The sequence below is a fragment of the Platalea leucorodia genome (genome assembly GCF_965183815.1).
Source record: "Platalea leucorodia genome assembly, chromosome: 5".
In the NCBI taxonomy this organism is placed as follows: Eukaryota; Metazoa; Chordata; class Aves; order Pelecaniformes; family Threskiornithidae; genus Platalea; species Platalea leucorodia.
The window spans coordinates 22,703,605-22,764,552 of record NC_138827.1 but is presented as its reverse complement, the minus strand read 5'-3'; the positions used below and the strand labels follow the sequence as shown (position 1 = coordinate 22,764,552).

The window sequence follows — 60,948 nt, the reverse complement described above, 5'->3', positions numbered from 1 at the left end:
AGTAGGCGTTGTGAAGCACTGCCTTTGAAACTTTGAGCTTTCCTCTTTAATTGCTCAAAATGTAGCTTATAATGTACTCTGATTATAACCTGGGTGAATGGGGAGAAAAGTGGATGGGACTGACTCATCTTGCAGACCAAAATGAAGATGGTCTGTGCTGAAGAAATGGCTTGGGTCCGGCTCCAGCCCCAGCTAAATTTGCAGGGGCTTTCCTTGTGGGAGAGCATGCCAGGAGACAAGAATACTGAAATATTGTAACTTTACTGGTCAGTTGTCAGCCATGGTCAAGGCTTAAAGCGGTGTCAGGGTCACTGGACGATCATATCAAAGTCTCTGGTGAGGACAAAAGGGAAAGGAGGGATAGCTGTGAGCAGAGGGTGGCTTTCTTTGTTGTCACCAAATTCTTTGGTTTTATTAGCAGCCGCTGGTTCCTCTGTGGAGCTGACCCTCCACTCTGTGCTGGCTTGTTGAGGCGCTGTCCCGGGTGAGACAACAGGGATGTACTCGCCCTGCGCACCGACAGGAGTGGTAAAAGCCAAGAAGGAATTACTCTGTTTCTCTCCTGGTATCCTGTGTCCACATACGCTTTCCTTCCAGGCTGCAGAGCCAACAGCAGTAGCCTGTATGTATCATACAGTGTGCGTGTGTATATATAGTACAGTACATGCACCCCCAAACTGAAAGGCCAGTGAATTACATAGCATTGGCACCAGTTCTTTTGGCAACATAGATGTTCTCAAGGAAATTGTTTTCAGAAATATTTAAGGAATGAGAATACTTTGGAGGAACTCCCCAAATCTTATTTCTTGCATTTCCAGCATTCTCTGTCTGACTTGATATGTAAATTTTACTAATCATCTAGTTCTGGTTAACTACAAAGGCAACCAAACTCTGTATGTTTTCCTCTCATATCTTCTGTTGAGCTTTTTTTAAAATATAAAAATGCTTATTTAACAGAATTCCTGTGACTATATGTTTTAACAGAATTCATGTGACTATAGGATGAAAATCAAAAAGAACAAGGTACCTCAAATGAAAGAACAGTATTGACATACTTCTGTAAAGTGTAGTGAAGTCTTCACCATTGAAATGGGTGCCTGAGTGCTTTTGTGTATGCTGCACTTTGAAAATTTAGTATCTCTTGGGCATTTTGATTGTTTGGATTTGTAGTGCCTTTCAGATGACCAAACCCAGAAGGCGAACAATGATGAGCAAAAGCCTGGAGAAACGAGGTACTATATGGTTCTAATGATGAAAGAAGAGCTGTATTGACATTTAGTTGGTATTCTAAGCAATGTTTTTTTTTCTCAAATGACATTCTGATTTTGTTCTTCCTTTCTGCTTACAGAGGTGTGAGTATCAAATTAACTGAAGTGCACTGAAATGAAACCTTAGTGAAATAATAGACTGATAATTATCAGCTCTCAGTTGATTTTCTGTATGTTTTTCAGATCAGCTCTACAAAACAAGATGTATTGGCAAATCATTCTGACCATGTTTGTGCTACTGGGTAAGTTACTAAAAAAAATAAGTCTCTCACAAATTATGTAGAATGAAGACTAAAAAAAAAAAAAAAGTCAGTGCAACTGACTTTTAAGATCAGGAAACATCAGTAGAAAGTATGTGTTAAGTCAAGATGCATTCAAATAAATACCCCAGTCAGAATTTGACAAGAGAGAAGCTCATGGGCCATTTGTTTTGTTATCCTAATAGATCCAAAAATGGAAGGGAAAATCCCAGTTCCATCAGAACTGTAAAGTTTCTGTTTAGCTCAGTGTAGCCAGGGTGTCACTTTGAGTTTGAGCTCTGTTTATTCAGGTAGCTGACATTCCTGCTTTCATGTGCACGGTGCTGTTAAAGGGTGCTCAATTAACTGTAAATGTTGAATATAATAAACTGGTTTTCTAATTGGGAAGTGTCTGTAACAATATTGGTGTATGTTGTTCAGTGACAGCTGGTATTTGCCTTTCTTTTTTTTGATTAAAAAAAGAACTATTTAGAGACTTTTAGTGATCATAGAATTGTTTAGGTTGGAAAAGACCCTTAAGATCATCGAGTCCAACCGTTAACCTAGCACTGCCAAGTCCACCACTAAACCATATCCCTAAGCACCACATCTACCCGTCTTTTAAATACCTCCAGGGATGGGGACTCAACCACTTCCCTGGGCAGCCTGTTCCAGTGCCTGACTACCCTTTCGGTGAAGAAGTTTTTCCTAATATCCAACCTAAACCTCCCCTGGCTCAACTTGAGGCCATTTCCTCTCGTCTTAATGATGCTGCTTAGGGAGAAGGAAGGTGCTATAATCCAATGAAGTTAGTTTCAAAATTTGTGTCATCGTCACAAAAGATGAATAAATCATTAGATTTCTATGTCTTTTCTATATACATACATAGACGTCTTTCTGTATCTTTCTATATGCATACCTTTATCCACTCAGTATCAATATTGCATTGTTGACAAGTTCTTCTTTTGAATACCTTATGTAATCTAAACATACTGTGTACCTTTTAATGAGTAAACCTGGATGCCTCAGGGAGTTTTCATTACGCTTCAGAGCTGTTTGTCACTATCTGATGGCCTGTAATGACTGAAAGTCACTGTATCTATTGAGTGGCCATCTTGGTCTGTTTCCAAATAAACTAACAGCTATGGCTGGCATCTTTGTAGCCCTGTTAACCCAGACATTAAATAAGCCGCTATTTGAGGGGCAGAACGGTAAGTGATGGCCTCCTTTGTGTCTGTGTCATGGACAAACTATTACACCTGTAGCAGGAAAACATTCTTAATGCATGCTGCAGTTTATTAATGGGCGTTTAAGAGCTATAGCAATCCTATGCTAAATGTTCTGTATTGTAATGCATTATCATTTTTTAACACTTCTGCAGAAGCAGTAAGTAGCTGCACACATTTTGATTTTATAGAATTTAATTAATCCTGTGAGATTGTCTGGTGTGATGTGCAAGGGGGTGCATGTGTCTGTTTTTTAGAAAAATAGTTGACTGACAGGAATCTCTTCCCACTCGGCAATTGACTCTGTGAATTGGGTGGTGTGTTAGTTATCTGTCCTGCTTCATAGGCAATCATGTTGCTTACTCATTTGTCCTTTTTAATCATGTATTGTGGACTAATAGTCTGTTTGGTCAAGTGAATCCTCTGCATGGAGCCAGGAGGTCTAATGAAGCTGATAGTTACAGAGGCACAAACTCTGTTAAATGAGAGAGGAGGAAAGAGCAGAACCCTTCAGGAGTCTGGCAGTACAAAATCTGTGTAAAGAGAAAATGAAACGCTTTTTAACACACTGCATAGTATCACAGTGTCTGCTTTTAAGGTAGCATGCATCTACTTGTTTTAAAAGCTTTCACTTTGTGTTTTTATATTATTTAGCTTATGCTTATGTGCTATTAATCAAACAGTGCTAGAGAAATTATGTTTTTCTTATTTTGGCTATTGCAAGGCATAGAGCATGAATTAATTTCTATCTAATGAACTGCTTAAAATATTTATGCCCTTACTGTGCAAAAAGCTAAATGCAAAGTGCACAAATGACCCACATGCCTTTCTGTAACTAGAGCTTTAATCTTTGAAATTCATGCAGTGTTTTACAGTAAGCTGTTTCCAAAACCAACGTGCTTATCATTCTCAAAATCATTGTTAGCGTAATTCAAGCTATGACTTACCAACAAGAACTACAAATGTGGTCAGAACGATTTTATTTTGAAGAATCTAAGTCTGATGGAAAAGATTATTCTTTTCCTACATCTCATTTCCCAGATAATGCCCTGGGGTTGCATAGTTACATACAGTCATGTATTCTTGTAATACTATTCTTTGGTATTTAACAGTTACAATGTGACTATGTGTTATATTTACAATGGGATTATTTTTCCTACAGTAGAGGAGCCATGTTATAAGAGCTGGATTGCAAGTGTCCCAGCACTGCAGGGGGAAATGAAACTCAGACCCGTACAGTGTGTGAACTTAGGTTTAGGATTCACTGTATTTTGAATTAATATATGTCAATTTACCCCAAAGAGATGCTTCCCCTACAGTCTTGGTCTTGACCTGTTTCAAGAGGTTGAGACCTCTTGTTTTCTTGAGAAAACAAAACATTAGGTGTAGTGACTCTGGGGGAGGAGGCTGGCATCTGTCAGATGTGACACCAGTTCAGAGGGGCTGTTTTTAGTAATTTTGTCTCCAACTCAGAGGAGAACAGCCCCTGGAAATAGTCTGATTTTTATGTAATTAATGTGTTTCTCTATAACATTGGCCACTCCCTTTTCATTGTCAAGTAATATGAACTTCTTCTTTTATTTCCAATATCTTTCCCTTTATGTTTGCAGACCTTCTTCAAATGGCAGCTGCCCACTGTATGGTCCATCAGATTCCTCCTAGGAACTTTACATTACCCTGTATGCTGCTGAACGAGACATTTTTGAGTCCTTTCTCTGCTGGAGTTGTAGAGAGCTGGTCTGGTTTGAGGAGAGCATCCGAAACCAAGCCTTCCTTGCTAATAAATGACGAAAGTTTTCTGTGTTGCCTTTGGAGTGATAACAACATTGATTGTTCTTTGTACAGAGCAAGCATGCAAGCAAGGAAGTTTATTCCTTCAGAAATAATTATCTCTGCCTCTCAGGAAATAGGTAGGTTTTCCATTCAAGCGCATAAGTTACTACTTCTTCAAAAAAAAAAAGGTTGGGGTTTGTTGTTTGGGGAGCAGGGGGCTGGGTTGTGTTAATGGGTGTTCATTTTTATCCAGAGCAGACAACATAGTGTGGTAAAATCCTTCTTCACAGAATTCTGTAGTGGAAGATGAAGGAAATTGTATAGCACAGATTTAAAGGGGAAAAAAATAGTTGGCTGTCTTTCTAGGGAAATGCTGAATAAAATATGTAGCACTGCATATGAGGATGTAAGCCCAGATCTTCAAAGGTGTTTAGACACTATGAGAAATATTTTAAATATTTTTGTGGATGTGGGCTTTAAACTCCTTCAGGAGGTGGGGGGAGATGGAGAGCAAGTGCCGTCTTTTCTGCCTGGATTGTGGTGCCTTAGTAAATAGCTGTACATGGATTAGATTGAATTATTTTTTTCCTAGACTGTTTTTCTCCCCCTGTAAACCACAGTCTCTGAGCAGCATACTGGCCAGTTGGCCTGTTGCTATCAGTGGCAGGAATCTCATTGACCTCAGTAGAGTAGAATTTCATTTTACAAGAACCGTCCCATGGAACAAATAAATCTCTGTTAAAGACTGCCACACTAAATTGATGCTGTTGTGTATGCAGTACAGCTGCATATGCGTGCACAAAGGGTACGCAGTACAGCCACATAGAGGCTGTACCAGTTAATAGTAGCAAAACCTTCAACCAACAGCAGCAGTTTAATTTCTTTCTTTCCCTTGTGGCCTTGTCTGTAAAGCCAGGTAAAATATATTCGTTCTCTAATAATTAGAATGCAGCAGTGTCACATAGGTTGTTAGCCTTTTGAGTGTTGAAGGGCATGTACTGGTCCCCAGTTCAGCAAGGATTGTTTGTAAACATTTGCACACTTGGGGTCCAGCCTCACCTTCGTGAATATCTGTTACTTGTCCTCTCTTTGTGAGTGAATTTTATCCTGGCTCTTCAGTTGGTTTATTGTTTGTTTGTTTGTTTGTTTTAATATAGTTCAGAAATGTTTAATCCCATTCTTTTGTTTAGATTCAAATTGGAACATGGAATGTTGGATTAAAGGCAAGCTGGACCTGTTAGTTTGTAGGCTGCAGTTTTTGAAGTTGTACTTGAGAGCCAACTTGAAGGTTAATCTTTTATATACTATGTAAGTACAGACTCTGTTAAATTTGTCACTGTTATCATTAGAAATCTGAAAGCATTTTCTAAAACATCAACATTGACCTCTTAAGCTTGCAACTCAGTGGTAGCATTAGCTTTGCAAGCAGATGATAAGTTATGTACCTTTGTCTTATCTAAAAGTAATCTTGAACAAGATGGAAAGTTTATGTTTCTGCCTTTGAATGAGAAATGGTTGGAATGGAGAGTCCCCCTCCTCTGTCCTTTCCATGTTTCTTAAAATGCTTTAATGAAATCAGTGTTGACTTGCTGTCCTGGTTTTGGCTGGGATAGAGTTAATTTTCTTCCTAGTAGCTGGTATAGTGCTGTGTTTTGGATTTAGGATGAGAATAATGTTGATAACACCCTGATGTTTTAGTTACTGCTGAGCAGTGCTTACACTAAGTCAAGGACTTTTCAGCTTCTCATATTGCCCTGCCAGCGAGGAGGCTGGTAGTGCACAGGAAGCTGGGAGGGGGCACAGCTGGGACAGCTGGCCCAAACTGGCCAAAGGGGTATTCCATACCATATGATGTCATGCTGAACAAAAACTGGGGAGGTTGGCCGGGGGGTGGGGCTGTTGCTCGGGAACTGGCTGGTCAGTGGGTGGTGAGCAATTACATTGTGCGTCACTTGTTTTGTATATTCTTTTACCATTATTATTATTTTCCCTTCCTTTTCTGTCCTATTAAATTTTCTTTATCTCAACCCTGAAGTTTTACCATTTTTTTTCCTGATTCTCTCCCCATCCCACTGTAGGGGGAGTGAGCAAATGGCTGTGTGGTGTTCAGCTGCCTGCTGGGTTAAACCACGACAGTTGCTAAAATATCTTTGCTTTTGCAGTTGCTTAATTTTAAAGCTGTGATCTTGGTTCTGCCCTTTTCTATGCTTTTGACCATAATGTTCTCTCTCGTGAACTAATTATGTTACTCAACATTTAATACAATGCCAAATCCTACTCTGATCACATTGTTGCCCCTGAGAGGCACCACCTGTGCAGTTGCCACTGGGGTAGATACTCTCTGGAATGGTAATGGATGGTAATCTTACTGACTGTGGGCTGAGTAGGTCTTGCGTACATGACCTGCCTGATTTGATCGTAAAAAGATCTATTTGATTCCACTTCCAAAACCATACAGTTTTTTCTGTATTACTGACAGATTGGAAGGAATGGCATGAACACACAGACTTAATTCAACTATTTATGTTTAGCCTATTTCCTAACGAAATTAGCTGAATTTACAGGTGACGACTTCTACTTAAAAAGCCAGAACTGGATGACAGATATCGCTTGCCACAAATTATCCCTGTAGTCAGGGTAGAAAGCAAGTGCATTAACTGGTAGTAAATATGGTTGTTTAGTTGACAAAATACTTTAAAGCTGAAATCAGATTTTGAGTGGGTTCCCATTTCCGGTGTTCCTCATGACTTTGATTTCTGAAATACCATTACATATGTGTTTGTGGGAGAAGTAGATCTGAATTTGCCTATGTTCCATCCAGTCTCAACTGCAATAGAAAAATCTTTGCCAGTAATCCTAGTGTAGTAATCTCTATATTGATTATTTTATTTTTTTTTTGGTATGCCTAACATCTGTGGAACAACAGATTCAAGTCCCAGCTGGGATGAAGAGGTTCTTTGTATTATGAAGGGAATTCAGTAAGTGTCATGCAATTTATGAGAGCAGGCCCTATAGACTCACTAGAGTCCTTGTGGCATTTCTGTATTTGATTACTTTTTGCTGCAGAGGCGAGATGCCAGTCCCTGACATTGGAGAACTTGTTTCACTTCCCAGATTTCATATTAATATTTTTCTTTTAGGGTCCGTATGTTCTGGGGGAACAGCTAGCAAAACATTTCAGATTTTGGTAAGGTGACAGCTTTCCCTGTTGGCTTGCTGATACCTTAACATTTTATTTACATGAGCCAAAATACCTTGAAAACATGCCCAGTTTTAAAAATATGCATTCCTGGCATGTGTTACTCCCTGGGAGTCTGGAGATCAAGCCAGAATTCTCACGTATAGGACAGGCAATGTACAAAAATAATGACCTAGAAGAATCTACAGCAAAAAAGCTTGGGTCCTCAACAGCGTTTACTTTTTTCAACATTAAAGAAGTATCCTCTTATTTTACACATCCACAGTTTGCCTGCTTGCAAATGATATCACGTTACTTTGAACAGAAAATGTTTTGTTCTGTCCAAAACAGTGCTATGACAGTGTTCTGTAAGAGGCTCAAGCAAGGGTAGTGATAGGGCTTTTACCCTCCCTAGCAGCATGTCTTTGTGAGGGGAAGGATTATTCTGAAAGTTAATTAGACAAATTAGGTTAATTGTCTATGAAAAGTGAATGATCTTTCCAGTTGTATGTATTCTAGGAATGGTTTAAACCCTGATGGTTAATTACATTAACTGAAATCACTTAGCCTTAGGGATCCTTTTGTGGTGACCCAGGTGAATGCTCCTGGTTTAATTTTGAGCACTGATTATAATTTGCCCTTTCAGCAGATGGTGATGTATAGGGTGTACTCATATTTCTGACCTATTTGAAGTACCTGTGAAGTACTCCTTTAGTTCTGGGCCTACTCTCACATGTTTTTAAGGATAAATCATGCAATTTACCTCGAGACTGGTGGATTAGTTGAGTGCATCCAGTTATACATTGAGCCTTCTTCAGCTGGAGAACATAACCTCTCAGTAGAGACTTATCCTCTCATGAGCTAGGCAGCCATCAGATGTTCTGCAGTTTAACGGGGCAGCTTATTCAAGTAAGTACTGTCCTATAGCTACTATATATCAAATAGATTGAGATATGATTATTGAAAATCCTTAGAACCCGAGACAGCTTTGCTCTGTCAATTCCTAGTAAAGGTAGCGCTTGCACAAACACAGTATACAGAAATATTGAAAGCAGAGTTACAATAGTGACCTTATTTCTGATATGCCTCAACATAGCTACCTAGAAGTGATGTTGTACTTTGCCTGAAATTAGAGGAATTGTAGAAGTTCATGTATTTCTTCCTTTTGTTTTCTGTTAGAAGTTGATTGAAATTCAGTAAAGACATTCTGCAGCTTCTAACTTAAAGTCTAAAAGTTCACCACGGGGCCACAGATTAATTTAGCGTAGTAACAACACATTCTGAAGTATGGTTGAATTGTGCACCAAAATACAAAACATTTAGGAGGTGTTAACTTAAGATGTTGACTGAAAGAACTATCTATGCACAACTGAAAAGTGCAGTGCTTGGAGTAGAAAAGAAAAACAAGCCTTGGACACATGCCCTTGTTGCAATGTTAATTACTTCTGTGGTTCAGGGCATGCAGTATTTATTTTTTTTTTCCCTTCTTCTGCAATGTCATGCTTTAGTCCCATGTTTCCAGCTTAAAGTCACATTGCCTTTGCGCATTCTCCCTCCCTTCTCTGCCAGCCATTAAAACTTAAGTCCAGTTCACTAGTTTTCTGTTGAATCTCAGAGGTGGGCTCTGGTAATCCACTGACAGAAGTTCATATGCTTAGTACCTATCTGTTTTTTGTGTACCTCTCTGTGCCAAGGCAAATCTCTGCAATTCCAGCAGCCAGCACTATAAAACTGAATGAGGACGTAGTATATATACTCATATTTTATAAGCCCTCTGTCTTTCCTTCCCCCCACCACAACTTGGATCTGGCTTAGATCTGATCACTGGTTGTGTAAGGTAAAGTGCTTGTTGAACCAGGATTTATAGCTTCTCTCAGTGTGCTGCAAGTCTGTTGGAAAACTCCAGTTTTTAATAGCCCGTTGCTTTGTTTTAAGCTTACCCAAAATTTCTCCTCTTGTTCTAATGAATGAAGGCACTGACCTCTCCTGAACTTCTGAGGGCTTTATAAGCATAAGCTCCTCTAAAGTCAGTATCTACAGTTTAGGAACAATGGTTATTCTGTGACTGGATCCATCTGCGGCCAAACCGAAGATGACAGGCTGCTGTGCAATCCCAGGATGCTGCAGTTCTCCAAAATACTTTGGCTTTCTGTTGTTTTGCTTGTAGTCAGTTCTCATACATTTAGCCTAGGCTTGGCAATTTGGAATAAGTTGATGTGACGGCCCCTTGTGATTACGTCCTCCGTTGATCTATTCTCTTATCCCAAACTAAATTTTGTGAGATAGTCCCTGTGTCTTGCCAGTTCACAGAAATGCAAAGATTGTTACCCTGTTTCTTAGTATCTGTGTACCCTCCTCTGGGAGCAGACCTGGCATCTGATAACATAGCTTGGTCTTTCCCCTTGCTTTGCGCCGGTGGCCTGCAGAGGTAGTGAGCCGTAAGAGAAGTCTACGGCACAGGAGCGAGATACTGGTCGTTCTCCCTCACAAGGGGTGGAAGGCCTGCCTGGCATGGAGCCACAGGGTTTCCTCCAGTTACCCTTGCATTCCTACACACGGGAGCAGGGAGAAATAACAACCCATGCCTGTTGAGTCCCAAATAAGTGGCCTTTGAAACACAATACTGGCACAACACAACATGGGGAGGAGCTCTCTAGCATTTTTTTTCCCCTGTACACGGGTGGTCTTCTGGGTGCAAATAAGCTCAGTTTGACAGTTAAAATTTGAAATAATTACTAGGAATGATTAGGAGAAAGAGGGGCGTGGTGGTAAATGCTTTCCAGATAGATCAGTTTAAAGACACAGTTTGGTGAAAAGACTGCGTTCTTACGAATCGATTGTGGGTTTTTTGAGACTAATAAAATCTGTGAGCAACAATAGAAGGCAGGGGAACTTAAAAGAAAATTCTGCGAAGTCTTTAGAAGGAAATTCAGGAGAAAAAAGTGGACCCACAACTATAAAAACAAAAATATTCCAAGTAATTTAAAAGCTGTATGTCTGCCAGATACCATCAGCATAGGGTTCCATAATTCTCGTGTCCTAAAGTCTATGAGTCCTGGTAAAAATTATTTTAGGAATGTCAGCATTGACTGACTGTAGAACTAATAAATGTAAACTACATATTAATATGAAGCTGCATAGCTTATGGGGTCATTACTGCAGCATATGGGTGCTATGAGGGCGTAGTGTTACTGAAAATCATTGTGTTACCAGCTTCAGAGAGTACCCTAAAAACAAGGTGGATGCATAACGCGTGCATGTTGATCAGCGAATGACGAGGGGAGTGGGGCCCTGATTCAGGGAGATCCATGTGTGTACATTGTGCGTTCCCTTGCAGTCCCAGTCAGCCTGATTTGCACACGCTCTTCCCCATAATTCATCAGCCCTTTGTTTGCTTCCAACCTCTCCTCAGTTTTTGACCTTTTCTTTTTTTAAGTAGGGCAGATCGTGGTAATGGGATCAGTGAATCATGCCCATTTCCCTTGTGCTTTACAGTCGATTAAATGTACTAGATACCAAATTGACTAAAAACAAAAAAAGCAGAAAATCTTGTCCTTTCTTCTCCAATGTAGTGTTCTCTGACCTCCGTGAATTCATGTGTTACAATGAGTCATACCAACTATAAAACTACTTAGAAGTTTTACAGAAAGGTTCTTATTCTATTAACTTCAATTTTTTTTTCTCTGAATTAGTAAAACAAAACCCTTACTCTACAGAAATAATTAAAAAATTACTTCAGAACAATTCAAAACATAAACTTTTTTTTGTAAGGATGAAATGTGAAAAGCAGGAAAGAATCCAGGATGGTTTAACTGTCAGGATTTGTCTTGGCTTTGCTGCTGTGAGCAGTTTGGCCACAAGGTATTAACACTATTAAATTCACTACCTTAAGGAGGCCTGTGTCCCTGAATACCTGCAGTACACCATAAATGTGTATCTGTGTTTGAAAGAGCCTAAAAAACATCTGTGGAATAGAAATGAGAATGAAGAATACTTTGGGAACTGCTGGTTGCTCTCAGAATAGAAGCAGCTTTGTGCCTACTTGCATGGTATTTATTTCATAAATCAAGAATAGTTTGACTAAAGTCAATGGAGATTGAAAACATGTATAGAAGAGTAATCGTACACATGAGGATTGCTCTAAAAATGCCTGTAAAACATACTTGAAAAGCATCTGTGTACTAATGTGTACATGGGAAATCGTATGGGTCGTCTTCGTGCTGCTTCTTGAAGTTGACCCAAGGAAAATTGTATATGTTTTAGAGATACAGACTAAATGTGGTGGCCTGTATTTCAATATGAATATGTATGTTCTTTTTGTATCCTATAAAACATTTGCTAGCATCAAGAGACACAATGCATGACTGCTTGTATCAGTATATTCTACTTTGTAATTTATTTAATTTAAAATGTATTGAAATCATATTATTAGAAAATCTGATGAACCAGTTTAAGAAACGTATGTTATGCCCGTGCAGGTATTAGTTGTTTAAAACCTCAAAAGTTTATCTTAGACCATACAATTTTTGCAGTGGGTTATGTAATCAAAACCTGTGTATGTTAAACTCTCAAGGAAGGAGTGTTAGTAGAAACAAAAAAAAAAAAAGGCAAAAAATCTCCCTTGAAACTAAATCTGAACATTCAGTCAAAAATAGGCCCATGAGCTTTACTCTGAGAAGCAATAAAAGCAAAATGCAGTAAGTTCCCTACACTAAATACTTTCTGTGAGCCTGCCTAAGACAATAGTAGTAATGCATGTGAATAAATAATTTGCTTTCCTAGGAAACATCAGACTATCTAATAGACAAACATACTGTGCATAAAAATAATTAAAGCCTTATCTTGGAATTAACTGCACAATGTTAAGGCTTTTGGAGGACACAGGGTGTCGTCTTTTTTTTCTCCCCCAAATACTGTAAGTTGTTGAAAATGAGTGCTAAAATGTGTTCTGAATGATGGAGTTCTTTAGCCTTTTGTTATTCCAAAACTGGTTTTTCACTTGAATAATTGGTTTTGATTATTATATTATTTGTAATACTTAATTGTAGCAGAAGCAGGAAGGAATGTTAAATTGTTTAGATTTTATTTCAGTGTCTCATGAATAGGAATTAGAACATAATCTCTGTGGGGGTGGCAGAGAGCTGCCAATTAGTCCACTGTAAGGTAAACTAACTTTGTGTGCCTAAGAAGTATCTAGTAATAGTTACTATCAGGAATCAGAAACTAGTCTGACTAAACTACAGGTATCATCTACTATGTAACACATTTGTTTTGAAGTCAAACATTAGGAATACTTTTCATGAAATCATCTTAACTACTTTACTTCGAAACCAGTCAAAAAGGGAGAAGCAGCAAAGTAAAAGCAATTGGTTACAATTACTGCTTTTTTTACTTTTTTCATTAATTTTTTTTTTTTTTTTTGCAAATAAACTTTATCCAGATGGATAAACCACCTCTATTGAGGTAGAGTACAGAAAGAAATACTGGTTTGTTTTATTTTATGGTTTCTTTTTTCCCTTGTAGATCAGAGCTTTCACTGGGAGATGTATCTACGAGCTCTCTAAAGGGGACTGTCATGGTTGCTCAGTGTGACTGTAGTGAGTATGACAAGTGTGAGTGCTGCGTGCCTTCTCTGAGACTCAACTACACTTACATCATGTGGCTGAAAATTACGATTGGTGTAACACCTCTATGGTCACCTTTGATGTCAGTCAAGCCCATAGACATAGGTAAGCCTAATCTATATTGTAAACCTTTTTCAATGGAGAACAGCAGCAGGATGTCTCTTCTGGAGAAGGAGGGCACAAACAGAAGAGGACAAGGCTTCCTGGTGCTGTCTCACTTGCTCAGGGTGGTGCTGTAGACGTTTCTTAGCCACCTGATGCCTGTCTGGGCTCTAGTACAAAACCATACCGAGCAAAGGCCAGCCTGTCAACATACTTGATCTTTCATTTCTAATCAAGACTGCTGTGTGCCTGAGTCTGGGGCAGTGGTGAAGCTTATTTGTCTATGTTACTGAGGACTTAAATTAAAAACTGAGGGGGAAAAAAGCTGTTCCTAAAGTTATTTAGGAAATAAAACTACCTCTTCTTTCAAGCAGCTCTGTTGTCCTGATACTTTCTTCCTTACACATATAGTTCCAACATTTTCCAAGTTGGAAAACATTCCTCTGTATTTAATCAAGTTAAAACCATACTGACATTATGGATTTGATATGTGTTGCTATCCAATGTGCACAGTTATTGCAGATCTTGGCAAATTTCAAAAAGGCAGAGACTCTGTCATCTGTGGGGAAAAAAAAAAATAGAAGTTTTATAAACTTCTTCCTAACTGATGTGCTTTGCAGACAGAATAAGTTAAAAGTCTCTGGGTGGGCTAGTTTTGAAGATGAGAGGTTGCATTTCTCATCATGCTGCTTTTTAATTATGTTACAGGAAAAAATTAAAAATTCAGAGTTGCATCTGCCAGTGTTTAAAATGACATAATTAGTTTGTTCTGCTTAGTGAAGTATATTTTAAAAATGCATAATATTAGTATATGGTCTGCCAAGATTTAACTCAATTAAAAATTATTGTGGAAGTAAAGCTATCAATACTTGTGTAACGTAGAGTTGTACTTGCTTATAGATGATATCAGTAGAACAGGTGGCATCAGTAGAACAGACATCATTTGTATTCTAAGAGTCATGAAGGTGTGATGTGGAAGTTACTGACTTTTGTTTTAAAAGCTATGCCTTTTTCTGAGGAAGAGTGAGTGTAATCCTAGTCATCATTCTAAATTGCCCATCCATTTCCCTCTCCAGAGAGTTCTTTTCATCCTTGTGGAAAATTTCTGAAACCCTCCATTTTTTACTTTGCCCTAATGTAGCTCTCCTGGAGACTTTAGTAGCCATAATCGCTGTAGAAGGGATGGGAATATTTAGAAATTCTTTGTGTACAGTATGAGGACATTATCTCCTATCTCTTAAGGAGCTGAGCTAATTGCTTTGCTCAGCACTCCCATCCCTCCCAGTCCTCTTTTCAGCAAAACAGCTAAGTTAGTGCTTGGTTACTGGGGAGAATCATGGCTCAAGGCAAGAAATTCATGTAGTTTTAAGGCAAATGTTAGGTCAAACAGCATGTCCTGGTAACTGACTATATAACAGTGCCAGGGTGCACTTTTCCAGTGATATTACACAACATTAGTCTGTTGTACACTAGCTATAGAGCAGCTTTTGGAAGCTGAGTTTAAAGAAAAGGCATGAAAGAGACTTCTGAATCAGTAAAAACCCATTACTGCCAGCAGTCACAGGCAATGAGGTTAGTGGTAAGCTTGTCAATTAATTTGTCCGCAGTAAAGCCTGAACCTCCTTTGAACCTGCATCTGGAAATGACAGAGAAAGGTCAAATGAGAATCTGCTGGTCTGACCCTGTGCTGATGCCATACCCACTTCAGTATGAAGTGAAGATCTCTGCAAATTCAGATCAAAATGGCTGGCAGGTGAGTCAGCTCTGCTCACTGTTATTTACAATGGAGCAGTGCAGGTCTCTTCCAGAGTTCAGGATTTCTTACCACCCTCCTTGTCCTTGGGCAGTGGCTCTGGTGGGCTGAGCAACACGGCTGGTCTGGTGGAGCTGAGCATGGCACACCGGTTTCCCCTGGGCTGGTGTGTCCAGCAGACCCTGGTAAACATCAACAGAGTGTGGTAGAGCTGGCAAGCTGGACTTCACGTCTGTTATGCTAGGAGAGCCACTACACAATGATGAAAGACCTGTCTCCTGTTGGGTCTTACAAAGAAATTCCCATCTTTCTTTTTGGATGAAATACTAGATTCTGTGAAGTGTAAAGGCAAAGCTCTCTCCTTTCAGCAGGTCCCAAATTCCATGATACATGCATATGTGTTTAATATTTATAGCTTTTATTAGTAAATTGCTTTTTCTGTTGCTACCATGCAACTGGCTTTGGAATAAAAAGCAGCTGTTAATTAGCAGTCCATAATGAAATAACATGTTTTCTGCAGAGGTATGCCACCTCTACCATATTCAAATTTCCAGTATATTTAAAGAAGAAAGCTGTCTTTACCCAACTTGCTACCTAAAAACTACTCTCTAGACTATTTCTTTTGGTTCTCTGTCCCTTTCCTTTTCCTGTTTCATTATAAAACAATAATGGCTTCTGATAATCCAACAGATGGTTCAAGTTGCTCTAGAAACCTCACTGGCTGTAGACAATACACTACTTGATTCTTCATACTTAGTTCAAGTGCGGTGCAGAAATCATCACGGTCCAGGGTTCTGGAGTGACTGGAGCACACCCTATAACCTCAATTTGGGAGGTAGGTCACGTTCAGTCACTTATGTGCAGTAAGTAGTCTTTTGGAATAGAATAGATTTCCCAGTTTGATTTGTTTTGTGGAAGGAGTATTTGAGAGCATGTGTTATCCAGGGAGGTACAGTATGCACGAGTTGGGCTGAAAAATCCTGTGGAAGTTCTTTCCCCTTCTGCTTCTCTTTCTGCATGGCTTTGCCTGAGAGTCTGCTCCTTCCTTTGTACACGACTTGCATTAGAAGAGTTCTGGACTAATGCGTGTAGCCTGTACGGTCTGCTCCATGACACCTCCTTGTCTGGCCCTGTTGCTAGCTCACCAAGCACCTGTTCAGACCCAGGAAAAGCTCTTTTTATAAGAGTTTTTTCATTTCAAAAGACAGTTGGCAGCTTTTAACCTCTACTCAATAGAAGATTTTTCTCCTGATGCTTTCTCTAACTTTTATTTTAGTATGAAGCTTTGGAGCTCACCTAAAAGCGCAGAACACAGTTTTGGGTTTGTAGATTTAATGTAAACCGTCTTGGTTTGTAATGCTGAGCCCCATTCATAAACTGCACAATAGCCCCAGTCAGTCAGTTTCAATGCACGTGGCTTTAGTGTTAAGCATATAATCTTATACGCTGTAATCAATTTACTACCCAAGTAGGGTGAGTTCCTGACATGTCACACACAGTAAGAGCTCTCCTGGACTGATTTAATGAGGTCCCTTATATCAACATAGCTCCTGCTAAAATGATAGATCATAATGGCCCTTTATTCACAGGCAAAGTATATAGGAAGGGAAAGAAATTTGGTTTGGCAAATCCTTGGTTGGTTATCAGGATTGCTGATTTGCTTTGCAGATTGAGCTGTTTTGGGCCAGCCTAAAGATTTCAGGATTTTTTGCACTGTATTTTTCCATGCTCTGCTTATGTTTAACTGGAAATGTTTTGGTCTGTGTTGTCACAGGTATCCTGTGAACTATTACATGACAGTACTAGTGCTTTACCTGGGCACTTACATGTACGCCTGCTTGCAGTATGCTAGATAGTGTAATGTATGTGATTAAATCAAGTACCAAGGAAATAACTAAACTTTGCAGAAGGAGCTCTTTTCCAAGAAAGCTGAAAATACACAGGCCTTCGTGGCAATCGAGCATGAAACACAGGATGCCTGATTATATGCCTAGAGGCCTAACTGGCCCCTAGTCTTTTGGATTTACATCTACATATATAAAAATTTTTAAAAAAGCGTGTGTGTGCATATATATATATATATATAACTATATAGCTTTGAGAAGTTTTTGGGGGTAAATACATGTTCTCTCTCTCACATGTGCATATACTGATATTTTCAGAAAGGGTTTATGAGTGTATTGAGAAATATGGATGCAAAAGAGGTGCATTAAATACTGTTAGATTTTTTTTGTTTTTTTTTAATCCTGTTATGGGATGTGTAACTGTATTAAACATACATCTCATCAGCAAAATAATCCCGTTGTGACAAACCTGATGGCAGCATAGAGGGATTAATTTCTCACTGCAGGAAGCTCAAATTGGCCTATGGCCTCCAATGGCCAATGCCAGGATGAGCCAGTGGAGGAGCAGTGGAGCGCGCAGCACAGCTGGGAGCAGCGAAGCAGCTGGTGACAGGAACACTGCCTTGCATTCGCGGAGGCACATTAGCACCAGAACAGTACATACTGAAATCAGGCAGTTATGTTTTTGTGCATTCACGTTCTGATTTATATTCAATATGAAGGTCTTTGACAACGACAGTATTGTAGGTCTGCTCTACTATCTGGGAAGGCTTGTATTTTGGAAAAATCCTAAAAATATCTGACGAGGTTCCTGAACTACAGAAAGCAAACCTGACCTTTTAAGGGTTTTCCTGTTGGCTTTGTGTTGATCTCTGGCAAACTGTTCCTTATCAGCAGCTGTATAACACCTGTAGCTTCCCTAAGTACCTGACCGATTGTGGCTGAGCTTATGCACATTTACATGCTTTGCAAATTCAGTGTCTTTATGCCTAGGCAAATTACTTACTGTATCACTGCTACCATTTGGAATTAACTACACTGCTGAGATTGTAAACAAGTTTTTGAGACATTAATCTCCTGCTGACTTCAATAGGAGCAGGATTAGTAACTACTGGAAAGCCTTTTTTTTTAATTTTTTTTTTTTTTTTTTTCACCACCACCCTCCAATTCTGAATAGCAATTCTCTCAAAATATATGTACCAGTATTACAGTAATGCTTCAGTTAGCATAAGATTTCAACATCCTTGCAGGGTTCAAAGGGTTAGATTTTTTTCCAAACCCAAACATCGCTCTTCTCTTATTTGGATCTTCTCTCACTTTTAGCTGAGGACAATTTTACAATTTTAGAATTTGTGGTGTAAGTCTTTGTGAGACAAGTTACAGAAGCTAAGCCTTTCTAGGTTGCAAGTACTTGTTGCAGTATTTAAATAAGCTGACCTGGTGCCTTAAAAAAGTGGCCTGAGTAAAAAGCAGCAGTGTTAATCTAGTTCCCCAAGATTTAATTTACAGGAGCCTGTATGATTCCCTGTTTCCCTTGTGCTGCTGTGTATTGCTTTCACTGTACCCTCCAGTGGTTTTCTGCTCATTTAATTCCTGTTTGCCTGGGGATATTAAAGATTATTTTTATCAGAATTTACAAACGTCAGTTATGGGGAGGGAGACAGCAAAGGGCTCATTTCTGCCCCTCTCCCTATAGTCATCATAGTAATTAAGAAGCAGGAAATTTAGAAATACAACTGGATGATAATAATATTCTATTGACATATGCTTTTATATTTTTTCATTCAGATTCTAATCTCAATGGATTTTTCTTCCTTTTTTTCCCCTCCTGTGTAGCTGAAGTCCTGTACTTCCCTCCTAAGATACTGACCAATGTTGGTTCTAATGTTTCCTTTCATTGCATCTATAAAAACAAAACCAAGATTGTAGTGTCCAAGAAGATTGTTTGGTGGCTGAATTTAGCAGAAGAAATCCCAGAAAGTCAGTATACGCTTGTGAATGATCGCGTAAGCAAAGTTACTCTTTTCAACTTGAAAGCAACAAAACCTAGAGGAAATTTCTTCTATAACGCATTGTACTGTTGTCATCAAAATAGGGAATGTCATCATAGATACGCTGAATTATATGTAGTAGGTAAGACTCCAGATGATTTTAAATTACAGTTTTGGTGCATTTTAATAAGGTCAGAATATTTCCATTTTAAACTCCAGTTAGCCTTTATCAAGCAGTTATGACTTGTAATGCATCTTTTTTTGTATAAACAATTATATCTTTATTAATAAACTTTCAATGTGTTTTAATTAGATGTGAATATCAATATCACATGTGAAACGGATGGGTACTTAACTAAAATGACTTGTAGATGGTCTGCAAACCCAAACACATTGCTCCCGGGGAGCTCCTTGCAGTTAAGATACTATAGGTATGTATAGCTTTTAATGCACTATTTATGTTTGGAAAGCGTTGCTCTGGAAATACTATTAGAGCAAAGAATTCTGAGTAGATGTAATTATAAAATGTGCTCAGTTTCTATAAGATGGACTTTTTCCCAACTGGAACTCCAGAGGTATTAACTACGTGTGCAGAAAGGGGACCATAGAGAGAATCATAGAATCAATTAGGTTGGAAAAGACCTTTAAGATCATCAAGTCCAACCATTAACCTAACAACACTGCCAAGTCCAACACTGAACCATGTCCCTAATACCCGAGTATGTAACGTGGATTCTATTTACAATGTTCTTCAGCATTTGTAAAACCTGTAGATGCAGTTTGGAAGCCAGTTCTCTTCAACTAGATATGTTTGCTTATATCAGTTATAAAAATTATTCTTCTAATTGCTCATATCTACAAATTGTAAGGAAATAAGGAAAAAAAAAAAAACATTCACAGTGAGAGTGACTGAGCACTGGAGCGGTGGCCCAGAGAGGCTGTAGAATCTCTGTCCTTGGAGACTTTCAGATCTTGACTGGACAGGACCCTGGGCAACTTGACCTGACTTTGAATTTAACACTGCTTCGAGTTGGACATAGGACTTGAGACTTTTTGAGGTCTTCACCCAATCTTTGATTTTTCTGTAAATCTGTGTTTTTTCCTATATACAGGCAGTAGGTAAAAATACAGGGATGGAATTTAATTCATTACAGATGGAAAAAAGTCTTGCTTATAAATTGAGAATCAAATCTTACTTCATAAAGGGAATATTGCTTTATGAAGGTAGCATCTTCGGTGGCTAGAGCAATTCTTAGTTTTCACGGTTTTGGTCAGGTGTTTTGGCCTAGCTTGTTTTCAGATAGTAGGTTTAATTTTCTCTGTCTTTTGGACAGAGCAGGAGAACTGGGGTATGGTGTGGAGCAAGCACGTTATAGTTTGCAAAATACAGAACTGATCATTGAATCAGTGGTATGATCATCCTTATCTTCATTCATGTGCACAAATAGTGCCTGTGATAACATTGTTTTACCATGAAACTAAAAAATCCCTTTGAGTTACTAATACATTGAGCTTGGGAGTTTCCTAGAACTGTGTTAGTCTTTATATAAACAAGATGGACAGACAGACAACCCTTCCTGAGAAAAAAAATCTTTAATTTTACTGCTCTGCTGGACTGGATATGCAAAAGTTTTGGCAAACAAGCTTAAATCAGCCCTGAGGGCCTAATCCTTTGGAAAGCTGGACTGTCTTCTCTGTTGGAGGTGGATTGAAGTTTTGAACTATCATAGTACCAAGGTGAATATTACTCAGGATTTTGTGGACTGAAGTAATAACTGGAATGTTTGAGATTTCAAGTGGAGGCTTTTAGGGCAGGATTAGTGACTAGCTGACTGCTAAGGTAGGTTTTGTTTTGACTGTCTTCACAAGTATGAATAAAATGTGTGTCCTGCTGAGCAGGGAGCTTGAAATAAAAACCATGCTGCTCTTGCCATGTTTTTTATTCCCACTTTTTCATTGTTCAGGTTTAGCTAAAAATGTTTTCTAATACAAAGTGATAATCTGTACATTTGTTACAGTGTTCCTGCTAGATCAAACAGTGAACATTAATACTGACTGAAAATGCTTCCCAGATGCTAGTATTTATTGTGATCTTTCTTTTTGTTCTTTTTTTTTTTTTTTGGTTTGCTAATAGTAATGTCTGAAAGGGGCGGGGGGGGGGGGGGGGAATCATGGGGGACCACATGAATGTACTGACTACCAAAAAGTTGAAGTATAAGATGATTAAAAATTTATAATTATGGAAACACATTTGCATAAGATTCTATTGCATATTGGGAACAAAAATACAAAATGAACTTGAACATTCACAAGCTTGAAACCAAACGAAACAGTCAGTTTTTTTAATTGCCTGAGCTTGATTGTAAGAGGCACCATAAATACGCTGGAGTTGCTAGTGTTTACTTAGACATAGACAAGTCCACAGGATGAAAGCTGGAAATTAGATGTGTTGCATCGACATCAGGCACGTCAGGTTTTCCAGGAGCACACAGCTATTCTTCTTAGTTACTGATGCAATCACATTTTACAGATGAAATCCAACGCTCTACAGTAATGTGGTGTGATAGCTTTGCTGTTGGTGTTTTGTTTTGGTTGGATTGTTGCTACATCTTCCTCTACAGTCAGTACTGCCAACAGAAACAGCACAGAAATGATCATCCTGTAAAAACAGAAAATGCTAAGCTAAACCTTCAAAGCACAAGGCAACAGTTTAATCAATATTAGCTACGTTGACAGGAAGAGGAGAGATTCAGCTAAGTGTAACTTTTGTTGTTCAGTTGAATAACTAATACTCTATCTGGCCACTCTCACCACAAGTCTGAGCTGTGCAGAAGCTTAGGAGAACTTTGAAAACTTTCCTTTCCGTCACTGATAAGATGTCCAGTGCCATTTTATCCAGACTCCAGGTGTCCTCTCTTCTGTTGCCAGATGCGATACTGACTATTTGTGGGATTTTAATACCACCCTCCAGAATTGATATTTTTATGCGATTTCCATCTCCCGGAGGCTTCACTGTACATATCCAATTGGTCCATATGGCAGCTTTCCCCTGGATGCCAGTTGGTATTTTGAAAGTCATATTCCCGGGTGGAGCCATTTCTTGGCTGGAGATCTGCCTTGCTATGTTTATTGCTAATACATACCACTGAAGTAACATGATTTATGAGTATTTGGAGATGCCTGCTCTTGCCGTACCTGTTTCTTCCTGTTGTTAGTCTCTTATCAAAAGATTTTGCACTGGGGAGAGCCTTCATGTCCTACTTTTTTTGGGCTAAGAGCCAAAGCTTTAAGGAATAATGCTGTAGTGTTACTTATCCATTTAGTGCAGACTCAAGTTCAAGATCTGTCCAAATAATCATCAAAAAACCCCGGATGGTTCCAGTGACAGCATTTGTTTCAATTGCCTTCAGATTTCTATTTTACTGATGCCATGAGCAGCTTATAGTTACAATGTATTAACTGAATGGCTTTTTCCTGTCTTAAGGAGCAGAATTTATTGTTCTGACTTTCCAAGTACTTCTCCAAAATCAGAGGTGAAAGAATGCCATTTACAGAAGAATCATTCTTATGAGTGCACATTTCAGCCTATTTTTCTTCTATCTGGATATACCATGTGGATAGAGTTTAAGCACTTACTAGGAACACTTGAATCCTCACCAACTTGTGTCGTTCCGGCAGATGTGGGTAGGTCAAGATTTGTGCACGTCTTTCTTCACTTGTGACCTTGGATTTCTTTCCTTATATGGTGTAGGTAAAGTACTTCTTCATAGCATTTTAAATAAATTAGATTGTGGAAAGAACATAAGACACACAAGAACTTTGGTATTGTCTTCTAAAAGACAGTGGATTAAAAGTTATTTCCATACATTTTGCTTGGCACAGGAGCAGACTGTAGCTGCAGCTAATACCTATAAAACGAAACATCCAGTTTTGCATGGTTATCCTCTCGGGTGTTTTGCAAAGACATCTACAGAAAATGCAAGTATTATATTTAAAAAGGCAGTCTCATTTTTAAGATTCTTGGTTATCTAATTTTTCGGAAGACTTCAATTAATTGTTAAGTTTATACTTTGATACAGTGTAGCACTATATGTATTATTTACACACATATATTTTTTTAAAATCATAGGGACTATTCATGCTCTTGCATGCTTTTGCAAATTTTCTTATGTGACACATAGAGCACTTACTTAAAATTGTATAAAAGCAAGAGGCAGGAACAGTGTTTGAGTGTTTTCAAACACTGCAAAACGTGCAAAGCATGTTTTACCTCGTCTGTGACTCAGAGTGTTCATTGGACTGTGTATTTTTGGACACAAATGTGAACGTATGTAGAGACAAAACATGGCAGCTAGACCACAGAAGCGCTACATGAAATAAAGCAGAATAAAATACATCTATGATGTGTGTGTGTAAGCATGCATACAGAGAACAGAAATTAAACCAAACTATCCTTTGCATTTCAAAGTTTAAATAGAGTACGCAAAAATTAATGTCACAGGAAGAAAAGGTAAAGTTCAGTGCATTATAGCTAAGTGAGGTATGGGAATTATTATTACTATTATTACTATTAATTTGATGGCCTTGTGATTTTCAAGGTTGCTCCTGTCTAGTTCAAAGAGGATTGTTTGTGCCTTTTTGACAAGCAAGTTCGCTGATGATCAGAGTACTATTGGCACCCTTGGGCTTCAGAAAGGAGGGTGGTGTGAGGGATGGCGGGTAGGGATCCTGCACTTCTGCTGCTTAGACAATTTGCCAAGAGAACCTGGCACCTTGTCAGCATGGCAACTGTAGAATTAGTCTGTGTCGGGCACGTCTGTGCTCCCAGTTGGCTATGCTCTTTTGGGGAAAGGTGGTGGCTTTATTCAGTGCTGCCCAGTGAGGAGTTCTAGCAGAACTTTAGAAGTCTGGTTTATTCAAGTCATCACTTTAAATAAAAAGCAGTGAATAGAATTGACCTACACTGTATTAAAGGTGCTCTGTATCATAGTAAACCAAAACATACTCATTTTAGCACCACCCAAAATTTAAAGCTTATTTCATTTTTTTGTTGTTTTCTCATCACTCACCATCTGATTAATCAAAACAAGTTTATTCTAACTTTGCTTTGTTAACAAACTAGGGCTTTGTGACATTCACGTTCAGTCTGCTGGAGAAGCTCAATTTTGGTGGAATTTCCTATTACTAAAGTAAAAACTTTAACGTAATATTTCCATTGATCATTGCATAATGTCTGTCACCATCCTTTATAGGAGCTGCCTTTCTGGGCATGTGTGCCGCTACTTTCCACAGTGGTGCACCCCGTTAGTGCCAGGCTACATCTTCTGCTGTTTGTACCAGGGGAGGTACTAGGTGCTAGCACCAACATAAGCTATTGTGGTTTAAATTAAAGTGAAATGTACTGAAAGTTGCCCATGATTTTTTTTTTTTTTTTTAAATGTTTATTCTGCAAGAAACTTTGATTTTGGTATTTCAAGTTAAGATTTTCTTTGGTGATTTTAGTTTGGGTCAAAATGGGAAAGAATTTCCCATTAGACAAACATTGCCTTTCTCAGCCAGCGACGTTTTTGTCTGCAGTGAATGGGCCAGCCAGCCTGGATTGGTGAATTGTTATGTTTGCATTATAGTCCAGCTTTACTTGGAATAGTGGAGGCCACAATGTGTTACCTGTCACCCTCAGGACAGAAGAAAGTAAACCACGATGATTGGATTTAATGAGAAATGTCAGTGCAGACATTACAGTCACTTTTTTTTTTTTTCCCTTTCAATTTTCTAGTGAAGCCGCTTCCTCCCTCCAACGTTAATGCAGAAATCACCAGGAATGTTGGACTGCTGAACGTGAGCTGGACAAACCCAGTATTTACAAAGGATGATCTTAAATTTCAGATTCGGTATGCTGTGAATAGGGAAGAAATTACATGGGAGGTACTGTCTTTTTTAATCTAGATTAAAGCATGAATTGTTGCAGTATTGTCGTTTCGTGCATTAGCTGGTTTTTGTGGAATTTCTGGCATGCAATGATAAGCATTTGCATTTTCTAGCAAAGGAATATTACTGATTCGGCCACTTTCTCATTGGATTCATTTTCAGGAATTTTGACTCTAACAGATGCCTAAACAGCCTTTTGTTCTTACTCTAAATATTTTGACTTCTGTTACAGGTTTATGAAGTTTCAAATGCACCAAGATCAGCTGTGATAAAAGTTCAGAAACTTTGTGTTGAGTATGTTGTTCAGGTCCGGTGCAGAGAACTGGATGGATCAGGTTACTGGAGCAACTGGAGCAGATCAGCCTACACGCTTGTAAAAGATATCAAAGGTACCTGTGCTTTCAGAGTGCACTCTGATGGTCTGTCCAGTTTCAGACTGAGGTGTGACACTGTTCTTTCAAAACTCTGTAATCTTGCAGCTCCCTTACAAGGCCCTGAATTTTGGAGAATTATTACTGAAGATCCGGCAAGGAGGCAGAAGAATGTTACGCTTCTGTGGAAGGTGAGAACAATTACACTTTGGTCTTTCACTTTGATCCAAAAACCATTGGTAGAATTGCCAAAAAGGGAGTATGATAAGCACATACTGCCCTGGGAGGCAAACTTGGGCAGTCGCTGTTTATGGCACCTCATATGCAAGGCACTTCGAATATGACTTCTTTTGTGTTACTGCCTCTTGCTTGGCTAATACTAGAGGCAAGTAGAGGTTGCTGGTGAATATTGAATGTAATAGTGTGATACAAGGTGAGATGTTTCTGCCTTCTTTGCTCAGTCAGCCTGTCTTGTACTTTACTCCCCTCTGTTGCTGTTATTTCCCCCCCACCACTTTCTGTTTTTATTCTGTGTAATCTTTCCTGCGGCTGGCTGGCACACGTTGACCTGATTTTGTACCCTAGTCATTACCAAGTTTATAGTAATGTAGTAGGACAAAAACTTTCCTAGCGCTGTGTGATTGCTCTGGATGAGCAGGTAGGTGAGGCTCAGCACAGACGTACACTGGCAACCAGCATGTTTCCAGACTTGGGAAGCTCACAGGCCAGCCTTCTGAAGTGAGCTGATTTTTGTACAGCGGACCCATCTGAGGCTGCGGTCAAATTGTTCTTGCGCAGGTCCAGTTGCATGCACCACAGCCATGTTGAACTGCATGTGGGGCTGCATCTCAGCCATGTGGAACATCCCACTATTCCCGAAGTCTTGCAGTCCTTGCTACTTTAGGAGAGCCCTCAGGGCAGGCTGCAAGCTTCCTTGGCTTTGTGCAGAGACCAGACTGGCTGTCTGAGCTGTACTAATGCAGCTGAAGTGTCAATGCTGTATGATATGTTCATGTCAGCCTACACTTTCAGCGTTAGTTATACAAATGCTATGAAACAGACTTAAAACGCAGTTTGTTCCAATACTCAGAAAAAAAGAATAACATGAAATCAGAGACTGTAAGTTATAATGAGAGATGCAGTCTTCAGCTGCCAAGTTCTGCTGGCCAGGGTCTCTGAGCAGAATGTGCCACTGACTCCTAGGCAGCTGCCTGTATAAACACCGCTGCAACTGCATGTAAACTGGGCAAAGCTACCTTAAAAGGTTAATGCAGGACAGAGAAAAAAACGCACGGCAGTGACTGCCCACTCCTGTTTGTTCATGTTTGGTATGCAAACAGTCATCTGTTCTGGTTTTTCAATCCTGAAAAATACTAACATAAAACAGTGAGTTACTATAGGAGTCTGAAAGGTTGTATTTCCTTGTCCCACCTGCCCTCCCTTCACTGGAAAGATAGCAAGTAGGTGTGTCAGCTCTCAGAGATACAGACAGAAGAAATTAAGTCTTTAAATGGACAACAGTGCCTTTGCTAAAAGGACAGTAGCCGGTCTATAGAATATCTTTATTGGGTCATGTTTTCTTAAAATTGGAACAGTGCCTTCTGCCCAAATAACATTTGCTTTTGAAATCAAAGACTGGGAAATTAATTAATGCCAATGTTTGCTGCAGCCACTGATGAAGAATCACTCATTGTGCAGTGTGAGCCGATATGTTATAAAGCATCAGACATCAGGAAACACCACGTGGTCAGAATATGTTGATAATGGCACTACCTGTTCATTTCCATGGACTGAACCCACACATACCGTTACAGTTTTAGCCATGAATTCAATTGGAGTTTCTTCAATTAATTTTAATTTAACTCTATCACAGCAAATGAGCACAGGTAAGAACACCAATCAGTAACCATTTTGAGATGTGGAAAATGCTAGGAATCCTTGTGCACAAAGCTTTCTTTGTAATAAAATTCCCTTTGTTAGAATAAAAAATGTTTTACGATGATATGTTCATCTGTATATAGGAAACAGATTCTGTATCTCACCAACAGAGCTATTTGAAAAATGAAATTTCCATCGCATGGAAATCTTAATGATCTTTGAGTTGCGAAAAGAGTTGTCTTTAACTGGCCTGTCTGCCCTCCACTAACAGAATATAAAGTAATTAATCAAAGAAAAATAAAATCGTACTGTAGAATTGATCTTTCATCTACTTTGTCTTGGGAACACCCAACATTCCTCCTAGGGAATGTTTCGTTGTTTCCAAAATGAAATACGGTCTTGTTTCTCTGGCTGCTCACCTGACGGGCTGCCAGAGTACATAGTTTTCAGAGGTTTGGCTTTACTTCCTAAGCAGCCTCTTCATTGATTTGTCTGCACTCTGCTTTATTAATAAAATAAAGGCTATTGCTTTTGAAGACTTCAATTGTGTAACATTCATATGCAAATATATATTGTGGAAGCATTACTGCTGTCTATTCTTGGAACTTTACTGCCGTAATGCAATTTTCAAAGCACTTCTATGGATAGAGTTCTTTCTGATATTCTATGTAAGTGTATTTTGGAAACCCTGTAGTTGGTAGCAGATGTAATGGGAAGCATTTGTCTGACAGGATTATTATCTTGGTGCATTACTTAGATTCAATAGGATTTAGCTTACAAGGCTCTCAATGTGTGCCTTACTAGCTAAATGTTGACAGTTCAGTTGTTGTTGATAATTTTTTGGTGAAGGAGTGATAATTAAGGAGGCGCACGTGAGAATCAGGATATTTGTTTGATGTCTGGTAAGAAACTTGATCTATTTAGTGTTCGGGACTAGTTGGTGTAAACCAAGTTTTGCTGGCTTAAAGAGAAATAAGTTTGCTTATGTGAACTAAAGATCAGGCTTTATTATACAGAAGATAATTAAACAAGTGATAAAGTGCTGAAACCGTAGCAGTCATTCGTGTGCAGGTAGTTCATAGTATACACCTCTCCTGCTAACCCAGCTCTCATCTCACCTCTGTCTGAGCTCATGTAATTCACGGCTGTTTTCTCCTTGTTCTGTCAGTGAATGTTGTGCAGTCGCTTAGCGCTTACCCAGTGAACAGCACTTGTGTGATTTTGATTTGGACACTTTCACCTCAAATATATGTGATAACATCTTTTATTATTGAATGGAAGAACCTTAACAAAGAAGAGGAGATGAAATGGGTGCGAGTTCCTCCAAATATTAGTAAATATTATATTTATGGTGAGTGTGCACTTGAAAATATAATACATTATGTTAATTGTTACGGAACAGAAAAATGTAGCATTACTGAGCTCTCGGATTCCTTTTTTTCCCCCTCTCTGTTTCTGGTGGCTTTTATGGTAAGGACTAGTAGACCAATTCTTGATTATTATTATTATTATTAGAGGACTGACTGTAAAGGATTGACTGTTGCATTAATAATCAGGTTAACAAAGAATGAAGCTCAGGAGTGTGTTCATTTTTTGGCAATACAATAAAATTAGTTCTGGAATATTGAATGCACCAGCTAATTATCTAAGTTAATATGTGTGTTCCATTTGAATTTTGGCTTTAATCTTAGAAATTTTTACAATAGCTCCAGAAAGGTGTTAATTCCATGACAGAATAATGCTAGATTATCTGGTATAGATTAATAGTTTTAATCTTCTGATATTAAAGTATGTATCTGTAAAAGATGGCTTTCATTATTCCCCTCTCTGGGCTGATCTGAACTCTGATATGTGACCAGAGCCTCTGTGGAGGTAGTTGTTTAAAAGTAGGATAGTAGTTTTGATTCAAAAGGCTGATTTCCTCTTTCCAGATCACTTTATTCTGATTGAGAAGTACCGGTTCAGCCTGTACCCTGTGTTTGCCGAAGGAGTTGGCAAATCCAGAGCAACGGATCAGTTTACCAAAGGTGACCTATAGGATCTTTCTCCATGTTGTTTATGAAATAGGAGCTTCTAAAAGTAAACTTTAAATGCAGGAGAAGTCTGTATCTCACCAGAAAAAAATGTCAGTAATAAAGTAATTGTAATATAACTATGAACAGTGATCTAGACCTCAGTTGCTTTAATCTGAAAACTCTTTGTGGGATTATTTGAGAGAGGGACCTGAATTCCCATGCATCTAACTTAATAGCTGAGATCCTATGTCCCTGTGATTCTTCTTTCTCCAATTGTGGACTATTATCTTATTTCATATGCTCTGATTCCATTTCTTAATAGCAAGGGAGCAGTCGGCACCTCCCACAGGAATGGAGGAGTCACCTCAGTATTTGAAATAATTCCTTCCTTTTTGTCTGTTTGTTCTCAAGGCAAAGGTTTGTTGATGAGCAATAAAACTGTTTATCAAGGTTTTTTTGTGTATAAGCTGTTGTTTGTACTGTTTGTTATTTCCCTGTTGCAAACTATTTGTTCACAGACAAATTATTTTACTGCATTATTGTCTGAATTCCTTTTTTTTCCAGGTGGATATGAAAATGAGAATAACGCCAGCCTCTATGTGGTTCTGCCAATAGTTATTTCAACCTCAGTTCTGTTGCTTGGAGCATTGCTGGTTTCACACCAAAGGTAAGTTGGTCATTGTCATATACAAGTCCCAGAAGGCCTTTAGAAGAAGGTGATGCAGCTTAGATGATGCCTGTCTGCTGAACTGGTGGGCAGAGTCTTTCTGGGGAAAGCTAGGAATTATTTTTATCGTATATTTGATGTACTGTACTGAAAGGCAGTAGACTCTCTGGGATACAGCACCAAGAATTAAAGTGTCTTGAGTGCACAGGCTTGTCACCTTGTGAAAGTCAGACCATTGCCCTGTCGGGTCTGGTGTCCTTGCAGTAAGACGATGATCAGTGCTGTTCGTTTTCACTGGGAAGTATCACTTTAGCCTGTACCCCATACTCCTTACTTCTGCAGAGTGATTTGTGGGCAAGTTAACGAGTGTCATGTGCTTTGAATTTGTAAAGCACTCCGAATTCCATATTTACTTGTCATCGCAAACTAAGGTCTGAAGTAAAAGCCAATTGACAAAAATCCCTCTGAGTTTTGTGGAAGGTGGGTTGGGGTCATATTCAGCAAAGACTGCCTGTACCTTTTATATTTTTGCAAAACTGCCACGTGGTATGTCACTTTATTTCTTTATTTTTTCTATTAAATTTTGGCCATCTATAATATCTAAAATGATTGTTTCATTGTTGTAGTGTTCTGGATAAATAAAATTGCACAGATTCCTTTTCTGACATAGCAAAGGTGCATGACGGCAGTACAGAATATATGAGAGCAATACCAACTCGAGAATTTACCTAATATTTCAGAATGAAGAAGCTGTTTTGGGAAGATGTTCCAAACCCCAAGAATTGCTCCTGGGCGCAAGGAGTTAATTTTCAGAAGGTGTGTATTTCCCTGGTGGTGCTTCTTCCCCCACCCCATCAGTCTGACTGCTGTTTGCTCAGTACTGAACTCTACCTATTGGTTAGACTAGACCTTACCTGAATTACTGAACCAGGCAAGTCGGAGCCTCCGAAGTTAGCAATACAGCGGTTCTCTCAGCCATAGAAGGCTAATATCTGGAAATGGGCCAGGACCAGAGGCCAAGATCTCTTTTGAATGTAGGGGGTGTTTAAATTGCAGGGCAATTAGTAAATCTATTGTAGAGTCCCATAGGTATAATGCTTATGCACCTCAGTGAGTGCCACGTGTGTGTATCAAAGGGCAAATTCTTTGCTGGGGTAAACTGCTTCTCCGTTTGGCATGTGAATTGGAAGCCATGACAAATAAGAGCCTTTACATGGACTTCGCCAGTTTGCACCAGCAGACAAAGTTTCTCATGGTCCCAGAGTTTGAGAGTGTGTAATCATTGAGACAATAATCTAAATTCAGGCCTGTTATTTCTAAAAGAAAGAGCAACTAATGGTAGAAGATTTTTCAGGTATTTAATTTGCGTTCCCAGTGAAGGTTTCTTTTCTCATCTTTTATTTTATTTCATTTCATTTAAACAGAGAATGGACATTCTTTGAAGTCTAATCATGGTCACTGCCTGCTGAACCATTGGGCCAGCTCCCAGGCTTCCTATACAGAATTGTTAGAAGATTTTTCTATTTATATTCAGAAGACAGGAAGCACAGATACAATGCTGATTTGTTTAAATATAATGAATCCTGGAAGTAGCTCTGTCAAAAATCTAAAATTCCCTTGCAAAAATTAGGAGCAAGTGCCATATTACAGACCAAAACACGGTTTGTCACTTGCCCAGGCAGAAGCACTTTAGATTTCGCATTTTTAACTTTTGTTTACTGCCCTTCTGACTAAGGCTGTGACTGGCAAAGGGCTGAATACTTTCAAGCCCTGGCTTACAAAAGGAGTTGAAAGAGCCCAGCCCTTCTCAAGATGCAGCCATGGACGCGGAGACATCAGACTGGTTTGGGATTTATACAGCTTGAGTGCAAGATCTGCCCAGTTATTGACTTCACTTGAAAGTGGTTTTTAATTCTAATTGAGTATTTGTTCTAATTGAGAGCTAGCTTGGGAGTTTCCACTGACTCCAGGCACATCAAAGTGAACAAACCTCTTGTTTGCACAAGTACTTGCTTGTCCCGTTATGGTCTTTTGAACTTTTTAGTTCAAAAGTGCATGCATTTGCGTGCAGCAGCAACTCAGAGAATGCAGAAACTGGGTATGCATTGTGCCTTACTGGTTTTTTGTTTGCTTGCTTGCTTTTTCCTGAAAATAACAATGTGCATGTTATTTATATCACTTCTTCATTTGTTATCATTTAAACATGCAGCCACCTCAATGCAGATGCCTGAATAATCTCTGACATTAGATCTGTGTTTGAAAAAACAAGCCAGAAATCCTCAAGGAAAATATGATTTCGGTGGTGTTGGGGCTGTTTCTGCCTTTTTTTTTTTTTTTTTTTTTAACTTACAATTTTTTGTGTTTTTTAAACATGCTAATGTGCTAACTTCTGTGATGCACCATGCTGTATGTTTTAATGATAAATGAAGCTCCTGGAAATCCTTCTGTTGGGGAAGATGCAGTTGTGGTTGGGTGGAGCGAAGAGCGGGTGCCCTCCAGCCTCGTGGCAGCAGTCGTACTGGCTGGCGTTTGCAGAGCCTGTGCCTCTGCGTTGGTCTAGAAAGCTAAGTGTGTTTTACTGGTGCAGTTCATTAAATCCCAGACCAGTCTGACATGTCTGCTTCCATGGCTGCATCCTGGGAAGGGCTGGGCTCTTTGAATAGATGTTAATTGCAGGAGTGTAAGTTGCACTGGTGCACCTGTATTTCTCTATTTAATCTTTTCATCTATAGCAAAAGGAGCTCGTGACAAATCCTCACTGTCCCCGATTGCAAAGGTGCACGAAATTTGCATGTTGGATTTAGCACGTTGGAAATGATTCTCCTCGATGACTGGTAGAGCTGAAATAAGTGTATTAAAGTTGATGAAGTTTTAACTAGGAAAGGAGGGTAAAGCTGACACCCTGGTGCTACTGCTGCATATTCATACGCCTTGGTCCATAATTAATGGCAAAGAAATGATGCATGCAAGTATGAAAGAAATTGAAGTTTGACATGATTTTTTGACAGCTTGTTATGCAGTAGAAAGCACGCCTCTTCCGTACGTTGTACTGATCTTACTGGAAAATGTTGGTTAACATTAATTGCACTGAAGGCACAGTGCCTGTCCTCAGATTAGCATGATCATCTCTCACTCACCTCATGAGTGCCCAAGGCCAGAACACATTCTTTTAAATCATGTGTTTACAGCCGAATCCTGCTTTTGTATGTGTGCATGGCATTTCCAGTAGAAAAAGCAGTGTACAGTACTTGCATGGTATTTTTCCTTAGTTGTAATAAGCATTGGTTACATAAATAGCCTATATACCACGACTGGAAAGTTCTGATGTCTTTCTGAAGGCATTTGGTGTAGAACTCCTGTCTCGTCCTGGTACATATCAATATTAAATCCTTGAGTCAACATCTGATCATTACTTTGTATGTTCAATATAGCACATTTGGTATTTGGTATTCCAGAACTGCATTTATAGAGTATTATTTTATCCTGATTGTACCGCTCACGGCAGCAAGATGTTAAAATCATAATCTAAAGCAGGCAAGTCTCGCATCTAGACTCTGTCTTGCAAGCCTTTACATGTATGCATAATGTCAAAATCATAAAAATTCCTCTTATTTGCTCAATAAAATAGTAAATAAAAATAAAAATAAAAAAAAAACTTTAGGACCTAATGTTGGAGAAATTACTTAAACACAACTACAAATATTTTACAGGGAAATTAATATCAATCTTGCAAAGACTCATGCATATCTAAATTACTATGTCCATGGCCTGATTTGCAGTGTGTAAAGTTAAATATACGTGAAAGTCAAAATCTGGTCATGGTGGAATTAGGCCAATAGCATATTTTGATATATCTGTGTTGGGCAACTAGAATGCAGAGTGGTTTTGACTTCAGCCCGTCTCAGGGGCGGTAACTGGCTTACAGCTCAGAGGTAGTCTGTTGCTTATGAGACAAATAGAACTTAAAACCTAGACTGAACGGGAGAGCAAAATACATCGTTGCTTGAAATTCCTTGTTTGGATCTCAGTTCGTCTGGTCAGCAGAGTTTGGGAACTGATGACCTGAGACTATGAGTTTTCCCCTGAGTTTTATGGAACTGCTTTGCCTGTTGTTTAACACAGTTTGTGCCCAGATTATACCATACATGCATATACTGTGGAAATACAGAACTATTCACCCAGCTTACTCTGTAATTGCTGATATGCTATAGTTTTACATTTTCTCAGGACGTTGGATTATGCGTTGTATTTGATTAAATATCTGACATGGTTTAATAAGTGATGTGTCTGAGTTGACAGATGGTGGCCTTTGCCAAACAACATTCCTATCTTTGAATGTGATGTATTTAACCTTTGCAGGCAGTAATATCTATGTTTTCTGTGGTACCCGTATGCATTTATAAGAGCAGATACTGGGGGCTGGGGTGAGGGAGCAAGCAGATTTTGGAAGGAATATAAACCATCTCTGTTCAGGATAAACCAGCTGCTCGTTGTAGGAGGGCAGGTGTATCAGGAGGAAACATGGGGTTTGGGTGGTTCAAAAGCTTCCCGATAACGTATGTCTCCCATTTGAAAATGCCGCTGTGGGCAATATGCACTGCATGGACTGTTAGTCTGCTTTGGCACCGCAGTGCCCGTGCTTCTGTGTCAGTTCATAGCAAACCTGTGAGAGGGAAGACAGCTCTCATCGGGCAATATAAGTTACAATCATTATGGCTTGTATATACAGTATGGTAGCAGCCTACAGCTCATTTCAATAGCTGCTTAATTTTATATGTGGTTATTGACATTATTTTGAAGACTAGGAGAGATTCCAGTGTGCAGATTGGTTTCCGTGTGGGAAGGTGATGGACTTGCGTGGGGCAAGTACCAAAGCAGGCAGAAACCTGCTCGCCAGCTTTGCCACGTGAGGGCATAGGCACTACTGATAGCTAGTCTAGACTAAAGTAGTAGCCTAAGATATATGCAAGTTAGCTTACTCTTTTCTATAATTGTATAGTAGTCTAAGTATTTTGACATGTTCCTAGTTGTTTTGGCAGCTTTCCTGATGTAAAATATGGTTTGCTAATATACACAAAATCTGTTTTTATCTATTTGTTTTGTCTTGAATTCATTAGGAAATATATGTTTTTCAAGTGAATTTTCCTTTGTAGCTAGGAGTTCCAGTTTTGCTGTCAGTTCATGCTGTTGTGTATTTTACATGCATATATATTAGGTAGTAGTAAAAGCATACATTTCTCCAAAATAAATGTGTGTTTCTCTTCGTGCAGTTCAAACGTATAGCTGCTATTCAGAGCTGGGAATGCTCTAAAAATACTACAGAAGGCTGACTTTGACCCTAAATAATGTAATCCTAGCAGGGAAAGTTACTTTAGTTGACATGTAAATGATTAAGTCTATTGTTTATACAATCTAAATAAAAAGCCAAGGACATCTAAGGGCATAAGACCTTTGTCTTGCAAAGCACTTGAGTGTGTTTTTAACAATACGTGCATGTTTGTTAATGTTGAAATGAATGGGACCATTCAGCTGCTTCTGTTTCAGCTTAAATGATGCGCTGTCTTGGCTGGAGTACTGAGCACTTCACAGAACGCTTGCTTTGCAGCACTTGACACACAAACAGGTTCTCGCTTTTTTGTCTTGTCCCTCATTCTTCACCTGCACACGGGCATAAAGAAAAGAGGAAATGTGTTTTAGAGGATTTCCAACTGTATACTCTTACTAAAACTATGGGGGTTTTGTCTGTGATTCTTAAAATTCGTAGCTTCATCCTGAAATAAAGCTATTAAATAATAGATGAGTATTAAAATATATGTTTTCTTCTAGCCTGAAACTTTTGAGCATCTTTTTATCAAGCACCCCGAAGCAATGTCATTTGAGCCTCTTCTTCTGGAACCAGAAATAGTGCTGGAAGACATCAGTGTTACTAAAGCGTTGAAAAAAGAAGACACACAAGATTTTTTAGTAACTGATTCGATGTTTACAAAAATTCAAGACTCTGAACATGACTCTGCTTGCTCTAGCAGCCATTTCAATAGTAGCAGCTTCTCTGAGAGCTCCCATGATGACCAAATCAGTGGAGAAATTACAAGGCAGTCTGATATTAAATATGCTACTATTATAAGTAACTCCAGATCAAGTGGGCTTTACGAACAGAAAATGAATCTAAGACGTTGTTTTGATGGATGCTTCTTAGCTGAAGATTCCTTAGCTACAGGCGCCTTCTCAAGTAGCTCTTGGGAGGTGGGAAACGGGGCATTCCTCCTATTACCTGATCCGCCTGGCAAGCAGCCTGGCAAGACTCTTTCCCTTTCTCTTATTTCTTCAGAGGGATTTTCAGAGCCTTCAGATCAGGATGACACTTTCAGAGATGGAGGTAGTCCTGAGCAGAGCCTGTATTACCTAGGGATAACATCATTGGAAAAAAGAGAAAATGTCATTTTTTTAACAGAGAGTTCCGGGGTGATGTGTAAGTTCCATAGAGCTGATCTACTCAAAGATGTGGGGTTTCTTCAGCATACACCTCCTAATTTAAATGCATTTATCCAAAGTAGCCTTAAGTATAAAGCCATTGTGCCATACATGCCGCAGTTTCAGATGGCTGCTGCCAAGGTGCAAGAGACCACGGAGAAAAACACTTAAGTCATCACACCATCATTTGATACGCTTAATGGTTTATTTTTAGGTGTTGATACGTCCCCCTGTTTTTCCCTCTCCTGACTTCTTTCAGGAGCTCTCCTGTTTTGAAGCTGGGTAACTGGTTCTACATTTGAGTGCCAGGATTTTAGCAGGAAGAAATTCCATTTCTTGACCTGATTTTCAAATATGGGGCCTGCCTTTAGAGATTTGATTGTGTTCAAGTCAGCCTCCGGTGCCAAATTATCTAGTGTTGATGCCCGTTAGGTGTATGTCTGAGCACCCCCGTGAAGAACTGCACTTGAAATTGGACTCTGTGCCATGGGCGTTCAGGTGAGAGGATGGGTTCAGGTGATCCAGATGCAGCCTGTGCTAATGCTCAGTCCTCGGGCTCCGTGCTGGGCTGTGGTCTGTCCCCAAGGCAGAGCCTTCGAGAGATTCGTAAGCCCTCTGTAGCGGCAGCTGCCTGCCACGAACATACGCAGCCACCACGCTGCTCGTCTGCAGGCGCAGCAGCACCTTCTAGCTGACCGTGTTTTCCACAGGGGTGAGCACGGTCTGTCTGTTGGCAGTACAGACCCATACAGACATTTTTTCTCTCTGTTTAGGAGTAAAGTATCTCTTCTCTTCAAACATGTCAGCAAAATGTGTTGAAAGAGCTTGTTCTTGCTTTAGGGTTTGTTTGGGGACCCCAAGGGCAAGATAGAAAGGAGTGACCTAATATGTCGATTGAAGTACGTACATCTGTGGTGTTTTGCGGGGGAAAAGCTCAAATGTTTCATTTCACTGGGGACGATTTGGGCCGCTGAGTGCTGCAGACTGAGTCGACCTGGATGATGTGCAGCCACTGGATGCTCAGAAAGACTGCTGGGTTATGATGCATCGGTATCCACTTAGACTGGTGATAAATGGATGCACTGTATGAATACCAAATGTATTGTTAGGCTTTTTTTTTTTCTCCAAAATTCTGATGTATTTACTGCTTAGCTGATGTCTGTGTTAAATTGAGCTTGGGAATACACAGATGGTCCGCATCAAAAAGCAGTCAGGACGCTGTATTTCGGTCGTTGAAAGGGAGGCCCTGACCAATGACGGCAAACTTGTGACTGCTGTTACGGGGTCTCTTTTAAAGTAAATTGAAAATATTCATCAGTAGCTGTAAAAGAAACTGTGAGGTCAGAGACGTGCTGAACAGTGCATCAGTGTATAAAACACTCTCTGAAGAAGCAACGGTTCCGGTAGCTAAAGACTTACGGTACCGCAGGAGGAGGAAAAGAATCAAAATTCTTGTGGCTACATTAATTGTGGGGTGTTATCCGGGTAAAATGATGTACTTGGAAGTAAAATGTCCACGTTTTTGTTGTTGAACATGAGATTCTAGTACAAATGGTACTGCCATAAAACTAACATCTCTTCCAAACCCCTTTTCCTAAGAGCGCACGGTAGAAAAGGCAGTAATTTGATCCAAGGATCCTGTATTTTTGATCTTCGGTGAGCTAGCCTGTCTGTATGGACTTGGAGGAGTCAGTTTGCCTTCACAGGCCCTGCTCTGCTCAGCTGAAAAGCTTCAGATGGGAGGAAAATTAGATCTTGCATCTCAGCTGTGTTTTCTGGGATAAGCAGGTAAAGAAAACCACACTTGTTTGCAAGCCAAATATATTTTTTCTACTTCATAGTTAGTGAATATTTTTGTATACGTGCCTTTTCAAAGAACTATTTTGAGGAGCTAAGAAAGATGAATATATTGTGTATTCCAAAGCTAAATTTATGTAAAACTTATATAGGCAATTAAAAGCAAATGGGCAAAACCCAGCAACAATAGTAAATGGTAGGAGAGGTGTGGAAACGCTTTAATGTATTAGTGATAAAAAATCCTATGGAGCAAAAGGGACCAAAGCAAGTATTTATCCACACTTTGAATTTAAGTCAAGCTTTACCAAAAAACCCACCGCTTTTTCTCAAACAAGCTGCTAACCTGGCTCTCGCTGGGTGTCTCTGTTTCTGGATGTTGAATATGACACAAATCTAATGTACTTGTTTCAAAAATACTATGTATGGTGGGGGGAATGAAAATATGGTTTGCGTTAGTAACCATAACTCCTTGTCACTTGAAAACGTGATTGAAGGCTGCAGGGACAAACCTGAAGTCTTGAAAAGGTTCCTGTAGCGTGCCCGGAGTAAAGCCGTGATCGGCACCCAGGTGAACGCTAAACAGAATTCACCTGAAAAAAAGAAATTCACTCCTGCCAGCACGCGAACTCGATGTGGGACAACCTCCAGCGTCCTAAGAGTGCCCTGGGAATGGGCTGGGGTGTTGGATCCTGCCTCTCCTGATGGTTTCTCCACCGGATCCAGCATCCCCTGCAGTCTGAAGATGCGGGGAGGCTAGCGTAGGTCGGCTGCCCCACCAAACCCGCCCCCGCTCATGCCACAGGGATCCCTCCTGTGGTGCAACTGCATTTGGGGTGGAAGACCGAGATTCCTGCCCATCAGCCTTCTCCTCTTGTTAACCTGGGATGCAGAGGTGAACTATTGACATGTGGTTTTGTGACAGCTGCTGTCATGTAGCTGTGTCACCTTCTGTTCAGAGGAGAGACCCCCCTGCCCCTGCAGCACAGCCGTCTGCTGAAACTTCTTGCTGTTGGGAAGTGAAAAGGGTAGTGCAGTTCTCTGTAGACTGGAATAATAAAAGCATGGTTCAGCATGAGGTTTGGATTTCTTTAATTTCAGTGTCCAGAAAAATTATTTAGTTGCGTTTGAAGATCGTCTTTCTCAAGAAATTAAATGCTCGCATTGATTTTGCCATACAAAGTCTTTATCCAGTAACTCTGTAAAGGCAGGAGCACCATTAACCATGGGACCAATCAGCTGAGTGAACCGGTGAAGGCTTTCCTGGGAACATGGGAAAATGCAGGAGTTAATCTTCTGTCCCCCATCATGCAGGACTCTCGTGTGCCTCAGAGCTGATGGCTGGAGAGCATTTGCAGCCTGGACTTGCTGTGATGCCTGCAGCCGTGCTCGAGCGTTGCTATGTTAAAAAAGAAGGGCAGAACGTCTTCCCTCGATGGGAGTTGGTAGATGTCCAGATACTGCCACCTTTGGGAGCCCCGCCTGTCCTCCTGGGTGCCTCTCTGCCATCCCAATCGTGTTTTTTTTTTCCTAATGGCCAGAGCAAGTGCTGCTCCTTAGAAAAACAAATCGATGTGGTATTTACAAAAATCCCTGCTGTGAATGTAAGCAATACTGCAAATATTAGCTGATCTCTTCTGCTTTTAAGAAGATTTTAAGAATCTTGTAGAACCAAGAAATTTAATCCCTTAATGTGGGCATGCCTTTTTGGAAGCAACCTCCACACCATGTCTCTAATCCCTAAGTTTCTGATGGTGCAGGTGAACCCAGGTCCTGACCCATAGTGAAGGGCAGGACGCAGCTGTAGGAGTTTATTGAATAAATACTTCCTAAAACTGGCTCTCAGTCTGGCATTTTCACCCGTATCGAATGGACATTCAACCTCGCTCTTCACCTTTCTTCACTCTTGTATAAAGCCAAAATCTGCATATCCTGCATCCACCATCTGCTGCCGTCTGCCTCTGCCCTGGTCTCCAGTTACGGTTTCGGCTCCTGCGGGCAGCATCTGCCTTTGAGAGAGGAAACGAAGAGCTGGGGTCAGTTACCGCATTCTTTTCTCCTCGTTATTTTTTCCCCCTCAACTTCCAGTCAATTCGTTTGTTTAACAAAGCTGAGTATCTCCCATGCCATGTTAGGTAACAGTGTGTTATTCTGTGTTTACAGTGGTCTCCTCCTTTCACAGGGCAGCCAATACGTGTGTTTTACGCAGGAGCAAAATCTCATTTGCTTATTCCTGGGTGAGACAAAGATGGGCAGGTATGGTGCCTGGGCAAAGGCGTTTTGTAAGGTAATTTTGGAGGGTTGTTTTCCCTGCAGAGCTGCAAGCGCACAGCCCTCCTGCCTTTTTTCCGTGGCTTCGTGTCTGGTCCCCCGTGTCACGAGAAGGGCTGGAGCAGCGGGCGCCTGGCCGGCTGTGCGTGCCGAGCAGCTGCTCTTCTGTCAGGGTTGGATTTTGGTTGTCGGAGGCCTGAGACTCAATCCCCCCTCAATGTACTGGGGAGACGCTCTGCACCCACAGCAATGGAGTTTTGCTTGTGCCAATAATGAGTCTGAGTGTTAATTTTTAAGAGCAGATACATCACTATTAAGTACACAGGAACTCTAAATGCTATTCACCAATTCCATCTGCAATCAGGCCCATTTCTTATGAAAGACAGTGAGATTTAAATCTCACTATTACACATTTAGAATTAAAATTATCAGAGGAGAAAAACTTCTGCACTAATCTCCTAAGGAAGATTTTTCCTGACAGCTGGAGTGTTGTAGCCAGAATCGGAGCTCCCACTCACTTCAAACTGACCGTCCGCTGAGGCAGCGGGTGCCAAGGGACAGAGCTGTTCCACCCAGCGAAGGGCTGGCAGGAGAGGTTGATACCTACCGGGAGCTGGGTGCTCGGAGCTGTCTGGAACAGAACGGAGCCTGGAGTCCGCGCTTGGTGCCTCTGCTGGGCTCCAGCCCCGTCTTGGCAAGAGACCTGGGAAGTCCTTGCCAAGAAACGGGGAGAAAGTAGGGAACAGGGTCAGGCCGTGGTCTGCATCAGCGGGAGAGGGTTGCTGGGGCCAAGGCGGGTTTCAGCTGATGACCTTCATCTTCCTCTCTGGCCTGACACAGTCCCTTCCAGCCACGGCCGCTCCGGGGCTCGGCGCCTGGGAGAGCCGAAGGGGCTCGCCTGCCCTGGGGCACGGCAAGGGAAGAGAAACGCTGCAGAAAAGGCTTTTGGAGCATCCTAACAGCACGGGGCCACCGTAAATCTGGGGCTTGGCTGCGGGAGTAACCCAGCACAGTTTCCGTTTGCTTCTAATAGTGAAGCTCTTAATGCTTTCCCATAAATATACCTGTGCCTTTGCTACAAATAATTCGGTGTTAATTCCCGGTAAAGTTGGTCATTTTGCAGAGAGATGGGGTTTTTGCCATGGCTCCATTCCCACCAGGAAAGGCCTTTTCACTTTAAACTGGACAAGCAATCAGGAGGAACCACGTGCAGCTTCTGAAGTACATATTAAGCCCTAATATTAAGCTCTTGCAAATTAATTTTGAAGGGCATTCAGGAGTATAGCTCATTTATCTAAGAAAATTAATCATCAAATGTGTCATTATTCCTTTTACATGTCACTTGCAGCTAAATGCCCTTTTTTTTTTTTAAACTGCAATCGATGTTTGAAGCAGCAAGAAACTGGTTTTCGTATTTTGTACATTTGTAGATTGTTAGTCTGTCTTTGAGCCAGTGATCTGTGCAATCAGCCTCGGGTTTAAAAGTTTGCAGTAAAGCACGGTTTGTGCTTTTCTTTTCCCCTTGCATAAACTGTGAACTAATTTCTTTTTCTGTATGTGTCTTTTACTTCTGGAGCATTTAGAGTAATTATTTCCCGCTGATGAGAGTTTAACGTGAAACACCACTTTCTAACAGTGTCAGAGTAATTTTGTAATTATTTTTGTGAATAAAATGTTTATTGTTGATGTTACTGTTGAATAGGTGTTTGCCTGTGGTAGTGAGCCTTTGCCTAGGGTTGGAGCCAGCAGCCTGTGAGAGCCAGGCCTGCCCCCCTGCCCTTTCCCACTGAGGAACTCGGTCAACAACGTGCTGCTTAAATTGGGAACACCTTTAGCGTTTCACTTTGCAGTTTACTGGAACTGGACCTTGAAGAGGCCAGAGTTGTATAATAAATAACATTTCCCTCGGCTGGCTCTTGAAACGTAACGTGCCGTTGTCCCGCAGCGTCCCACGCCGGGCAGCCGCGGCGCCGGCTTGTGCAGCAGGTCGGAGGAATCAGGGACAGGTGTCCCCGCTTCTGCGAGGATGGATGATCTTAAGGTCTTTTCCAGCCTAAATGATTCTCTGATTCTATGACCTGGTCCTCCTGTGCCCCTGCCTCAGGCGCTGAGGTAAAGAGCAGATTTCTTGTCCTTGTCCCTGCCCGAATCCCTCCTTCGTTAGTGTGGCTGGCACAGCACATGTAACCTGCTCGGTGTCTGCTCCGGTTTTTGGCATTTCTCTCCCTGCTTTGAGTGAAATAGTCTCCTGGGATGAGACGCTGCAGGTTGTCCCTGTTATTTTGCGAAAGCTGACAAATGCATTGCTGTGAGCAGCCCCTGCCCCGCAGTCACAGAGCCCAGGCTGATTGGTGACAGAAACGGCAACATGAAGCCCTTGAGCACCCTGAAAAGCCACCAAGTCCCATGGGAGCCGGGTTGTCCCCATCTCCCCTTCCCCGCTCATGCCTTTGCCCAAGGAGCCATTGCCACCTGCCGGCCGCTGCCCGGCCTGGGGCTCCGTGGGGAAGGAGCCCCCATGTCCCCACCCGAGTTATTTTACTTTACGAGCCCCTGGGCCTTTCTTTGCCCTGTGACCACGCGAGTGCCTGGCCCACTCACCCGCTCATCTGCTGCAAGGTCCTGCTTTATGTACGGGCCTGCCCCCCGGGAACTGTCTGGGCCCTGTGGGCACTGCGGAGCCCGGGAGGACACGCCAGGCGTGACCAGCCTGGGTGGCACCCCTCTGCCCCGGGAAGCGCGGAGGATCAACGGGTCACTTATTTCTGGACATGCAAGGAGACGTCCTGTGATGCAAGCAGGATTTGCAGCTGGATGCTGGAGGGGAAGAGGGACCAATGGAGACGAGCAATGAAACATTGAAAGTTGTTTTTTTTCCTAAAGAATACATCGCTAGTTTGTTGTGGGCTGGGTTGTTGGGAGTTTTTGCCTTTAAATAAACACAGAAGAGGTAAAATTACATTTTTGAGGCAAAGGTATTTCTTTTACAGCCTCTGCCTCCCCGACAGCTGTGTCGTGCTCCTGTGAGAGGGACAGCGTGTGTCCCCACTGGGCACTCGCACACAGAGGCGCTCTCTGCTGCGGAGGGGGAAGGTCTCGTGTTTTTCTCATGTCTCTGAATAAAATCCCTGGTGCTGCCCAGAGCGTGCAGCTCTCCAGGTCGCTGAGCCCGTCCTACCAGCTCCCTGTTCGCCTGCCGGCCCCCTGCCTGGGCGAAGTCTGGGGCTGAGCTTGCCCTCGCCCGCCAGCTGTCCTTACCAAAACCTTCACCGCCAGCTGCAGGGGAGCAGGGCTGGTCCTGCTGAGGGACAACGCCACTGATCCGTGGGGATGGGGAGGCAGGAGGAGACAGGACACGCTCCTTTTATGCGTCTCTCTGCAAAAAAAATAAATACAATGTGTGCTGGGAAGGAGTATTGATTTTTGGAGATTTCAATCTAATGTATTCTAAGGTTCTCTGTAATAAATACTACAATATGATGCACTTCTGGAGTGTGTTTTTATAGTTTTTTGAATATTCTGAGTAATAATATCCTACACAAATATTACAGTTCATTTTATTCTACTTTATTATAGTTTTAGGGCAGTAAACTACTACTGTCTCTAACATAAGTTATCCCTACTGGCAAGTGTAGGGAGATGGCAACATGACAGGATACAGCCAGAGCACGACGGCTTTGGAGGCTGTGTCGCATTTACGGGGGTAATGAGCGCTGTCTCTGTGAGCGCGCTGTCGTCTGTCTTTCTGCGGTTTATATTTAGAATACCTGCAGGTGAAGTTTGGTGAAGCGGGTAGTCGCTGGCCTCACCAGGCTTCCATCGCCTGGCACGTTAGGCAAATTAACCCGCGGGCACCAGCTGGGGCCAAGCTGCTGAGTCCAGACGGCTGTTCCTGTCCCTCCCTTCTGCGCAGAATTCCTGCTTAATTTCCTCGATTCCTCTTTGCGGGCGCCGGTTCCCGGGCCTGCAGGGCGCCCTCGCCTCCCGCCGCCGAGGGCGGAGGATCCGGCCCGCGGGCCGGCGCCGGGCGGCCGGGAGGCGGCGTCGCGCCGCGGAGGAGCGGGGTCCCCGCTGCCGCAGCCGCTCTGCAGCCCCGCTCTCGCCCGCTTGCTCTGTTTTGCGTGGGTCGCCGCCGGCCGGGGGCAGAGGAGACACCCCCCACCCCACCCCCCCGCCCGCCGAGCATCCCTGCATCTCTGCGAGAGAGGGGGGCTGACTTTCTGTTGCTGCTGCCAGTGCGATGGCTTCTGTCCCGTTGAATCTCAGTGTGCCAGCTCAGCGAGTGTTTTATGATAATAACACAAAATGACCTTTATTTAATAAAATCGCCAGCCTCATAGGACACTCCAAGAGTCTTTAGCCTGTCAGTGAGCTACCGGCCCCCCAAATCCACGCAGGGCAGGAGGGACCCTGTTTCTCGCTGTCTGCAAGAGCTCAGCAGCTCGGTCGTACAACCTGCCCTCCCACCGAACGCGCAGGCAGGGGTGGAGGGGTGCCTGACACGCCTGGACAGGCTGGAGAAACGACAGGAACCTCATGAAGTTCAACAAAGAAAAACGCCAAGTCCTGCCCTGGGGAGGAATCACCCCCCAGCACAAGCACCAGTACAGGGTGGGTGCCAACGGGCTGGAAAGCAGCTCTGCAGAGAAGGACCTGGGGGTCCTGGTGGACGCCGAGCTGACCGTGAGCCAGCCATGTGCTCTGGGGGCAAGGGAGTCCCCCAGCACCCTGGGCTGCCTTCAGAGCACTGCCAGCAGGTCGAGGGAGGTGATTTAACCAGAAGTGAGCAACACATGCTTCTAATAGTTACCCAGACTGTGATTCTGCTGGGGATATTCCAGTTTATGCATTTCTTATTGCAGAAAAAGTAATTAAAATGCAGGTTTCTGGTATGAACTTCTGTAAGAGGAAGGATCTCATTCTTCCAGTCCTCCTTCTGCTGGGAAAGCAACAAGAATTAATTTTGTCAAGGCTTGAATGAAATCCACAGGCCCTGGTGTGCATACAGATTCTTCCACAAACCACTGAGATTTCAGCACTTGACCCGGTGGCCAGATGCTGCCGTTCCCAACGCCTGGGTGGCAGCATTGTGGCTCTCACAATGGAGCGCTGCGCTACTGGCGCGCAGCCCCGGGGAGACCAAAAGGACCCGCAAAAATAATTTCCTTTCAAGACGAGCCAAACTGGAAATACGCAGCACCCTCGTGGATGGAAAACCGCTTGGTTTTGGCAGGTGTCATTCTGTTCACTAATTATCCTAAACAAAAGAAAAGTGAATTGTCTGTGTGAGACTCTAATTAATTACTACCCATCAGGAGCTTCTTATGCAAGAGCTGTCATCAGCAAAGCAGGGAAAGGCACTGAGAAACTCTCACTAGGAGATCTGAAAATTAGTCCTGATGGCTTATGAAATAACGCGGTGTCCTGCTGTGAGGGAATGAATGGAAAAACAAATGATGAAGGGAGATGGAGGAAAGGAGATCCTGGGGGGGCTTTTAATGTTGATGAAAAGCCTTGGACATTGAGGTCTCTGGGCTGTGTGGAGCCTGTGTATGATAAAGGTCACGGCAGTGCACACCTCTGTCTGCATTTCAGCTGTAATTAGAGTGTCTTGTCTTGCCTTTCTTACCACCAGCAATGCGTAGTGCCTCTTTGCGCAGTCCTAGATGGGTCTTTTCTGAATGCAAATGGAGCTCATTTCCTATCCCTGAAAATTACTTTCAAAACATCCATTTATGTCTTTAAACCTGAGCACAGCATTAAGGACAGAAAACAAACACAAAACTTTCTGCTGCTACTTTTACAAAGCTGCTTCTCAGCAAAGAAACTCATTTCAATATTGAAACCAACGGCTTGTCAGCTGTGTCGCTTTGTGAGGAAGAATGGATGTGATGGGAAAGCCAAGGAACAGACTCGCTGTTAACTCTCCCAAATCAAAGCTGGCAAGGCAGTGCTGGGAGACTTGTACATAGGTGGGCAGGAGATGCAGCACAGGCTGGAACTTGTGCTGGAAAGAAACACTCAGAGACTTATTTCAAGCTTCAAATGATGATTAAAGATCTGGGCCAGAAGAGCCTGGCAGCGAAATAATTATTTAGTCTTCCGCCTGCCTAATGTCAGAAGCGAGTTGCAGGACCTGATGCTGTTTTGCTAGAACAGCTTGCCATCCCTCTGCTTTCAGTTGTGTGGTCATGAAAACACCAGCTGAAGAGCTGTGCAGCCGCTGCTCCTGGCTAAGCGGGGACCGAGTCGCTCCTCAGCTCTGGCCAGACCAGGCGAGCGCCCTGTCGGGGGGCTCGGGCCTCCGCTCCCTTTCCGCACTGTGCACTGTCCCGCACGCCCTAGCAATTCCCGCTGGCTGGAGCAGGAGGAAAGATGGCTACAGAGAGACTTCTTCCTACAACTATATCTAAGATGAAACAGGTTTGCTGGGTTTCTTTTTGTTTTCAATCCACAGGATTTTGAAATGCACTCTGAAAACACAGACATTTTATTTGTATCTTGTCTTATAACTGCAGGTCACTTACTCTTTTTCCAATCAGTTGGATATGAAAATAGATGTTGAATTGGGAGCCCTGTCCTTATCACTCTATGATGACTAACATCCAATTTCCTATCTGGGGTTTTAATAGATTGCTCTCTAAACCTGCTGCTGAAGCAGCCGCTCCTACGTTCTTGCATCAGCAAGGTTAAAACTGCATTAGCTTTTGCAGAGATCTAAATTCAGCATATCTGAAGATATATTTCAATGCAAGTGCTGCTTTGTGACACCTTCACGGTGCTGCCCAGAATCACTAAGTAGCGACAGCGACCAGAAACACAAGCCAGGCTGCTGTCAGTGGCTGAGGCAAACGAGAAGGGCCAAATGCCAGCAAGAAACGGCGTCTTCACAACCCACCTGGCTGTAATGAGCAAAGGAAGGAAAAAAATCTGCTTTGATGATGACTCAGATAGCATGGGTTTGGACAAACAGATTTTGCTCCGCATTTTCTAAGCTGACCATGGACCTGCAGCATCCATTGCTAAAACCCTTCGTTCTGCTTGCTCCATCACCAGCAGACACAAACCAGCTGGCCCTGTGTTTAGCACTCCACTCTGCTACTGTTGAGTCTACAGGAAAATACAAGGGATCTTCAGAGAGCAAATATTTCCACTGCTGCCACATATGTTAGCAAAACAAATATTTAGAATTGAGTTCAATATACACCGTTCAGATCACAACCTGAATCTTGTCCTGCCTGCCATTAAAGGGGTGAGAAATATGGCTGACATTCATCACTCTAAATAGCTGTTGTTTATCTTGTTTTCTTCTAACTTCTTTTTGTTGGATCGGTTATTGTCAGGCTAAAACGTAGAAGGTTTTCTTGTTTTAAAAATTTGCTCTGTTTTTCGTAGGCAAAATGTAGTGTGTGAAAGACAGCGGGACTTTTCTTGCCAATTTGAGAACCTTTTTCACACTCCAAAAAATCACAGGGTTAGGGTCTAAAGTCTAAATGGCTACTGCTTTGGTGTGTTTTTAGAGAGCTGATGTTAATTAGCTGAGCCTAGTAAATTAATTGGTTTGTAATATTGGTTGTGTTAGTGGAGTTGTACCCTGGCTGAATTAGACACATTTTTTGGACAAGATTTTCTAAATCTAGTGAAAAATCTAGAGGCAAACAAGAAAGCTAAATAAGACCGTATCTTTGTAAGCCTCCTTACACGGAGAAAAATCACTTCCTTGTGCGTTTACCAGAGTAACCCTACAGATCGTGTAGCTGTCGTCTTTAGCCAGAGTGTTACTGCTAGACCAGGAGCACTTGTTCAGGCTTGCTCCCTGTGCTGACACAGAGCAGTCCCCCAAGAGAAGAAGGCTGGGCTGCAACCACTGACACCGCCGTGCAAATATTGCCTGTCCACACAGTCCTTCCGCCAGTGGCTGTGGGTTACTGAGGACTTCAGAGGTTTGTGCACGAGATGTGGCTTACCTGGGCTGCACCCTGGATTTGTGAGTTTGTGTCTTTGCGCGCACAGGCGACGGCAACAAAACCTCGTGCTGCAGGCCGAGCTGGATATGAGCTGCAGAAAAGAAGCGAAGAAATACACCTTGGAAGGAATATTGGATGACAGTAATGGGTGCTGGCAGTCTGCATACAGCACTGAGCAAGCCAGAGGACACGGGTTACAGCAGACAGCGGCCTGTGCCCTATTTACGACATACAGTGACCCGGAAGAGGAAAAGCAGAAGGTTGGCTCAAATCATTGAAAGACTATGATTCCTAAGGGGAATGATGGCATCGGTCAAGATGAACAACTGGAAAAAGGGATGAGAAGCAGGGGAGCACTAACAGCCAGCACAAAGGGACATGTTCATCCTGCTGCTGAATTTATCTCGGGAAAAACCCTGCAATGTACCCATCTAATTGTAGCCCTTAACAGGCAATTTGGAGCCATCCATTCTTCAGGGCTGATCAAAGCACATCAAGAGCTGAAGGAAAGAAGTGTGAAGTGGTAGGAACCTGTCATCTAGACACCTTATGGATTTCCAAGACAAAGTGTCACAGGTCAGTTTACAGACACTTGTCTAGACTCAGACTTGCAGATCAAGACATGAAAAAGGAGGCCGAAGTCTGTGGAAGAAGTGCCTGTTTCATTACATGCAGTAGTGGAAAAGATGGGATGAGACTGCTGTACGTGCCTCGTGCTTATGATAGAGAGCGACCCTGATGTGGTTCTTGTCATTTTTCCTGGTAGCGAAAAAGAGCAAATCACTCTGCAAGGCACGGGCACATGTGAGAAATGGAAAGGAGGGCCCTGATCAGCCTCACCTGGGGCCTCCATCCACACCCCCCTGCCCGGGGCTCTATTTAAGCTCAGCCCTGGGCCCTCAGCCCTCACTTGGGCTGTGCTGGAGGAGCACTTGTCTGTGCCTCCATCACAGCTTTACATGGCTGTGGACCCTGCTGATCCCAGTCTGTGGGCTGGCTTCACCTCAGGCCTGTCTCATTGCTACAGATCTGCCCAGCAATCACTGAGCTGTGTCTCTCCGAGTTACTGTTACTGGACCTGATCCAGCCAGAAACTCGGGATGGAGGCTTGGAAGTCTGCCTGGAGGAATGGTGAGGTAGTGAGGTCCATGTTAGAATGAAACAGGCATAAATTCATAAAATGCAATAGCTGGGGTTTTTTTAGATCACTTAAAATGATTTTTCCTAAGCAGCTGCAAGGAAATGGTATGCAGAATAGATGATTTGGATGAGCATATATCCAGTTTGGGTTGGTGATTTGCAAATATCCTGCCAGAAAAACTACAGTGTGAACAGAATCATGGAATAATGGAGGTGGGGAGGGACCTCTGGGGACTGTCTAGCCCAACCCCCTGCTTAAAGCAGGGTCAGCTAGGGCAGGCTGTCCAGGACTGTGTCCAGTTGGGTTTCAGTAGTTGAACAAGTTTAAGGTATAATTTGCAAAAGCATTGTTTTCCTCTATGAAGAATGGGTTGTGCAAGAATCATCACTTGGGATTTCCACAATTGATGTGGGAAGAGAAAGGCCCGCTGAGAGAATGGATTGAAATTTCATTGAAATTTGTGGTTGTAACTATCTGTTAAGGAGAAATGATCTTAAACCTGTGTTTCGTAGTAGTACTGAGCCTTTAATATTATTTCAAGCTAAACCTATTTTCTTATTTCATGTAAAATATTAATGTTTAATTAAATTAAGTGGCTGGATTACTGGCACTTTATAAGATCAAACACTTCCCAACAGATGAAGAATGCTAGCTTTAATGTCAGGACTTACTTAATTTCTTGTATATGTATTACTTGTGATCACATCAGTTTATTAGATGGAACTTTAGCTGGTTCCTTCATAAAATACAAGGACCTTCCAGCCTTAGCTGTTATACAAGAGAAGAGTGGCTATTTTTTCCACAGAATTCATCAACATCTAGCCAACAGACCAGCCCTCCCTCCTACAGTTTTATAAACTGGGCTGGATGCATCAACACTTGGGTTTTAGGCTGCCAGCCAGTGAGTCCTCACTGTGAGGATTGGAATTACTCACCAGCAGGTTTCCCTGCAAGTGTCAGCTGTGACCCTGACCACCGCTTTCCACTCTGACCCTCTCAGGGATTTAGATATTCATCAAAGGCTCGGTTGAGTGAATCAGCTCTGTGTCTGACAGTCTTGTCAATTAATACTGGCTGGCTGAGGGGGAGGAAGAGGAGTGAAGTGTGGGTACTTACCAGCGTACACAACCAAGGCTGCGGAGGAGCTACAGCACACTGGCTAAGTGACATAGGCTTCTTCCTTTCTCAATACTTTGCTTGAACGAAAAAGTCTCGTCCTGTCCTCCCTGCGAAAGCCAGTACCTGATCCCTTGGGGGCAGGGTGAAGGTGGTACCTTTTGGGGCCTGCTATGAAAGCTGTTCAACCTTGAACTGAATCAATGGGAACACCCAGCTTTTCCAAAACAGGGCGCAGAATAATCCACCTTCCTGCTGATACTTTTATCTGCTCTGTTACATATATTTTATAGGGCATCCAGTGCTTCCCAGCTAATGTCTGTGACGATGTGCCAGGGCTAAGAATTCCCCCAATGCCCAGCCTCCCTCTTAGAGCCCAGTCTACAGAGAAAAATGGGTATCTGAGCCATCTCGGCTTCACATCCCAGGAAGCGTTTAACATTACTTTCGCACTGAAATGCTGTTGTCTTTAACCAAAATATTATTACAAACCCTTTCATGCTGTGTTGTGGTCTAATCCCAGCTGGCAATTGAGCACCACACAGCCACCACTGCTTCCTATTGCTACCTGACATCCTGATGGCTGCAAGCTACACCTGCATGCTGGTTTATAAATGAGAAATTCCTGTGGTTCCATTCCTCAACTTTGCTTTAGGGCTGTATGGAATGTGGGCTGTGTTTAAAAACTACGTTGCATTTTAGCAGATTTTTAAATTAATAAAATGAGCTTCAGTGGTTTAGTAAGCTACTGCCCTTTTCATACAGAAAGCTAGTTCATCTTTTCTGGGGAAGCTAGTGTGTTGGGTGGTGGGGCTGCCTGGATTGCTCTGTTTATCTGTTTACAGGCATGGTTTGGGAATCCATAGCAGTCGTCTTATCCATTCATGAAAGACTGATTAACAGCCTCCCAAATGAAGTTTTGAAGGGATAGGAAGTGAATCCTTCACAGCACAGCTACCTTTCATGCATTTCTCACAAATGGGTTTCTAGTAATACTACGAGGAAGCTAAGCAGGGATGGAGTGCCTGCCCTGCACCTTGTCCCCGTTTGCTCAGTCTGTCTTCTCTCAGCTCCTGAAAGCAAAAGCAACAGTTCTTCTAGTTCTGGTATTAAATGTGGAGGGTAAATTTCATTGCCTGAGCACAGACAGCAGCTGTTATACCCCATTTAATTCCCCTCTATTTGATGTATATGAGCTTCTTCATCTGTTTCAGCTGCAGTGGAAGGACAGAGATGGGAGCACAAACATTCATTAATTCTGCTCAATGAATTAATTCATTGATCTCTTACCATATTTGTTTCCTTCCCCTATTTCCATACTGTCCTATTAATCTCCTAGCAGTCTGCAGCCTCCCATCACTTTTCACCTGAATTCCTTTTTCTGGTACCAAGGCCTTTATGGAAGAGGAAAGGAGATGACAAAGCCATTTGGGTTTTATGAAATGAGGGCACAGAGGAAGGAAGACAATTGTGGGGGGAGGTACGGGCCGTCTTCTCTGCTTGGTGTTGGGAGTACCAAGAAACCTCATGATCCTCTCTGAGAAGAATAATTTTGGAGGGAGGAGTGGGGGGAAACAAACCAAGAACAAATCCAGAAGGCTGTGTAAAGTATCACAAAATGGGAACTATCTTCTCGGTGGAAGTTCTGGGGCTGCGCTGCCTGGTGGGGGAGTGGTGGAGGGTGTAGGAACCGCAGGAACTGGAAAACCTTTCTGCCAGTGATGTCCTTCGTGGTGCAACCCAACTAGCTAACCAGCAAAGAAGAGATAGGGGAGGGAAGTAATTTCACCTTAGAGACAGAAAAATTTTCCTTTTTCTTTTGGCAGCGGAGTAAGGGCTGTGTTCCCCTTCGCTTCCCCTTATTTTTAGCATGGCTAATATCAGCCATACTCATTCAAACCACATTTGCTTTTACTCCCTTTCTATTTTAATAGGAATCAACCTTCTTTTTACTGTTTTGACAGTACCTCACCGAAGCCATTTATTCTATTCTGTACAAGCTCTCCTACCACATTTATCGCTGAAGTATCTGAGTGCATTAAGCAAAATGACTAACATCTCCCAGGTTATTTTTTTTTTTCTGTCTCCTCAGAAAAAAAAAAAAGGCTGCAATAGCATCCTATTTTGGTAAGTGGGACTTTCTCCCCATCCTCTTTTACATATACATTGCTCTTTTTTTTACAGCAGAGAAAACAAAGCCCAAGAAATGTACACTTCACATGGAGCAATAATTGGTGACACATTTATTAATGATATTTGCTTCTTGGTTCGTTCTATATCTTCAGATTTGATCTTGAGACAGTTCTACTTTCTGGCCACAAAGCCGTACCATCCCTCCACTGACCAGCAGTAATGAAGGTGTCTGCAATACTCTTCATCCCACTGGGCTTTTGGCTACGGTGGGCTTGTAGCACAGAGCAATAGGTAGGTCAGAACCCTGCACTTGATTTTGTTTCACGGGGAACTTGAGTAGAGTCCAGGATGGTTACCAGTGCTGCTGGGGCGATGTTCTGCAGTGTCCTGTATACTAGCTGGAGTTTCTGCAGTGCTGTGAGCTTCCTTCCCAGCTGCATCACCTTGTTGTACTTGAACTGCGAGGTGACGAAGGCCTGAATAATTGCAGCCAAGTCATACACCAGAATGGAACAGAAATGGTAAGAGGTCACCTGGAGATGATGAAAAGCATTACTCAGACTGGTAAGTGAGAGCTCAGTGTCAACAACTCATCCAAAAATACTCCCAAGTCCCTGCCTGAACTGACCACTTGTGCATCATTTCTAGACTGTTGGCACCCGAGTGTTTACCATCGGATGTCTGTGCACTGACTGCTATGGGACCTTGTAAGTGAAAGGTCCAGCAGTGGAGGAACACAGTCCTGTTACTGTGAAATAGATGTCCCCCTTCAGAAAGCATTCAAAGCTTCGTAGCGTATTATCCTGCCAACTCCTATAGGAAGGCAGTGTGATCCCAGGGTCAAACGTTTAAGCATGAAGTGACCCTGGGGAATGAGAACAGATGTCTCCCTCCTACCTGCTGAGAGGAGGAGACCAATTCATCACTGCCAGTAAAACTGTTTCATCTCCATGCCTTGGCCTAAATTTGTGCTGAGCTGTGAATATTAGCTTGAGAGAGACATGCTTGGAGGTGGCCTTTGGGCAGCTTCTCTGTGGACTGTCACAGGAATGGGGAGGCTTCACCATTAACAGTAGCTGGATAACCTGATGTGCCACAAGTGGGAACCTTCAGGATTTGCCTGACTACTGTGTGTCTGAGAGTTAAATAGATGCCTGTGGGGAATGACAAAGGCATTGATCATCCGGTATTGGTCAGTGTAAGTCACTTGTAACCTTTTCACAAGGCTGGCAGGATATCAGTCAGATTTATGGTTATTAAGTCCTTTAGGATGTTTAGAGCTTCTCGATAATGAAAAATTTGTGCTCATGAATGGTATTCGGTAAATATTAGTAGAGCAGTGTAAGAACAGTAAGCTTTGCAGCTTTCGGTATTCAGTTCTAATGCAGATTATGAGTGCTCAGGGCCAGTGGAATATCTTAATGCCATGGACGACGACTTGAAGTTGACTTGGCAGATTCAGCGGAGGAAGATATGAATAACACAGCCTGTGATACGATCACAGCGTGAGCTCTAAGGAGTTTCTTAATTTCATCCTCCCTGTATCAGCCTTTGCTATCAGCATTTGAGTGGCTTTCTGACATCCTATTGGAAAGAGAGCTGTGAAGAGAGGAGGATCATTTCGGTCTGCTGCTGCAAGCTAACATGCAGCAGTAATGACCAGGTCCTCCTCCCATCAGGCTGAAGCACTGCTGTCTGTTATTAGGCTTTGAACATTGTCAGTGTTTGTGAATCGTTGACTGAATCAGGATTACTGATACTTCTTGTTGCCAGGGAGTTAAAAGATAGTATGTGCTGCCTGAAGGCTGTGGGGGACTAGGAGCAAGATTTAATTTTCCTGGCCTTGTAGTCTAGAAGATAAGGGTTTCTTTTAGCCGTTTGAGAATTTTGTGTCCTGACATATATATCTTCAGTGATTACAGTTAAGAAACAACTCTCCTAAATACTCCATACCTAACAACCAAGGATTTGCCTGAACCTAAACCACAGAGATTAAATCTAGAATCTAGGGAAGGGCTGCTGAACCTGACCTCACTGTAGAGTTTAACAAAGTTTAACACCCTTGCACATCAGACTCTCGATCAGATTTCTTACACACAACTCTCTGACCAAGGCAGCATACAGCGGCGGGGGAAAATCACCTTGCTTCTTACTTACTGCTCCTGCATGCCATTGAAATGCTACAAATGGTTTTGCACCCCAGATTTTGTAAAAGGTATTGGCATGTTTTGAGAGGCCTAGAAAAAAATTGTAAAAATGTGTGAAAAGTGAAGAAAATGCCATGTATAATGAATTTGAAGAGTTTGATCTACTTGGCTTATCAAAAAGTGGATTAAGCAGTGACTTGATTAGCATGTACAATTTTTGGTTTAGCAGGGAAGGGCACAAGAACCATTGTTTGAAAGCTGAAGTGAAACAAGTTCAAATCAGTGTTAAGTACTTATTTTATTGTTGTCAATGAGCAACCAGAGGAATAGATTGCTAAGTGGTGACTTCTCTGTTCTATCTTCTTACCCAGGCTGGGTCACTTTAGGAGATAAGCTTTAGTCAAATACACAATACTGAACAGGAGGAAACTGGTGAAAGGTAATGGCCTATGAAGTACAGAAGGTCAGACTGGATCTGGTACTGGTCTAGCTTGCCTCTTTTGGAGGCATTAGGACTTGTGTGCCGTATTCTTTCCCAAAAGCACATCCTTCACGTGACAAAAATGAAGGTGTTCTCTACCTAAGGGTGAGGCTTAGGGCAGGGAAAGCCTGTGTATTGGTGCAGATCGGTACGTGCCCGTCCATGTGGGGCAGTGTATGGGGCCGTAAGACACCCCAGCACTTTCAGACCTACAGTGCCATCCTCACCAGGGCTTGCAGAGGCTCACAGCTCTGTCTCAAGCAGGGCTCCTGCACATGCTGCCACACAGGCTGCTTTGGCCACTGCTGCCTTGCACAAGGGTGAACTATCCCCGGACAGCTGCTTAGTAAAGCGGTATGGCACCAAGTTGCCTTCCTCTGCAGGAACTGGAGATGGTCGCAGAAGCAAGGGCCTAGCTGGCTGCTCTGCAAGGTGGTAGCTCCTGTTTCTGCCAAAACTCAGCTGGAGTCCCTGTGGCCCCAGCCTCTGGGATCTTGCTTTTGTGTGAGACAACAAAGTTCAGCTCCTGTGACCAAACATAAGCATCCTTAGTTCCACATCCCACCATGACATTGGGAAGAGTTGTCCAATATAGTTGTGCAAATCTTCCTTTTTTTGGGACTTCAGAGTTGATAGGCTAGTAAATGCCTAATAGCAGTATTTTACTGGCAAAGGAAAGGATGAGGTGATAAGTTATAATGGTGCAAAACATTCCAGAGAAATGCTTTTTAGTCGCTTTAAAAATTCTGGCACTATAGCACCGTGTATTCATGGAGGTTGTCTTTCTTCTGTATGCTTGTTTGCAATATGAAGTAATGAAGGAAATACAGTATATCCCCATAAATCATCATGTGAATTGCAACTGTTAGCAGTCTTAAGCTTTTTTTTTTACACTACATGCACAGAAATAAATCTGCCCTTATTTGGGGAGGGCAGGGGAAAATTGAGCTTTTGTTGATAATTAGTTTTATATTTTGTGTATGCTAAAAAGCAACTTCTGTATAGTATAGAAATCTATCAAGCAGTTATTAACTCTTAGTTTTACCACAATGTAACTGAATAGCTCTACAGACAATCTTTTTTCTTCTTTATGATTAAGCGGTACAAAACTTTCATTCAATATTGTTCTTTTACACTGCACTGCATAAAGACTGGTTTATCAAGATCTGGTATGGTCTGTACTGTGGGTCTGTGGGATACTAGGCAATGGGATGGTACTTGAGCAAGAATTACAACACAGCAGCCTTCTGTTCGGTTTTCAGAGGCTTTAGTCATTAATCCCTGGAAAAAATCAAGGGTCTATGTGTCATCCACAAATAGCGAGTTAACTCTTAATTCAAAAGGTTTTATAATGAATACATTTTATTTTTGTATTCTCGATTCTGAAGTTTTGGGAGTCGGAGCAGGTTCCTTAAGCCTTTGAAATGCTGCTCCTCAACAGTGAAGACTAGAAACTTCCTCTTTTAAAATATGAACTAAGTTCTTCACATCATTACTCCAGAAAGTTGGCCTTTTATAAAGACATGAAACACCCAAAGATCTCCCATTACTGTTAGGATCAAACAGAAGTTCCTACTGTAATGAAACCATATGAAATGAGTTATCCTTATCTTCCACATCGTGGGTGTTTGGGGGTGGTGTGACCAGCCAGTGGCTTTAGCATACAGATGTGAGACACTTTGCTGCTGCACCTTTTAACGTAAGCAGCTGCTTGTTTGCCAGCCGGGCCAAGTTATGCTGGCGTGGCTTTCCACGTGTGTACAGTTGTGCACACCTTCCAGGGGACCGGTGGTGCCTCTGCCATGGCCGTGCTGGGGTGTCCTCTGCTGCGCGCCTTAGGCTGCGGGGTGCTGAGGGCAATGTTTCCTAAGGCAGGCGCTCAAAGCGCCATGCGATGCTGCTTCTCCTGCTCTGCCCCTATGGATGCAAAGATAAACTGGCTTTCTGCTTTATTCCTGGGTAATTTGCAGCAGACCTTCTCTCAAAGCTCACCTTTGCCCAGCAGGGCTGTCGGCCCGAAGGGTGTCAGCGCGCCTCACCGATGGCTGCCCGTCCCGGAGGGCTGAAGGGGGGACACCCCCATGGCTCCCGCGGCGGGCGGTGCCGGGCCTGGGCTCCCACGCAGCGCAGGGCCGAAGGCTCCAGAGGGGCCCCCCGGCACTGCCGCCCCCCGCGCAGCGGCCGCTGCGGGTCCGCTCGGCCGCAGCTCCCACCGGCCTGGAGGCCGGCCCGCCGCCGCTCGCCCCTCAGGCCGCCCCGCCCGGCGGGCGGGAAGCGGGGCGCTGAGGCGAGCCCGCCCCGCGCCCACAGGGGAAGCGCCGCGCCCGCCCGGCAGCGCGGGGAGGGGAGGGGAGGGGAGCGGCGCGGGGCGCAGCCGAGCCGAGCCGGCGGCGCAGCCCTGGCAGGGGGTGGCCCCGGTAGCTCCGCCGCGCTACGCCGCCGCCGCTGCTCCCTGCTCGCGTCCCGCTGCCATTGCCGGCGCCGGCTGGGGAGAGCGGCGGAGCCATGGAGCGCTGAGGAGCCGCGGCGAGCGGGGCTGACGGGGAACCTGCGCCGCGGCGGGGAGAGCGGCAGAGCCCGCGGAAACGACGCCGGGCTGCCGGCGAAGGTAAGCGCTCCCCGGCTCCCTGCCCGCCGCTCCGGGGCGGCAGCGGCGCGGGGCTGCCGCCTGCGCCTCGCCGCCGCTCGCCTCCCCCGGCCGCCGCCCGGGGCCGGGTCTCTGTCAGCCCCCGGCGCGGGAGGGAGGGGGCGGGGGCCGCCGCCCTGCGGGGGTCCGTGCGGCGGCCCGCCCTGGGGCGGCGGTGGCGGAGGGCGCCGGTGGGTGCCCGGGGCTGGGCTTGCCGGGGTGCGCGGCGTCGCCACCTGCGCGCAGCAGGTTTGACTGAGGAAAACATCGTCGTCACTTGCGGGCTGTTTCGGTGGTTTCAGTAAGTTTTGTCATATTGAATCACATGGCGTTAAGAATTGGTAGTTTAAAAAATACCAAGGTTGTGTTTTTACTAAAGAGGGACTATGTACTTTAATTGTTTGTTTGTTTTTTTTAATTATTTTCTTGCATTTTTTCCCAATTTCTGTTGGAATTACTCATTTTATTTTGGACCCGTTAAGGCGGTCTCGTCACAGCATTGCGTTTCGTTTAACCGCGTGTGGTGTTCTCCCTGTGCGGTGCCACCGGCGGTGGGCCGGCGATGCCGTGCCATGCCTCCACCTCTGAAACGGGTCAGGCGTCGGCTGTGGCTCCAAAGTGATCTGCAGCCTTGGGTCCTCGTACCTTCTTGTTGGGTCAGCCCTCCCAGCGTTAATTTCTCTGTCACATATTCTCTTCTAGGCTTTACTGCTATGCATCATGTTCGCTAACATGTGGTTTGAGTCAGTGTGTTTTTTCTGATTCTCCTTTTCTCAGTTCGGTGCCTGGTGGGAGTTGTGAGTTTAGAGAGGATCTGGAAGTTGTGTGTTTCCTCTGCGTAGCTCCACATCACCTCCGAGGCAAGAGCTGCCTGCAAGCCCGTGGGGTGCCATGCAGGAGAGCAGAGAGGGGTGCCGCTTTCATCTCCTGGGGTGAAGGCTGAGGAGTGATAAATCAGCTCTGATAGGCAACGAGCTATTTCCTCTAGGTCTCTCGGGGTGGAATGTAGCCACGGAGGTAAGGAGTTGTTTTGTGTGGTGCTTAACATCTGCTGCAATAGAAAATATCCCAAGAGGTCACCAACACTGAAGAGAGAATTCCTGATAGATTTGTGAGTTATCTTAACAGCAGAATTTGTACAATGCTTTTTATTTTTTTCCTCTGAAATTCTGATGTCCAGAGGAAGCAGCAGTGAATAAACTGAATAATTGCATTTGCACATTTTGAGTCCAATGAAACAGAGAACTTTTTATACCACTTTGAGAGAGACGCTCATGTGCTGTGTCCCTCGCTATCGGCTCCAGAGATGGTGGCCAGATTGTAAACAAATCTCTGGTTTATAAATCATCTAGAATCTAAAGCTCTTTAGTACAAAGGGTGCTTTTCTAGTACGCTGTTAAGTATACTGGCTGCATATAGCAAATTATTCATTGTAATTATCTGTTTCTCCTGTCATCTAATCTATTTTAGTATGTTTTGATGTGCCTGCTCAAGTACTGCAGGTACCCCTATATCTTACTTTATTCTAATCTTTGGACATCTTAGATTCCAGTAAACCATTTTTAGTGTAGTGCTTAAACGCGAACCTGAAGTAAAATACAAGATTCAGCCTTGTTGGCTGCTTCTTCCAAAAACATATTCAGGTTGAATTTGCATCCAGGTGCAAAAATTCAAGCAAAGTCTACTCTGTGTCATGGAGATAACTGGTATACCAAATCCTGATCCGAAGCTATTTTGATATATGTGGGTAGGAACCTTTTGTCATTTTCTGGTAGTAAATAAGGTGCTACCTTCTGCAAATACAGCCTCTCCTCTTCCTAGCTAGGTTGCAAAAACTCTTCATTGATCTTTGTGCCTTCTGGTTACTGCAGTTTCCTTCTTTGCAGTTACTTTTTTACCAGTATGTGCCTTTGTATATTTGATGAAAACGTCACTGTCCAAACCATTTTCCATACCTGTTGGTCTGACGGTGCTGAATGTAATCATTAGATCCTTCTGCTGCTTCCTCTCTTGCTGCTCTGAAGTACCGTGAAAGTGCTACAGAGAGTCATGCTGCTTTGTTCATCGTCTTTCGCTTTTCCGGGTGCTCACCAGCCCCTCTGTTTGCTCGGTGATGGCAGCTTTGTGTCCCAGACCTTCCTATTCTTCCCCAACCACCCCTGTACTTGCTTCCCACCTCTTTCCAACTCACATGGAGGCCTCTCCTTATTCAGCATTCAAATCCTTACTCAAGAGTCTGACTTATCTATCAGGAAACTTATAACAGACTGGCTGACTAATCGTCTCTGTGAACAGTAGTCTTGTTTAAAAAGTCGTTACAATCAACTATCTTGAATTTCCATATTTGAAATGGATAGCCATGGATAGGTTTGTAAAATCCTTCCTAAAATGGCAATTTTAAGCGCTGACAAGTTGGACCAGTTGGGATGATTTGTTTTACCCAAACAACCCTGCCCTGGAGTGATCCAAGCGGTGCAAGCTATCCCCAGTATAGATGTGGGTAGTTCTTAGGCATTGAGAAAAACAGTGACAAAATGGTGTGTAGAGATACCTTTATTTGTTTAAATTAATACCTATTATGCAGAAAATAAAGCATATAAATCTTTACGCTAGTTCCATCAGTAAATGAAATTGTATAATTATGGCAGTAGGATAAATATAGCCTTAGCAGATGGAAAAAAATATTAGAAAGGCGTAGAACGAATGACGATGTGAAAGAACTCCCCTAAACTTGAAGGCTATTGCAAACAGATGTGTGTCTACATACATTAAATATTGCTTCTTAAGAAAAAGTATATTAATCTGATGTTATTACTTGTGCTCTTGTTCTTTTCCTCCTGTATTTCTCTTAGTTTAGAGAATTAAAATAATTTGTCAGCTTCACTTTCAGATTCTTGCTGCTGCAATGTTTTGGTTTCAGGCAATGCAGAGGAATGGTTATTTA

The 60,948-nt window shown here is 42.5% G+C and overlaps 1 protein-coding gene across 1 annotated transcript; it reads left to right on the top strand.

Annotated features, from left to right (window-relative positions):
• Window positions 1-1,470: 1,470 nt before the first annotated feature.
• On the top strand, window positions 1,471-36,499 carry LEPR (leptin receptor; the record flags this gene model as incomplete). The annotated part of the gene is made up of 18 exons (XM_082314389.1): window positions 1,471-1,510; window positions 4,344-4,643; window positions 5,697-5,814; window positions 13,208-13,413; window positions 15,018-15,163; window positions 15,854-15,998; window positions 18,844-19,140; window positions 19,312-19,429; window positions 22,483-22,682; window positions 24,775-24,923; window positions 25,159-25,315; window positions 25,406-25,488; window positions 26,967-27,183; window positions 28,344-28,526; window positions 29,107-29,202; window positions 29,755-29,857; window positions 30,598-30,673; window positions 35,684-36,499. 18 exons carry the CDS (start codon window positions 1,471-1,473, stop codon window positions 36,497-36,499), a joined length of 3,450 nt encoding a protein of 1,149 aa, XP_082170515.1.
• Window positions 36,500-60,948: the final 24,449 nt, after the last annotated feature.